The sequence below is a fragment of the Cynocephalus volans genome, chromosome 1 (genome assembly GCF_027409185.1).
Source record: "Cynocephalus volans isolate mCynVol1 chromosome 1, mCynVol1.pri, whole genome shotgun sequence".
Taxonomy (NCBI): domain Eukaryota; kingdom Metazoa; phylum Chordata; class Mammalia; order Dermoptera; family Cynocephalidae; genus Cynocephalus; species Cynocephalus volans.
Genome location: NC_084460.1, coordinates 74,953,337 through 75,025,425, shown reverse-complemented (window position 1 = coordinate 75,025,425; position 72,089 = coordinate 74,953,337). Strand labels below are relative to the sequence as shown.

Here is a 72,089-nt window from a genome sequence, read left to right as displayed (position 1 = left end):
GAGGGGAGGCTGTGGAGGTGATTTTTGGTGAGTGCCCACTATGCACTGAGCACTATGCTAAGTGATTATATAGGTCTCATTTCACAATGTGAAACTGTATGTTTGTAAAGCATATTACACCTCAACTATCCTGGCTTATGCCTAATTTTAGTTTCTCAGCTCTGACTGCTGGGTTGCTTATTGTTGTATGTAGTAAAATGACACAGTAGCAAGCCATGGAGACTTTTTATAGATCGGTGGAAGGACTTAGTATAGCATACTGGAGCTGTCAGGGAGTTTAGAGCTCATCACATCCAATCTCCTAATTTTATGGAGGAGGAAACTGGGACTCAGGGAGGTTAAGCAACTTCCTCATGGCCCCCCTGTCACTAAATCGTGGACTCATTGTACTTTTGGATTATTTCCATGCATTCCAAGTGTTATGATCTTTCCTGGGCCTTGGATCTTTGGATTGAGTGGATTCCCTTATCTGTTTTTATTTTATTTTTAGACATCCACCATCTTGTTTCATTTCCTCTGGTGGTGGTGTCTGGATCTTTGCAAGTATCTTGCTGTAGCTGTGTTAGGGCTGGGAAGTTCTGAGAAATCAAACCTGAAGTTTGACATTATGAGATTTGAGTGAATGTAAATTAGGATTTATCGAAATGTATACCAGGAAGCTCAGCCACAAAATTGCTTGAAAGACTAAGTCGGAATACACATATCTTCCTACATCTTTCACAATGCATTATTTGTGCCTGCCTATTGTGCCTACCTATTAAATCTTTATAAGCATTTTTTATTCAAGCCAGAGCTAGAAGTATAAAAAGATTATGAAAGGATCAAAGCATTTTTTCCTCAATTTCCTTGAGCTATAATACGAATCCCTTCATGCTAGCGAATCTATTCATAGAAATGTGTTTGTCAGAGAAGAAGATATCACCCAGGATCCCATCAGTGAAACACACATTCATTTGATCTGTGTGTGTGTGTGTGTGTGTGTGTGTGTGTGTGTGTCAGGGTGTGATAAATTATTATTTCCACAAATCCTTATTTTCTTTGGGCTGGCTATAGGCTATTTATTACTGGACAAGCTATCTTGAAATCAGTGTGAATATAATTTCCCCTGGACTCTTTAACAACTATTCCTTGTAATTTTTGCTTCAGTAACTACAGATATTGAAGATATCTTAAGATGGGTCCCCATGATATTTGTTACAAGTGGAAATAACCTTCCTGGTGTTCATCTTCATGAAATTCTGATGGTCCCAGGCATATTTGTGACTTTTCTGGGTTATGTGTTTTCCATTTTATGTTACATAATAGTAGGGTTGCCCTCTAAAGTGTGTATCAGTATACTTAGAGCCGGTTTTGGTTGACACAAATTAATTAGAATTGTAAATTATTACATAACTCTTCCATTCTTCATTGGGAGCTGTAGTTAAAATGCTGGCACTGGCTAATTACCAGGCTCAGTTCTGCCTTTTTCAGTGAGGCTAGCTCATAAAGGATTTGATGCTTTTTTCCCTAAAACAAACAAGAACAGCTTTGGAACTGTCAGAAATAACAGCAGCTCTTGAAGGCTAATCATTACCAGCTTTTGTCGTGAGGTTGTAATTGTTGCATGAATTCTGCTTCAATCAGGGAAAAATATGCTTAAGTGCCAGTAAAAGTTTTTATGCTGCTATGAAATTTTGCAATTTATGTCTTTGTACAGATTAGCCTGTGTTACTAGGCAACACTGTATGTGTCATTTACTCAAGTTATTCGTTAATCTCCAGCATTGCTACAAATTCTAGCTTAAAAAAAATATCGTAATCAACTATTATAACAGAGGGTTAAATTCTGATGACAAAAGTGAAATGGAAGTTGTGGTGCTGAAAAAAGAAACAAATTTTAAAAAGATATACTTGATGGACACAAAGGATATCTAGAACTTGACTGAATTCACGTCAGGAAAAAAAGTGGTTTCAAGTGCATTTAACGATCATGTAGTTCTCTGACTGGCCATTAAGTGGCCCAGGTTGTTGGCACTTAAGCAATCACCCTTGTGATGCTGGTTTTAATTACAAAGTACACTGCAGGATATTCAATGACCAGGGAAGTGTAGTATAGCTAGCTACTTGCTGGCTGTGCACCCACATGCATTTCAGAGAAGATAAAACCCTGAAAGAGATGTAATAGCTTCCTCCTTCCCTCTTCAAATAGACAGTCTGCCTGAGATTGTGCATTGCTACGCTGACTGAGTCTTAGAATCTACACGAAGTCTAGGTATTCTCATTTAACAGGAAAGAAAGTGTCACTTGTTCCTCAAAGCGACACCAAGTGGAGTGTCAAGGACAGAGCCACCAGACACCTCAGAGATGCTTGATGACTCAGGATGATATTAGAGAAACTCTAGAGTCAGTGTTGGAACAGCACAGAAAATGTGGTTTGTGGTTTGGAAGTACTTTCTGGTTTGAATTCTTTTAGTGTTTTCCATTTCTGTTATTGTTTTCAAGCAGCCTAAATGATATTTCAAAAATAGTCACCATGCCAAAAATATTAAAGGTCACGTTTTGAGCAGAACCTCCCAAATTTTATTTTAGTACAACTCTCACATATAGGAAATGCTTCTCAGTTGAAGTACGTGGCTTATACTTCTACGTAGTGGGAGATTTGAGTTCAAACTCTGGATGAACTCTGACTGCACAGATTTTATCTTCCAGTACTCAAAGTGTGGGGCATGGAGCAGCAGCAGGAGAATCCTGTGGGAGCTTGTAAGAAATACAGTCTCTCAGGCCCCACCCCACACCTACTGCATGAAAATCTGGTCTCACAAGATTCCCAGGTGAAGTGCATTTACTGCTTTTAAAGTTTGGGAAGCACTGCTCTAGAATCACAGTTCAAAAGCAGGGTTGGATTCCTCCCCGCCACAGGCCCTTTGCTTTGCAGGCTCAGTGTCTTTTCAGCTGGGAGGTGTGACCCCTTGGGGCATGTGGAAGGTGTAATTGTGAAGAACTAAAGAGGACACCTTCTACTGAGCTGGGAATGGATTGTTAGAGCAGCTTCCACATGAAACTCTAGGCTTCTCCTCCCTCATTACCTGCAAACTTATCTCTCCTTCCCTTTTCTAGATCTCCTGAGGGTGATTTGTCATTTCTTCTGATTGCCTTTTCCTATTTTCAGGACTGACCTTTGGTGTGATTTTAAGATCCCTGAGATGTTTACGAAACATCTGCTCCAAAGTTTTCTCCCCTCTGTCTGATATTGAACAACTGAATTCCACTTCTGAAGTTCTGTTCCTTGTGAAGTGTTGTGCTGTGTCAAAGCAGGAAGCCTTCCCAGAGGGCGCGGTTCACCTATCAGGGCCTGTGTCTCCTTCTGTAAAATAAGGGGGTTGGAGAAGATTGCATCCAACAACTTTTCTTTTCCTAAAATTTATAACATGTGAAACAGTAATCTGACAGATGAGGGGTGGGGGTGGGGCAGCGGGGAAGATTTATGAAAGTTAGTTATATGGTAGGTAAGAGATGGGAATGTGGGGACATGAGCCCAGTACATAGTGGCAGGCAGTGGTCAAACACCAAAATCAACTGCGGTGAGTTCCCAATTGTGTCTGGATTGGGCTGTGTTCATTATTTTTTTCTTGTCCTTTTCTTCTTAGTAATAAATGCTTTCTGTACAGCTCATTTGTTATTTTTTGGCTGCCCAGCAACTGAACTTGGAATTGGTGCTGCAAATAAGCCAGCAGGTTTTGGGGAAAATTCTTTATGGGGTTGTCACCACCCCCCGCCCCCAGTCTCCAGGTTCAGCAGTGTTGATGGGGCCAGGGGCTAGGGTGGGGAAGAATTCAGTGTGCAGCACTGGCAGTGTGGGTGGTGTAAAGCCACAGCTCGAGCTTACTGGTGGCAGCAGCAGTGTCCTCCCCACAACTGTTTTATGGGGAAGTGGGGAGGGTTTGGGCTGTGTGCCTTTTCTTCCTGCCTGTTTTTCAAGCCTGGTTTTGGATAAGTTAAGTGTGTGATGACATTTGCACCTCCAGATAGTGATGTCCACCCAGTAGGCAGTTAGGAATATGGGCCTACTGGGCCCGGGTCTTGGGCAAAGGTAAAGACAGGGTATTGGGACTCACCTACATCAAGCAAGTGAGAGACAGAAAAGGTACCAGCCAAGAGGAGATGTAAGTGGTCAGAAGGCTGGCAGAAATCCTGAATAGCATAGTATTGGTGGGGGCAAGGGAGGAGAGGGTTTCAAGAGAGCCAGTTGCACCGATAGAGAGGATGGATAGATGGAACTTCTTTTGTCTAGTTTTATGTGTAGAAAGTTCTATGTGTGAGTAATCTGAGTATGTATTTAAGTCAGGGTAATTTGAAAATGGTCATTAAACAATATTGTTTGCATGCTTATATTTTTATGACTTGACAATTTTGCAGATATGGAAAAAAAAGATTTGCTTGGGGATTCTTAAAAGAGTGGGACTATGATCATTTGAAGCTCCCGACCCTTTGTTTTTTGAATCTATAGGAAACAGGAGAATTACTCCACTATTTTTTAGTTTCAACTGCTTTCTATGCAAGGTGCATTCTCCTACAGTCGAGCCCTGTGTTCTGCTTTTTTCTCATGGGCAGTCCACCCAGTGGTTTTCAGGGTTTAGAGAAGAATCTGGGGAATGCCAAATCACTCTGCATCAAAGGAAATGCTCAAGAAGAAACGTGGGGATTCTTCAGGCATCCAGAATGGAGGAGAGAAAGAGAAAGGGGAAGAGCATAAAGCCAGGTAAATGAGCGGCTCCACGCTCTAGGGGGTGGCACTCCTTTACAGCCAAGTGATCTGTGACAAAGGACACATGAAATACGTTAGGGTAAAGACTGCCTGTTCAATAAATGGTGCTGGGAAAACTGGACATCCATATGTAGAAGAATGAAATTAGGCCTGTGCTTCTCACGATATACCCAAATCAACTCAAAATGGATTAAAGACTTCATATAAGACCTGAAACTATAAACTATTGAAAGAAAACGTAGGGGGAAACACTTCAGGAAATAGGACTTTATGAATAAGACCCCCAAAGCACAGGCAACAAAAGAAAAAAAATAAACAAGTGGGATTATATAAAACTAAAAACCCTCTTGAGCAGATTGAGTTAAACACAAAGAATACTTGGTGCGAGTGGATTTCTTATGGACAGTGAAGGAAGGGCTGTTTTTCCCTGGGACGACGTGGTGTAGAATGGAAGTGGTTTGTGCTAGAGGAGGAGTCCAGGGAGGAGCAGGTGGAGGAGGAGGGGGAGGACTAGCTAAGCACCCCTTTAGCCTGTGGGGTGGACACCACAGGGCTCTGCCCAGACCCTTTCTTCAGGGCCGAGGCACTCATCCCCCCGGGGCCTGGGAGGGTTGGTGGCTGACAGCTCCTGGCTGTTTCTTCCTCTGGACTATTGTCTCTACTGGAGTGAGCCATCTAGGTGGCACCTCCTTCCTGGGGGTAGACCACACCCAAACACTGGTCAGGCCCCGGCCCCGACTTGGTATAACTGTGCAAGGCCATTCCAGCTCCAAAATGCCCCGTGGGACTGTCACCTTCACTGAGACTGTATCTGTAGTGCAAGCTCATCCTCTTCTCAGTCTTGCTTCCTCTGTTGCCTCACAGATGTTGATCCTGGGTGCACTTTTCAAATCTGCATGCAATCTTTATCTCACAGTCTGCTTCCAGGGGACCCAGTCTGTGAGACCTGCTGGTCACCTCAGGATTTGCAGAGATCTGGGGGAAAGGACTAGACTTTCATGGATTTTAGAGTTAATAAGGAGGAAGAGTCACAGCAATTTACCTGGATCTAGTGAAGGTGGCAGGAGACCCCAGGTGACGTTAGTTATTTATATAATTCTGTTAGCTTGGTATTTTACTCCAGACAACATTTGGAACTAGCCTGAATTGTATTTAGGCAATGTATCCCACACTTATTTCTGAATGTAGCAATGTTCTGGAATCCTTCTCAATATAGCCATCAAGACATGTTGCTGGGCTCAGGTAAAAAAACTCCAGGTCTGTTTTCTTGAAGCACAACATCTCAGCTTATATCTTGCATAATAAAATAGGGGGATCTTTCTGGAAAAAGTATTCAGATAATAGTCTTAAGTGTAATTTGGGTCATAACTTTTTTTTTTTTTTTCCCCTATGGGCATCCAACATGGAGAGAGAAAATAAGGAGGAACAATGCTGGGCTCTCTTATTTAAAAAGTGGGCTCTGGGCTCTTAGAATGACAGGATGCAAATGACATCAGAAAAAAAATATACTCCTTTATGAAAATTTTTGTTCTCTCTTGTACTGGTAAGCTTGAGTCAAGAAACTAGAGCACAGGATGGGAGTTGTGTCCTTGGAATTGCTCCTAACAGGGTCTGGGTACAGCCTTTACTATCAGAAGGTTGTGAAAAAAGCATATGGTTCGAGGGGACAAAAATTAATCTTTAACTAAAATTAGTCACCTGCCGCCAGAATTTTTAAAAACATGAGGTTATGTTAATTACATTGGTCATTTTTGTGCTTGTGTGTAGTAAATGGAGAAAATGGTTACTTAAAATGTGTACTTCAATTTTTTTTAGCAACATATCAATTTATATTTTTAAAATAAAGATATTGTTTTAAATGTTGTAAATAACTGTGGAGTATGAGAACTTCATAAAAACTAGCCCCAATGATTTGTTAGGAGAATGTAAGAGGGAAAAGTTGAGAGGGTCGTTCAACTCAGGCGTGCACTGGATGATGAGCCCTGTGAGTGGAGGCTCACATGGAGCACGGGGAGTCCTGCCATATACAAAAGAGGACTTTGTGTATGCCCTTGGATAGTCCCTGGCAAGTAGGAACAGCAGGAAGTGACACATCAGGTCTGCAGGAAAACATGAGGATTGATGGAGTGTGAATTCTGAATAAATCAAATTATGAAGACACTCCATTCCATGAGGAATTTTTCTGCTTCTTACGGTTAGGACTAGTACTGCCATTCGAGAACCATTAGATTGTCAGTGACGAGGTGGAAAATTCTTTATCTTAGTAGTGTGGACTGGAATTTCTCTAAGGAAATATCCTGACAATCTACTTGGGAAAGAAGGTGAATCCCTTCCAGTAGGGAAGGAAGGTGTGGTTGACATTCAGCAGGGGGCAGTAAATGAGATGAGTGGCTAGGCTGGTTTGAGCGAGAAAATAGAAATTGGATTTGCTTCCCCAAGGGAGGTGCTGATGAAAGATGAAAGGGTGCAGAGAAAGGAGGAGATGACGTGTGAGATGGGGTGAAGTTTGGGACTGCATGGGGTCTAGGGAAGAAATGTCCAGAGGGACAGAAAACTTTTTGAATCAAGGGTATCCCCTAATGGCACAGCATGCCTCTGTGCTGTGTGTGTGTGTGTGTGTGTGTGTGTGTGTGTGTGTGTGTGTGTGATTGGAGCTGTTTCATGCCTGTATTACATGGAACAGGGGGGTCCTGCAGCCTGTGTAGAGTAGTGAGATGATCTCTAAACTTAACTGGGAGAAGTAGATGAACCAGGGGAGACTATGGAAATGTAAGTTCCTCAGCCTTCAGCAGAAACTTCTGGAGATCTCCAACTTTCTTTGAGCCAATCTCATCTAGGGTTTCAGTGGACCCAGAGGTCCCCACTGGCATCACAATGACATTGCTACTCCTGTCAGGGGCACCATCAGATGACTCTCATGCCACAGTCCTGGATACTCTTACATCACCAACCTGTATTGCATTAGGGGTCCTGCTCTTGGTTTTGTAGAACATTACAAAAACAACCACATAAGAATGAGGCCAAAATGAAAAATGTTGTTTAAAAATGTTCCATTATGCAATTCCATGTCTTTGTCAACAATCCCATGTGAGAAATTTCCTTAGGAATTCAGAGTTGAGAAGACTGATCAATTTGGGGACCTTGTCTGTTCTCGCTTTAATAAAAAGAGCTGGAGATTCAGTAATACCTGGCTTTTCATCCCACCTGCAATATCATTCTCATTCACAACAACTTTTTATGTCGCAGTCAGTGTTTTTGCTTCTTCCTTTCTGTGGGTCTTCTGTCTGATTTCTTTTATATTACTCTGTTTTAATGTTCTCTTCATTAGAAGCTACTCAAATCCTCTATGGAAATATTTAGAGTAAAAATAAAATACCTTTGATTTTGTTCAATAAACATTTTCATCAGAATCACATCAAATGCTAAGACACTGTACCATTTCCCGAAAGAGCTACCTGCAACACCACATGCTCACACGTTTCATTTCTGCACATAGCGTCTTCTCTGGGGACTAGCTGCTCAGTGGGACCCATACCTTTATTTCGTCTCCCTTGGAAGGGGGCATAACCATTTAGCTTTACGTCAGCTGCCTTTGTTCCTAACATTCATGAGTGAATTTAAAATATACCACTTTTTGCACATATTTAATAGATTTGCCTATTTGGCACACTGCTCTCCTTTTCATGAAATGTGTTATTTGGATGAAGTTCACATGCAAAGCAATTTGAGAAGGTGGGTGGGAGCACAGGAAAAAGAGAGATGGGGAAGAGGCTCTTTATAGGTTATAAAAATCAGGAGCCCTGGGCCGGCCCGTGGCTCACTTCGGAGAGTGTGGTGCTGACAACACCAAGTCAAAGGTTAAGATCCCCTTACCAGTCATCTTTAAAAAAAAAAAAAAAAAATCAGGAGACCAACACTTCATTATTTACCACAATGCATTGCAGCTGATTCAATAGTTTAACTAGCTACTCATAGAGCTTAATACAGCTCTTCCCTTCCTCCTTTACTCCAGCGATTCTCAGCCTTGGCACTATTGACATTCTGGACTAGATAGTTCTCTGTTGTTTGGGGTTGTTCTGTGCATTGTAGTAGGCTTAGCAGCATCTCTGGCCTCTACCCACTAGATGCCAGTAGGACTCTCCTCTCCCAAGTTGTGACAACCAAAAATGTTTCTGGACATTGCCAAATATCCCCTGGGGGGGCGCAATCACCTGAGACTGAGAACCACTGACCTACCTCTACACCCAACTTTCCTGTCATGGCAGGCTGCATTGCTATTTTCTGATTCATCTTGGCTGCTGGAATTTCATCTTATCACAGTCATTTCCTCAGCCCATGGCTTGAATAGCCTTGTTTTTAAATGTTTCATGTGTAATTGCTCCATTCTACCTGTTCTGCAGCCAGAAGCAAAAGGTACAGCAGTGAGCATGTTTTGTCTGTTCTGTCGTGACTCTCACTTGAACAGCATCCGTTTTGAGGTAGTTTTCAATGATGCTGCTAGAACTGTCCTCCGGACTTTCGGCTGTGCTTATTCCACCTTTATCCTCTGGGTCTCTCTGTACAGTTGAAATAAATTACACTTTTATTTTCATTATTCCAGGTTGATTCTCCACCTAAATCTATTGTCAAATCTGAACTGCATACCTTAAAAGGAAATCTTTCTCAAAAGGAAATCTTTCTCAGAATATAATGTAGTTTCTCCACAATATTTTTTCAAAAGAACATCATTACATTAGGCTGTAAGAAGGTAAAACTTTGACATCAAAATTAATTTAGAAATTTTCTTCCCCTCTCTCATTTAGTAAATGCTATCTAAATTCTTGGCTGCAGAAAGGAACAGAGTATTTAACTAATTACTGTGACAGTTAACAGTTGTAGTCTGTTTATTTGCTAGACCCAACATAAGCTCATCCAAAATCAAATTACAATAAGTGTAAAATCCAGAGCTATGCTGTGTAAGGTCAATTACTGCTTTCCATTAGTGAGCCCAGTTTTCAAGGACAAAGACTATTGAAATTCTAGCTTGAAATTTGGTAAGTATGGGTTTAAGACAAAGTAAAACATCATATTGATTTTGAATAAATAGGCATGTATAATATTTTGGAAAGTACCTACATGATTTATAATTTGTGATGCCATTTTTCGGGATTGGGGTGTGGCTGAGGATAGCAACCTCATTTAGCAAATATCAGCACAGATTCTGGAGTCAGAATGCCTGGATTCAAATTTCAACTCCAGCATTTACCAGTCATGTTATATTAGAATAATTATGCAAATCTTTAGGTTTCTTTTTGTCTTATTGAATAATAACAAAACCATTGATGACTAGTTGTGAGGATTAAATAATGCATATAAGCAGAGAATTCTGTGCCTGTCTTATAATAAAACTTTGATGAATAATATCTATAATGATTTTTGCATAAGATTGGATTTTAGTAGATAATTTTGACAAGAAACTCATCCTCAACTGGCTTAAGAAAAAGGAGAACTCTGACTTAAGAAAAAAGAGCAGTCTGAAGGGTAGTGCTAGTTCCCGGCACAAAAAATTAATTCTCAAATAATGTCATAAGGACTTGACTCCTCTCCATTTCTTTGTCCAGTCTTTCACTATGTGGGCTGTATTCTTATGCTCCCTCCAAAGACGTCTGGAAATTCACACCTCTCCCTCTGCAGTGACAGAATGGCTACAACAGCTCCTCACCTCCACTTAGCTTCCATAGAATGAGAAAGAACAAGCATTTTGTCTGGTAGCTCCTGGTGAAATCATGAAGTTCAGTGTGATTGAGTTCACTTAGGTCATGTGCTTATCCCACTGCAGCCAGAGGAACATGTTGGGTCGATTTGCTTAGGTCTTCTCACATCCTGCATGGATGTGTTAGCAGTAATGGGGCGGACCCCTATCCAGATTCTGCACTAAGCGTGGGCACCCAAATGACACTAGGGGGCTATTTCTGGAAGAAAGTGAAACAAATAGGGGTACTCAAGGAACAGCTAGAAAGGCAAAACCATCATTGGAAAGGTTGTTTTTCCCCTGTAGTCCACTTACTATGTGAATGAATGAGAATAGCAGTTGCTTATTCAGAGAATTGCCCACATATCCTTTGGCTAATATATGTTGCTTTGTGTGCATTTCAGTACTGTTCGGAAACTTCTCTGTAACAGCAATGGCCAAGAGAAGGCCATCAGTTAGAAAGTGCTATGGATTAAATGTGTCCCCCAAAAGTTCATGTATTGATAACTTGACCTCCACTGTAATAGTGTTAGAAGGGTGGGAAATCCTATTATGGTATTCAAAAGGTGGGGCCTTTATGAGATGATTAGATTGTGAGGACTATGCCCTCATGAATAGGTTGGTCCATTCATGGAGTAATGGGAGTGGCTCTGATGGCCTTACAAGGAGAGCGAGTGAGAAGGTTAGCTCTCTTGCTCAGGCCGTTCTCACATGTGATACCCTGCAGAGAGTCACAACCCAGAAGAAGGCTCTCACCAGGAACGTGCCCTGGACTGAGGACTTCCCAGCCTCTAAAACTGTAAAAAATAAATTCTATTTCTTTATAAATTACCCAGTTTCATGTATTCTATTATAAGCAACAGAAATGAGCTGACACAGAAGGGATCCACATCTGGGGTTCCTGCGTCACACGATGCTGGCTGATTCACAGCAGATCTGCCCTGGAGTCTGCAGACATGGTGCTCTCCTACCTTGGTTGAACTCTAGGAGGGCTTCTCCCTGTTGGCTAACACCAGCCTGCTTTTTATCTGTCATTTTGCTGAACTGAAGCCTATTTTTGGAAAATTATCATTTAGCAACTGTATGTGCCCATATGGTGTAGAGGCTTTGAAATCTTGATTCTCATTTGATTTTTAGAATAGAGTTTTTAGGTAATGCCTGTATGGGGCAAAAGTCTTCAGCCAGGCGGCAAAAGGCCACAGCTAGCTAGGCAACAGCCCATCTGATCAACTCTAGTCACTGCTTGGGTATGGGATTGTACACTTTAATGATTTTAGAGCTAACAGGTGGTTGACATACCAATCCTGTTAAGAGATTTTAAAGAATTGCTGTAGGGAAAAATATGAAAAAATGTTTGCTAAGGGCAAGCTGTTTGTTGGTGGAAACTTTAGAGACAATTATGCTTAGATTTAAATGATGTTACTAGTTTCCATTGTTTAAGCTATACTTGGCCAGAGATAACTTTTGTCACATTGTCCATGTCTTTGTGTCCCTTTGAAATGATTGAATCAACTGATTTTTCTTGGTAAACTTCCTTGTCTTTTCAATAAAAATCAGAAGCTAACTTTGAATCAGGGCTGTACCCAGTTTCTCCTTCTAACAGAGGAGCTGCTGAGGTGCAGTCCCTTCGGGCTTCTCATCACATTCATGTTGCTTTTAGTAATCCTTTTTTCATCTCCATTACTCAGTGAGAAGTGTAACAATGTGGCATAGCAGAACTTCATCAGGCTTGGAAAAGAAGTTTTGTGAGATATATCCCAACTCACTGGGCCAATATCCCTATTTCTCATCTTGTTCAGTTTTTCAAAAGAGGCTTTATAGGCTATGGAATGAATCAAGAGCTGGGCCCAGGGACATATATAACTCATCATCATTTGGATCCTTGAAGCAGAGTTATCATAATAGCACACTGACTTGTAATAGTTTCAAAATTAATATCACTTGTTCATCAAATTTGCATCTCTTATACAGTAGGTAAATATTTTCCTATCACACTACTTGAAGGGTAAATCTTAGAGACTTTAAACTCTTAGAGGGTTTTTATTCAAAGCTTCTTTGTGTATGAGTGATTTAGAATTAAATATTAGTAAAGCTTTATTCTCTCCTTTGTGTTACTGTTTTTTGAGAAAAAAGGCTAGTCAGAGTTCTAGTTCTGGCTCTTTCTGATTGTGGAAATTCATTTTTTTGGAACTCAGTTACATGATTTCTCAAGAAAGGTGGGTTGGCTTGGTGAATGAAAACCTTTTCCATTGGATTTGGGCAAGGTGGGATGCTGTCCTCTCTGGCTCTGAGGTTCAGGGAACCCCCAGGCCACTGTCGAGTGGGGAGGACCCAGGTGGCACATAGGCCATGTGTTTGGGCCCTCAGGTGGTGCATAGTACTCATTTCCTCTCTTTATTCATGATTTGATGGTCCCAATCATATCTGTTGTAATAACTTAGGGAACAGAAAAATGTCTTAACACAGTGCCATCTCAGGGGAAGATAGTTTACGAAAATCTATAATAGTAGTATTGTACCCTCTGCCCATTTAACTATAGGTCCTCGTGTATCACCACATCTCTTCCCCTTAACACAAACACCCCTCATGTCCTGGCCTTCACCCTCTCATAAAGAGACATGCGAGAGAGGGCTAGTTCATGTGACCTCTTATTAAGACAGAGACCAAGAAGTTTGGGATTTATACAGTATTACTCCTGCTGGATGGCCAATGGATGATGTGCTGGCCACAACGAAAAGGAACTTCTCACTGGTCACAGATAGGAAGAAATACATGAAGATCTTAGCTGTAGATCATGGTATTCTGGTCCCTTGATTACAGACATGAGTGCTGGTTCCAAAGTATAAGGTGGGCAGGGATACAGTTGGGTGTCAGACACAGGAGGAATCAAGAGCTCAAGCATCACCAGGGAGTTCTTGCCTCTTCTGCTAATTTCACTCTCAGTGCAGACCAGTGTCCTCCATACAGGGTAAGACATGTCTGCTAATAGGTCTGCAGCTCACATCTCACAAATTCCAACACTGGGGAGGGGCCAACTCTTCATTAGTGCCTGTTTGAAAAATCCTTAGGAAAAACTGTGATTGGTCCACTTCAAGCATGGACTAATTGTTGCCTGGGCATGGGTTTAGGTGGGAAAACGGCTCATTCTGAGGTGGTCCTGTCCTTGAGTAAGGTGAGAATTTTCATGATAAGGGGAGAAGGGACCCTGTGTAGATGGTTCCATGGGTGTCCACTACACAGATAGGTAAGAGTGGATGTAGTTATAGATGTCATATTTTAACCAACTCAATCAAAATTTTAAATTAGGAAAATCTGACTCTGATTACTGTCCCCAGAATTCTACTTTTTCCATTACCTTATTATCTTTACATTTATTCTCCAAAATCCTTAAGGCTTCCTGTATGGTTCTACAGGGGACCTTTCTCTCCTATCTCGCAGCCTCAAATGTATAAAATTCATACAGTTGAGTCTTGCCCCATACCTTTTGCCTACTGTTTATATCTTACTACCCTCCCTAATATTTGGGTTCCCTCTTCCTCTGGTTGGTCTGGGTCCAGTGGATCTAACATGGTCCCAGGGGCCTAAGCATCTGTGTGTAGCTCCCCTGAGAGGTCTGCACCTTGGCCTTCGAGGCAGTGCCTGGCTGCCGCCAGCCTCCTTTCCACTCCTCAGTCTCTGTATCTCATTTGCTCCTGATTTACTTTCTTATCTAACCCTCAGGGATCTTACCCTTTGTACCACGTATACAAAATTCCCTGGGACTCATTTTCTTCACTCACCACTTTTGTGACCTGCCTGAATCTGTTTCCTCTTGTCTGGCTCTCCAGGTTGGCACGTATTCTTGGAAAAAAATTGGGCCTTTTAACAGAGTTATGAAACTGAAGGCCTGTGCTCTGAAAACTCTGTGAGCCTTTCCATGGCTTGGCAATCAAGCTGATTCTCACTCAGCTTTCTTTCATACAGACCACAGCAGTTGATTGAAATGTTTATTATGTTCTAAGCTATAAGTTACACACCTCCAGTTCCCCAGCACAGAGTAAATAAACATTACAAAATTTATTGAATCCATGAATGAATGAACTGATTGAAAAGATGAATTTGTTCATTGTCAAATAAGAATTGGACTATGGGATGTAAATTGGAATGTATGTATAGATATACACATACATATATATCTTCTGTTGGGCATCTAGATCTTTATGGTAAATAATTTCTGTATAAATTTCAAAAATATTTTTAAAAAGGAGTCAACCTAACCTCTAAATATGTTTATAAATCATGGCATCCCATCCTAACATTTTGGTAAGTAGAGACTGAACTTTAATATTAAGTTGGTCTTACTGAGAAAGCAAGAATCATCATCAAGGTTACAATATCTATCTTACATATGGTATGGGGAAAAATCACAATATGATTTGATGAAATTAAAACAAAAACAAGGCATGGAATATGTTATTCACACCAGTTAATAAATACACGAGATAGGGATATCTAAATACAATTATCTAACAGAAACTGTATCAACTATAACCTATCAAATGGTTCACCAAGTTTAAAGTGCTTGCAATCATTTGGATTAAAATGATTATTAAAAAAAAAAGTAGAACTGTTATAAAGCTGAATGGGTGGGATTTCAAGTAGGATAAGTTTACACTATTTTGGGGGTTGGGCTAGAGTTTATTTTTTAGATATGATTCTTTGTGAAAATAATAAAGGAATTTTGGAGTATGTGGCTGGCATTATATTAATGAAATTGAAAATAATCTAAAAGGAAAATAAATATGATGCCTATGTAACCACATTTATTCACAAAATAACTCTATACTTGAGAACTCGAAGGTAATAGGCTGCTTTGTGGAGATTTTGCCCAGTGCACCAAGACATCTCTGAACAACTGCCCTCACCCGCAGCTCCCATCAGCTATTTCATATATCACCCCAATCCTTTGGCCACAGTTTATTGGGCTAGAATGAGCTCCTCGGCCTCCCCATGTGGACTTCAGGAGCAGCAGAGGCCTCTAGGTTGAAGAATGAGGCAACTGCCCAGCGGGACCAGAAATGTTACAGCGTATTCTTCAGGCACACTCGTGTCCCTGCACTCATGTGGCACCTGGGTGGGTCCTTATAGTAAATATCTCCTTTCTGTTTAAATTGAGTGAATACTCATGAGGCTGCTGAGGCTGTGGTGCGATACAGTCATACACAGTTGGTGGTACTATAAATGGTTATGAATTATCTGGAAAATATTTGGCAACATGTATCAGGAATATTAAAAATATTCATATCTGTATACTTCTAGGAGTGTGAGGAATTTATCAGATTCATGTACTTGAATGTTTATCTCAGTTTAATTGGTAACACTGAAAAATCAGAAAAAAACTAAATGATCCAATTTGGTGATTAGCTAACTCTGATCAGGGTGTGTCTATATTTTGTAATATTATGCAAATATTAAAATGTTTTAGAAAAATATTTAATGGGTAGGAAACTATTATGCTATGACATAAGTGAAAAATCTGTATGCAAAGTACTGGTCAAATTACGACTCCAATGTCATACAATTTATAGATGTGACTGTAAAATGAATACAAAAAAAGTAAAAGAAAATGCACTCAAATGTTAAAATAATAATTTGTGAGGTGAAATTAACCATGACTTTTATTTTTTATGCTTTTCTATATCTTCTAAATTTTCTACAATGATCACATATATAATTAAAGCATTATAAAGAATGATTTATTTATTTTTCTTTGTTCCATGAAAAACTATGGAAAATTCAAAATGATGTGTTTATTCCATGTTGTGTGGTAGAGCAAAATGTTTTCTTTATCTTTTCAATGACAGGGTACAAAATCTATACCTAATAGTATTAAACTATCAGTTGTATCAAAATTTAAATGAAAATGTTTATACTTATTCACAGTTATCTTATTTTAAAAATAAATCAGCATTTACTTTAAGTAATGAAGATCAAATACATTACAATAAAATTATTTTATTTTAAGTACATATAACTTTGCTAGATTTTAATCAAGTAACAACAGTTCAGAGATACAGATTTATATATACGTGTATGTGTAGAATATATACTTTTAAAAAACATTATGGCATACTTTATGATATATAATCTTTTTACCACAAACTATATACACTTCTCAGATATGAAATAAAACTAACATAAGTAGGAGGACACAACTACCTGGGACCAGACTAACATCTTTACAAGTAGTTTAACTTTTATATGAGACTTTAGTAACACCATTATAGGAATAAGCCATTTTCCTGGCATTGTTTTGGCAGTGTGAATGTATAAGACACTGACTGGATTTCACAAAAGGTTCTGAAACTTGACAACTACTGCTTAGCAAACCTCTGTACAAAATGCGTAGGAACAGTACAAGTGGGCCACAGTTGCTAAAAGCTGAACAAGTACAAAAGCTTTACTGCCCTTTGGAAATTGGACAGGACAATCTTGAATTCTGATCTCCTGTTGCTTTGCTAAAGGTTTAACATATTCTAAATACTTTTATGTGGAAACCAAAAATAATAGAACAAGAGCAGATTGAGGAGAGGAGATTGCATTTCTGCTAGTAATGTTTTCCAAATCAACACGTTTATCTAGTTTCTGACATCATTCTTTGAGCAGCCATCATCTATCTAACACAAAATGTGGCTTGGCTTTGTTTTGCTGCAAAGGGAAGGAAAAGCTTTTGTTCAGAGCTTTACAAAAGTTGGTTCAGTCACTTAATCCATTCGCTCCTTCAATTTTGAAAGGTAACTAATGCTTATTTGGTAGTGAAGTGCTTGCTGTAGAGGAATGTTTCTCTTGCTCCTTCTTTCCCTCGATGACGTCACAGACAGGTTTCGAACATGTCACTCAACCTCGAAACATGGCACAGGCTTCTTGGAGGCTGAGCTTGCATTATCTGAGGGGCGGTAGGAAAGCGTGCTCATTTTTGTTGATAGGCTTGAGTGAGATTTAGCCTTTGGGGGGATGTATTTCAGAAGCTGGAGAAAATATTTTTTAAATTTTTTTCCCAGGAAGCCATAAAAAAGAGGATTCAGGCAATTGTTAAAGTAAGCTATGCAAATGGTGATGGGCATGGCAGTGTCCACAATATCTGCAATTTTACAGTCATTTATGACACCCAGCTGAATCAACACATCCAGAAAAGTGAATATTTGGTGCGGAACCCAGGAAAAGAAAAAGAAAAGCACAATTGCCATAATTATTTTAAAAATATCATCGTTTCTTGGCTTGTTCTTCTGAATTTCATAAGCCTTCTTTAGGGTCTTCCAAATAAGAGTATAACTTGTAAGAATGATCAGAAAGGGAAACAAGAAACCCAGTATATTTTTGGTTAGGCCCAGACCTATGGGGAGGGTTGAATTTTGGGACTCGTAATGGAAAGCGCAAACCGTGATATTGGTGTTCTCAATGAAAAACACATTTCGGTGGATTATAGCTGGCAAACTGGCCAAAGCAGCTAGCAGCCAAATAATGATGCAGGTGACTTTGGCCACCAGCATCGTGCGTCGAAGGCGGGCCTTCATCGGGTGAACAATGGCCAGGTAACGATCGATGCTGAGGCACGTGAGTAGAAACACACTGGCATAGAGGTTGAAACTGACGCTGGCAGAAGCGATCTTACACAGGTAATTGCCAAAGGGCCAGCGGTATTCCATAGCAGTGTAGACGGCCCACAGTGGCAAAGTCAGCAAAAAGCACAAGTCAGCCAGAGCTAAATTCAAAAGAAAGACACTGGCCACAGTCTTCAGTTTCATGTAAAAGTAAATGACAATCACCACCAAACTGTTTCCAAATATTCCCACCACAAAGATGATACTATATAAAGTAGGAATCATGACAAATATGTAATTGTGCCTTCCAGCTTTGGGACAGTCATCTTGGATTCTTTTAATACCATCTTCGGTAGAAGAGTTGAGGAGCATTTTGATGTCCTGGGTTGAAATAGTCTCAGACACTATACCAAATGCACCTGGAAAGAGCAAAAATAAAAAGGTCAAAACAAAACAAACAACCCCCCCCCCAAACTTCCAGTTGTAAACAATCTTATTTCTTAGTCATAAATCCAGTAACTCAACTTAGGCTTAGAAAAAAAATATTAGATCATATTTTCTGAAGAAACACTGTGAAATGATAAAGTCTAAGACTGTACATTTAATTTTTATAACATAGTGATTTGTAGGAAGTGGTAAGTAACCTCCAGAGAAATGAAAGTGGGGTCCTATGTGAATAAGCCCATCTAGGTCCTTTGCATTTTTTCTCTAAGTAAGTCAAGTTTCCAAATTGATTAAAACATAATCTAAATCTTGGAAAACTCCACTGAATTAAATTAGTTATTCAGAAAGACTTGAACATTTTTCCTGAGGTAAGCAAGGGTAATTAATTTGTCTTTAACCTCAGAAGTGTGACACATGCATATATGTACTATTCTTTAAACCCTTTCTTTCATCTCACAATCCTTACTTATGTGTAAAAATTATTAGCATCCTTCCTTAAGTGGTCAGAATGGTGCTTCTAGTTTACTGAGAAATTGGCTATTGTGAGAACTGGTTTCAGAAGGGTAGGCGTGAGGGTTCAAGATGCTGGGGATAAATTTCTTACCATGGTTTTCTAGGCCTCTCCAGGCAGTAACCACTTACTCTTTAACTTCCAACTCAGTCTAGCAAAAGGGCCCGAACCCCCTAACTTTCATGCTTGCCAGCCATTTCTGGAGTTAATTTCTGGAGATTAACCATTTGTGTAACAAGGATGTTAAGTGAATAGATAGGCCAGGATTGTCAACAAACATGTCTTTAGTGAGGGCTTGAGATAGTAGCAGTTCTTTAGGATTTTAGGAAGAATCAGATGCTCAGGAATGAACTGCACAAAGACTTCTGCAAATATTTGCTCCAATATTTCAATGATCAACAATCAAGCTATTCATTTATGTGATTTAGAAAATCAACACATTCTGCCCTAGGTAAGAGTCCATCAGGAAGTCCTGGAAAGGGGGCTGTAGACACAGAGAGCCGCATCACAGCAGGTGGTACCGGCATGCTCTGCGGTGAGGCTCAGCACTGGGCACAGCAAGGACAGCTGGGCAGGGCAGCAGGGCTGGGTACAAAGATCTTTTTGCTACTCCAGGAGCAGGTCTCTACCCAAGTGTGGCTGTGCATTCCCCTGTAGCAACATGCACCGGGGAAGAAGAGTAACAGGAAAGGATGTGGCTGGGCTGCCTGGCACGGTTGTGCTTGGCATCACGAGAGCCAGACGCACACTCTCTGGGTAGAGTCCGTCTTGATGCAAAGGGATGCTGTGCAAGGGACGAGACCCCAGTGGCTGGCTTTTAAGAGATGACACGTGGGAAGAAAGGGGTTCCTAAGTGGCCTCTTTGCCTTCCCTGCACAGGTAATGTTATTCTCCTTATCCAAGTTTTTGGTTCCATGTCCTCATTCCCTTTTCCTTTTGCATTCATTAACCCTTATAAAATCTGAATCCTTTTCTTCTCCTTAAACTCATGGAGACATCAGCATCCACAAACAGGCATTATCTACTCCAAATGTCACATCCTCTCTGAAGCCCTTCCAACTTTTCCAAGCTGCTTTGGCACTTTGGATACAAGGTTTGTTATGACCATCTGCTGATATATCTGTCCTCCCCACTGGTCTGGCAGCTGCTTGAGGGGAGGGCTTGTTTTGAGTCATCTTGTTTACTAGTGAAGGCCCTGGTACATTCCAGAAGGCAGATGATACATGACTCATGAATGAGGGAGTGAGTGGACAAATAAATAAGTGAGTACCATATACCTTTTAAACCTATGAGTGTAGAGCGTGGAGACTAATTTCTATGGGGCTTATGAAATCAGTTTACATCCTGCTCTTCACAGACATTCGCAGAAATTACCTAGTGTCAACCTGGGCCTCACCTTGGACAGGAAAATGAAACAAAACAAAGCAAAGAGGCAGAAAACCTCTTGGTGCTTTTAGAAATCTGTGGTTTAGAAAACAGAAGAAGATGAAAAGAAGGAATAATTTAATAGAAACCAGGACGAGGCTCTTAGGGAGGTATGACTAATTCTTCCTTATCCAGAAGAATTTCCCTACACCTTGTTGATTTTTCCATTCATTTATTATAGACACTGAACTTATGCCAGTTTAGAAGTATAAACTCATTTAGGTAAACAAATATTCTTTATTAAAAATAAATTACTTCATAAAAGATTTATGGGCTAGCAATCATTTAGGCCTTAATGTGGATTAATTTACTTATTTGTCATGCTTCTAACATCTAGTTGAGATCAGCTGGATTTTGCCTAGGAAAAAAATTAGAAATGTCAAGGTTAACGAACTTCAAAGGTTGAAAAGAGCCTGGGTGAACTCCATAACTGAAAAACAGGGCAGAGATAAGTATTTCGTTCAGCCTGGGTATAAGGGCACTAAAAAGTAGGATGAATACACTTCATGTATTAGAATCCCCTGAGTGCCCTGGGCTGCAAGAGTGGGTAGAAAATTCCTCTCTCCTCCCGCTTTTCCCTCTTTCCCCTACTTTGAGGGCACCTAACTCAGGATGGCTTCGTTAATCCTATGTTTGGATTAAGTAGAATTTTATTGACTAGTCTGAAATTATAACCAGCATTAACAATAGAATTTCCATGGGAAAAAGTCTGCATTTGAGAGAACCAAATTACAAATATGGTTTTGGACTTCAGCTCCTGCACAAGCTGAGGTCAGCCTTCTTTTTCCAACTGACTCATGCTAATATTTAATATATAAAAGTTTGCACTAAACAGTGTGGGGAGCATAACTGGAAACTTTAGTGAGATATTTATTATTTTAATGAGTATATCACTTGAGAGACTCTGGACAGAGCACTGAATATACTAATTGGAAAAACATTTTACATAAACATTTGTATAATGACCGAGACCCCCTACCTAGAAAGGAAACAAATTTTCTCATACTTGAGGGTGATAGGAAGGGGGAGAGGAATTTTAGGTGATGGAAACAGCGGCAGTGACACAAGGAAGGAGAAAATGCAGACGGCACATTCAGCGGGTCATGCATCCACCACACAGGCACCGACACCTACTGTGTGTGGATGTCAAGGACACAGAGTAGATCAAGTCACAGTCCTTCCCCTCTGAGGTGTTCGAGCCTAGCTGGGGAGATGGGAGCCTTAAAGACAGAATCATTCCCAGTGTGCTGAATGTCTTTCCACACCAGATCGCTTTGAGCCAGCATGGTGGGGAGCACGGAGGGCAGTGGGACAGGGATCAGGAGATGGCACCTAGACTTTGGAGGAAGAACGGAAAACAGAGTGGGGAAAACATAAGGGCAACTGGCTGCCAGCTGAGGTGGAGTCCAGATTGTGTCACCACTGGAACTCTTTCCTCCTTACCTATGCCTGTAGCGGCACGTATGGGAAACTGCTCTTGTGCACTTACAGACATCGCACAACCCTCTCAAGAGTGTGGGGTCTGCATGTGCACTGGGCTTTTCTGGGTGGGATTCTCCAGTCTGTACTGCCACCACTGATAAGCGTCCCCAGAGAAATGTGAATCTTGGGAAAGAAGGAACTCTTGTGATTGGCAGGTACCTTGGATTTCGGATAAGTGAGTGGGAAACAGTGCCGCACTTTTCTCTGTGAGGCCGTGAAGGTGCTGTTTTGCTAAGAAGCTGGAGAGAGAGACGTGATCTACTAGGAGATCCAAACGCATGAGTCCCAGGAAGCAGCTGTGTTTCAGTTATATCCTGCCTCTTCTCCCAGCAGGGTTATGGGCAGGTAGAACACTGATTAAAAAAAAAAAAAAAAAAAAAGGAAGATCCACCTCTTCTTATATTTTTAATTTCTGGGTCTTGCCATAGCTTTTACCCAGGCTCTGTGGCGTACCTGAATTCCATACCACCATTTCCCCTTAGGGGAAAGAAGATGGCTTTGTAGTTAAAAGACTTGTAATAGAATCTTCTTTTGCCACTTTCAAATCTATATGGCTCTGTATAAGTCACCCCATTTTTCTGAACATGAGCCTCAGTTTCCTCATTTGTAAGAAATGGGGACAGTGATTTTACTGCACATGATTGTTATAGAAATTAAGTGAGATAATGTGAAAACACTGGGAAGATCTTTCAGATAGTGTTTAATAAATATGTTATTTGAATCTTTACTATCATTTTTTGAATGTAAGGCAAGCACCAATTCAGAACAGCCATTGGTCAAAAAAGCATGAGAGAGTGAAAAAAAAAAAAGGTGTATTCTTGGTAAGCTTCTTCTGTTTTCAGTAAAAGGCTAAAAATTCCAAGCTGTTGTTCTTCTGACGTACGAGTAAAAAATAATTTTAAACAGCTGAACAAATTTACTCTCAGTCAGATGGGAACCTGCAGTGTGCTACAAACACAGGGTTGGCTCTTTGTGGCCAAACCACATGTATTCATTGCTTGCTTTTGCAGGAGTTACTTTGCATTCCTTGACAGCTTTCTTGGTTCTCAAAAACAAGCATAAGAAAGAAGATTTTCTCCCTTTTTTTTAATTCTAAGACTATCTCCACAAGACTTTTGATTACAATATTAATACCTTCTTAAGCTTTTAGGCAAGCCAAAAACAATCTAATTAAATTGTTCATTACAAGCTCCTTTTTAATGAGTTTGCAATCCAAAGGAAAAAAAAATACCCTATAGTTTCCTATGATAATAAAGAGAGAACTAAAAGACCACGTAATTATATTTTAGAATAATTTTCTATCGAAGTATCTTTCTCAAATATCAAAAAGAGTAGGCCAGTGTTTGTAAGTCATTTGCTCGTAGTGCTGGACAGCTCAATAAAACGTCCTGTTTAAAAACTATTTTCTTTATTGCTCCAATTTTATGATCCTATTTTATAATTCAGACTTTAGAAAGCAACTATTTCTGCTCCTATGTGTCCTCCCCCCCATCCCCCCAAGTAATGCTACAGGGAACAACTCCTAGTCAGTATTTTTTTCAAGTCATTGACTCATAGAAGTTGGCACTAAAATTTTTAGGGTTTCTACTTGTTTCTTTTCCAAATCCACTTGTTTCTTATTTCTTAACCTTCTATTCCAATTTTATGGAGGTTGTTTCTTCCTTTATCTCCTTAAACATTTTGAATGTCTGTATGTTGAGCTCCTACCCAATTGCTTTACTATTTGCAGTTCCTTAGATATAAATTCCATTTGCTGTATCTGTGGATCCTCTTTCCCAGTGTTTGTCTTCCTCTTAGGTTTTGTAATCTTGGCCTATGAGTTCATTTTGGGCGGGAGTTAACTTCCTTAGGAGGCTTGAGTGACTGCATGGTGGCAGCCTGGAAACTTCTGCTTGGCCAAACAACACTCACTTGACCTGGAAGAGTTTTTAATGCTGATTTCTGAGCTTGATTTTCAACCTCATAGTTTCTTCTGCAGATACAGTGGCCCTCTATCCACATTCAAACTTGGGTTGGTCAATAGAAGTTTTCTAGTCTTTGGTTATGAAAAGGCAGTCATTTTCCAGTTCCTGGCTTTAACTAAGAAACTCAGTTTCAATTGCCTGCAGTACTTAAGTCTAGTGGTCCCGACTTCCATACTGGTAAGGTCATTAGAACTTTATCTCAGCTGTGTACCCTGGGCTTCTCTGGCCCACGTGGTCTCAATTCTGATTCAGAGCTGTGATCCGGCATTTTTTTTAGAGCGGGAAGGAGAATTTTCATCTCTGCTTGGTCCATTGTCTTCATATTGACTGGAAGTTGCCCCACATATCATTTGGAAGTTGCTTGAACACAGTAAGCATGGATTACAGTCACACCCTTCAATGAAGCATCCGAGCCTTTCTGGGCTGCACTTTCCTCCGTGCTGGTAATCCTGGCAGCGACGAAGAGTGAAGCAGGGCAGTGTGCCTGCACTGTGGGGCCGGTGACTAGAACTGCTCTCAAGTCAGATGCACAAGAGAATGCCACACTCTTGGTTGGCAATCCTAGCCTAACTTCTCTACTTTAAATGCTTTGCTTGAAGATGATTTTGTTCACCCCTGCAATTCTGGGTGACTACTTCTCCCAATACAAAACAAATCTTATTAAAATTATTGTCATACTAAGTGTTTAAGACCCAACCTTCTCAAACTTATTGAATGGATCTGTGATATGTCTTAGCAGGAAATAGTGGCTTCTGGTCTTCTTCCCAAGTCAATATTATTCACTGTGGTCTGACTCATAAGAAATGAAAACAGAGCAAGCTGCTTTCTTAATTTGGCACATACCAATTGTAACCAAGTGTGGTGATGGTGGTTAAATGTTCCGTCATTTCCAACTAGCCCTCCCCTTTGCTTCATCCCAAATAACCCAAGAACCTGAAGGCCCCAGCTTATGAAAGAAAATCTAGAAGTCGTTTTCAAGTTAGGATATAATATTTTAGCTTCTTTAGAATTATTCAAGACTAACATCTAATAATGAAACACTAAACTACAATTAAACTTCTCTCTACTCCAGAAATTCCTACTTATTATGTTATATTTTAAACAAAATATCTTGAGCCCCCCATTATGCCAAACTCTTGGCTGTTTCTGTTATTTTTATTTTATTAAAAAAAATTAGAGAAACAGGTAGGCATAAAATATATGTAATTAAGTGTAATTCACATGCTTTAAAAAGTTTTCTTTGACATGTTGATGTTAGTAGAAAATGTTCTTGTTATATTAAATAGAAGGGTCATGTGAGGCTTTCTAGGGAGCTTGGAAAGAGCAGAGCTCCAGAGAGTAGGAGAAAAGGGAAAAAACCCTGACTTGGAAGAAAGCCCATGTATAAATGAGCCCCTGTTTTCCCAAATTCTTCAAACTTACAGACTCATGAAATTTCCCCACTAGAATCATCACCACATTTCAATAGACCTGTTCTCGGCCATCAAGGGGAAGGAAACATCGTTTTTAATAATATGCCTCTTGGAGATTATTCACAAGCTTTTCTTTTCCAACAGATGAAAAAGGCAGTGCCAATGTGGGCTTCTTAGTCAATGACAGCTGCTCTATCCAATTTGTGAACAAATCCCCAGATTTCATATGTGAAGACATTTCTCTTTTACTTCCTTGAAATTTTAATTCAGCAGGAGAAACTATCTCATTTTAAATTCCACTTTAAGGACTATGAAGAAAGTTATTGGGCAGGAAACAAAGCACTAATTAATTTGCATCCTTAAGACATTATGATAATATTATAGAATTTATATGTAGTATGAATTTTATGTTAGAGATTATTGGCCACATGGTAATTCACTTCAGATTAAAGCTTTTAACATATACAAACCACATAACCGTACATTTTAAACAAAGCTAGAAGGAGCAAATATTCAATATACTGTACATATTTCTCCAAATTGCCCAATGTTCTGACTGCAGTAGGAATACTCTTTGAATGACAGTCTGCAAATCAGTCCTGGACAATGCACAGGCTGGGCTTCTACTTCTGGCTTTCCCACTCACCAGCTGGGTGACCTTGAACCAGTCACTTAGCTTCCCTAGACCTTTGCATCCTCAGGGAGCTACTCACATACTTGAAAAGAACTCTCCTGAAGCACTGAAATTTTCTCATTTTTCTTTTGACTAGGTATGCATCTTTTAAGACCAAGGGCAATATGACTTGAGAAGTAGAAATGACCTATGACATTTCATTAAATCAGCTATCTATATTTATCTATATGCGAGGATACTTTAAAAAGTTCATGGAAAAATAGAATTAAAAGAAAATACAAATCTTTCCACAAACTTTTGAAGTACCCATACTAATTTAATTTAATCCTACACTAATTTAATTATATTCTATATTAAACACAAGAACTCTTTGTATTAAAAACAGCAAAATGAATTTTTCCTTTTACTAAAGATAAACTCCACATAAGATTATTATATAGTTTTTTTTTCTTTCTTTTTAAAAATTAACTATCACTCAAAGAAATGTTTCCCAAGCACAACATCTGGATAACTGGTGTGGCTCTAGGCTATTGAGGTTAAGTTTATAAATTTAGGCCATACCTGGAATAGCTAGTTTTACTCCATTTACAACCAAAGGCTGTGAGCCTCTCAGATATCCCTTGTGCTATTCACTGACACTAACCCCGAGGTGAAAGAGTACAGACAGATTGACCCATGGTTGAAAATCAGAATTAAAAGTATATTCTTAAATTAAGGAATCAAGATTATATCATCCTATAAAAAAGGGGCATCATGGAATACTGTAAATATAACTCATAAAAAATGAACCTACTCTCAGATCCTTTGTGGAAAAATACAACTTTTTATTTATTTTTTATTTTTTATTTTATTTTTTATTTTTTTTAAATTTTATTTTGTCGATATACATTGTAGCTGATTATTGCTCCCCATCACCAAAACCTCCCTCCCTTCTCCATCCCCCCCTCCCCCCCAACAATGTCCTTTCTGTTTGCTTGTCATATCAACTTCAAATAATTGTGGTTGTTATATCTTCTCCCCCCCCCCCCGGTTTGTGTGCGTGTGTGTGTGTGTCTGTGTGTGTGTGTGTGTGTGTGTGAATTTATATATTAATTTTTAGCTCCCACCAATAAGTGAGAACATGTGGTATTTCTCTTTCTGTGCCTGACTTGTTTCACTTAATATAATTCTCTCAATGTCCATCCATGTTGTTGCAAATGGCAGTATTTCATTCGTTTTTATAGCTGAGTAGTATTCCATTGTGTAGATGTACCACATTTTCCGTATCCACTCATCCGATGATGGGCATTTGGGCTGGTTCCAACTCTTGGCTATTGTAAAGAGGGCTGCGATGAACATTGGGAAACAGGTATACCTTCGACTTGATGATTTCCATTCTTCTGGGTATATTCCCAACAGTGGGATAGCTGGGTCGTATGGTAGATCTATCTGCAATTGTTTGAGGAACCTCCATACCATTTTCCATAGAGGCTGCACCATTTTGCAGTCCCACCAACAATGTATGAGAGTTCCTTTTTCTCCGCAGCCTCGCCAGCATTTATCGTTCAGAGTCTTTTGGATTTTAGCCATCCTAACTGGGGTAACTTTTTAAAGTTTAGCAATGTGGTTCAGGTGCCCAGATAAAAACACAGAGGTGAGGACAGAGTATTATAAAAGAACCTCACAGTAATGTATCATTTCGTATTTGAAGTATTACATTAGTTAACATTTTGAAGAGTTTAAAGGACTTCTGTCCTAAGAAAATGAATGCTCCAAGGGTAACATTTATTTGATTTTTAAATGTAGTTTTATTTTTTTCAAGCACAGTTCTGTACACATTGTACTTCTTTACTTGTTACTTAACATTAAAATACTGTAAATATTGAGGGACAGCAGAACGGTCTGGCAGAGAAAGCACTGGACTGGAGTCCTGGCAAGGAGCCTGCTCTTCCACTAACCAGCGACACAATCTTACACAGGTCATTTAATCTCTCACTTTGTTAGTCCTTAAATATTACAAGATATTTAGAATGAGAATATCAACACGTGTTCTTACCTCTCTTTCATAGACTGTTAAGGGTAAAAAGTGAGGTTTTTGGAAGACATAAAATCACTTTGAAAGTATAACCTTACTGTAATGCAAGGATAAATGAAATGAATTTAATGAAAGAAAGCTCAGAACTTTAAAAGATTAACAAATATTTTTATTTATAAATTCATAAGAAATATTTTTGGGGGTTATAATTTAATGCTTTTATTTCAAGAATTGTAACAAAGCTGTTGCAATTCTTGATTAATAATTGACTAATGCTGAAAGGTAAAAGGGTAGACACATTTTTGTTTTCATGTGGCCTTTATGAGGCATCGAAAACTGAAGTATGAGAAACTCCTAACTACAACTGGAGAATTACTCATTAAACTGGCATTTCTCTTACACATTCAGGACTGGTGTAGATAAGGTATGTCCAGCAGAATGTTGTCTAGTAAAATAATCCTTGCATCTATGTTCAGATATCTGAAATTCCTTTAACTCTAATTGGGTGGGATACCCAAATTCATACCACAATTACAACTAAGATCTACCTGGAGAAAAAACATGACTCAGGTGAGAACCAGAATTAAGGTAGTGGGAAGAGTATAGTGATGGGAACCAAAAGATCTGAGTAAAATCCATGATTTACCTCTCAGGAACTGTGAAGTCTTTGGCTTTTCACTTACCCTGTGACTCATTTCCTTCATTTGGAAAATGATGATAATGATATGATGTTCATGATAATGATGATAAAATAGTAAATATCTGTCCAGTCTGGCTCACAACATTCTTGGGAACAACAAATTATATCATAAGTGGAGATGCCATGAGACACAAGAGCTTTGGGACTTCTGTTGGTGTTATTAAATTCATACTATGGTGTAAATGACTAATTTATTCCCCTGCAAGCAAATGTGGATAAGAGAGATTGGGAAACTGCACACAGTGCTAGAAGTGGAAGAAGCTACAGTACCAGCTGGGGTAGACAGCCTCAGAGAAGGGAGGCTAGGACAGGAGGCTGAAGGACACTGCTAAAGGCTGCTTGGACCAGACAGTTTTGCCAGCTCTGATAATTCCTTTCAAATACTATATAATTTTAAAATATAAATTACAATGATACTATACTACTGATTGTAATAAAAAGTTTTAGACCTTTCTATCTACTATTATTTACACTCCACTTTTTTTCTGTGTGGGGCTACTTGTGCTGCCTAATTGAACAGGCTGTGGTAAGAGGCATGGATGCTGGGCCAATGAGAGGTAAACAACACTTTGCTGACTGAAAAATAAGATGAGATACCAGTGACTGCTGCTTCCTGTGAAAACTTCATTAGCAATAAATGAGTTACCAGATGTCACACATCGGATTTGAAATTAAAATATATCCCCAATATTTGTGTACAGACAGAGCAGGAGTTAAAAATGAACTCTTTGCAAGAGAGCTGCATAAGATAATGCACCATTTTACTTTCTGATTGTTTCTCCTCTAAATGTAGAATAAAACACACCCCTTGGGTTGTGTGGAGGGAACACAGCATTTCTGCACAGAAGGCTAGCTAGTGAAGCAGCACATTACTCATATAGCAGCAGATCTTCAAGCACAAGGAGAATATTGTTGAACATTCCGTGCCACACCAAGACTGTCTTCTCTTGTTTTTAGCTTTGCTGTAGCAGTTTTTCCTTTTCTACCTTCACTTCTAGCAAGTGATTTCTGTTTTTATTACCAGCAATGAAACTGTTCAAGTCAGCAACCGTCGGCACTGACTCCACTCTCCCTGAACTCTGCTATAACAGCAACCCTGTCCATCCTTCCCTGGCTTTGTGGGATATTAAAACTCTCCTCTTGTTCTTCCAGCTAGCTAAGCTGGCTCTATTCTCGTCCTTGAGGTTACAAGCCTCCAGTCCGAAAGCAATTGTGGTTAGGGAGGGAACCCCACAGTAGGAAATGGAAGTGCACAATTTCACTCGAGCCAGCAGAAATTTCAAATGATAAGCTGGTGTGATGGAAATAGCTAACACTCTCTAGTTTTTATAAACAAATATTTTTGGCTGAACTTCTTCGGCCCAGTTCCTTTGCAATTTCAAAATCGTGCAGTTACTCAGTTCCAGCTGAAGATCGTGGCTGTTTGCAACAATTTGTTTACTTTTTTCTTTCCAATTAATTTTGGTTCTTATCTCCTGTAAGATGGGTGAAGTTTATAAATCAAATTAAGAGGGTGAAAGTGAATGATCACTCTCAAGCCTCTTCTGGGAGAAATATTTACACAGGACTTCTTTATACACAGAAATTTCCCAAAGCACTTAAAAGTTTATTTCCAGATCATTAACTACTCATCAGGCACTGGGGACGCAGGAGTTACTGCCCTTTGACCCTCACATAAAGGAAGACAGAGCATCCTTGAGATCATTAGTTACGTCAATGGGGGAAATGTCAATTTAATCTTTTCAGCACATAACTTCAGCACAATGTGACATACAAGTGTTCCATTAAACTTATTTAATATACAATTATTTTATATTTCTCTTTCTGCTGGTATTTGATTCACAGAAGGGATTTATAATAGTGGCTTAATATCAACAATAGAAACATTTATCGCTTATGATTAATTGAAAGCTTACTATGTGCCAAGTATTGTCCTAATTGCTGTCATCTCTACAAGATCCCTATGAGAAAAGACACCATTATTTCAATTTTTAAAGACACCGTTATTTCAATTCTTTAGTTGAGGAAACAAGCTTAGAGATCAGGTCCTTACATTTTTGACATTCTATAAGTAACATTCCAAGGCTCTATTATTATTATTTTTATTTTTTTGGTTAGGTCATCTCTTCGTACTCTAGTTCAGTGCTTTTCAATTGGGGGTGATTTTGTCCTCCAGGGACATTTGGCAATATCTGGGGACATCTTTGATTTTTACAACAAGGGGAGGGAGAAAAGGGAGGTGCTGCTATGCTAGAAGGTAGAGACCAGTAGTACTGCTAATCATTTCATAAGGCACAGGACGAGTGCCCACAAGAAAGAATTATCTAACTCAAAATGTTGGTAGTGCTGCTATCAAAAAACACCTCTGCTCTAGGCCCTACTTCTTTATTTTTTAATCGTCTATTACTTATAGCTCTTACCTTTTATGGAATAAGTTAACTATATAATGCATTTTATTGGTGGTTTTTGTGTTAGTTATTACATTTTTCCAGGAAAACAATAGATTCCTCAAAAGATAAAACACTGTTGGGTAACCCCTCAAAAGTCCAGGTTGTATTGAGTGCTTAGGTGGAGCCCTAAAAGTGGAAGTTGACTAAGTATCTGCTGTGTTAGATCATTCTAGAAATTACTCTCTTTAAGCATTTTCCAGAACTCCAGGATTCTGCACAAATGCACTGAAAGAGGAAATTTGAGCTTAGATTCATTATAAGGGCTTCAAGAGACTTATGGCTGTTGTGGTGGCCCCAAAGTCCCCACTGGAGAGAGGAAGCCACCGTGTGGGGAAGTCAAACCCTGCCCTCTGGTGGCCTCACCACTATAGACACTGCAGGGAATCTGATTGAGGGCCACAGGGCATCGATCTGTGTCCGTAGGGTATGAACTGATTTTGCAGTATTTGAATGTAAACTCAGCTTTGCATTCACATTAGGTTTTTCTTCTCTGTGGAACAGTATATTAAATATAACACATCATCAGGGCTCTCATTAGGATTAAACTAAGTAGAGAAAAGTGAGAGAGGGTAAATAAACCTAGTTACAAATAATACTTTCTGGAAGTTTGGCAACCAAAGGGTTTCAAATACTTAGCTCAATGTTCTGTTACTTGCTTCCTCTATGAAACTGATTTTCTGACTCATCAGGGCACAGAAGAGTTGTTTTTGTAGCCAAGGAAGGACATTTTTGGGAGAAAGCTTTCTAAGGAGCAATATTAATAAACTTCTATGACCAAAATTCTATGGCCACAATTTTAATTGTTTATTGGTTCCTGTGGTATTTTCCCTGTAAATTTCTTGTAGACTAGTTTAAGAAGAAAAGCGCCATGGAGTTTGAAAGACCAGCTTATTTGGAGGAAATTATACTCCCCGCTCTTTCCCATCAAGCCATCAAGAATTCCTCTATCCTCTTCATTCCCCGGCATCTCCACCAGAAAAAAAGAAAAAAAAAAAAACAACTCTATCCTCTTACTGTGAAAACACTGCTGTACATCTCATCACAGAGCACAGCCTTTTCTGTACAGGGATGCCAAACGGGTAACATCTGAGTGAAGCATTTGAAGTCATGCTACGCAACTCTGTGGTAGACACACAAGGTCATTTAGAAGGACGTTTTACTGAGAACATCAGAGCTTTTAAAAGATGCATGCAGCCTTTTCTGGATAATTGGGGTGAAGCAGAAATGAAGAAAAAGCCCATGAAGCACAAAAATAAAAAAAGCAATCAGATGGAAACACTCAGAATTAGGAGTGAAAAGATATGGTGAATGCTAATGCTGAATCTTAATATATAAAACCAAAAGCAATGAATAAAAGAGCAACTTAATTTAAGAAGTTGAAGAGTAGAAATAAGTTGACTGCAGGATTTAGCAGGGAAAAAGGACTTAGAACACACACTAGCCTAGAATTGGGGCTAGGGCACTTGGGGGCTTTTTCTTTGTCTTTCCAGAAATTGAAACCTCAGGCAAATCATTAAACCTTCACTGGACATTGCTGACAAATGGGAATGATACTATAAAGCCTCTACTTCACCTGAGAAGGATGTTGTATGATTATGTGTATAACATTTTTTTCACAAGACATTATATTATACCCACTTAGTATGGGTAGACCAGATACAATAAAAAAATAAGTTTAATAAATTGCTGAAGCAGAAAGCTCATCTATATACCAAGAGGCATATATTCAGCACTTAAAATCTTAAAAGGGAACATTAATTTAATTAACATTAGCAGAGTCTATTGACCGCTGCATCACAGGCAACAAACCAACCATAACCTTTGCAGTCACCAAGGTCAGGGTTGAGATTCTGCTCCATCTCTGACTAATCGTGTAACTGTCTAATTTACTGACCCTTTTTGAACATTAGTCTTCTCTTTAAAACGGGATAAAACCTTACTGTATTGTTAACATGAAGATTAAATAAAACACGAGGAAAAAAGATTGCCACACTCAGTAAATTTATCTGTTGTTGCTATCATTATATATATTCTCAATATATATGTTCCCACATATACTAAATTACTACATAACATTTTACCTTATATGTGTAATTTGTCACATTATTACACACAGCCAAGAAATTGATTGTAAGGATGTTAGAAGCCCTATCAATACGATACTATAGGGTGATCTAATTTGTTTTTTATCCCTAAGGTAATTTAAAAGATCCATTTTTAAGAAGAGAAAGAATGAACATCTAAAGTGCAGATGATTTTAAGATTAAGTTGGAGGAGGGAAAAATATCAAATCAAACCTCAACTAATTAAATGACAAAAATTTCCTTCAAAATGCAGGATTCAGAGAAAAAAATTTCTTTGCTTACAGCTCCCCTAGTATTCATATAAGCCTCTTCCTTGAATTATCTGACTTGACATGTAGTAATTGTTGATCTTTAATATGATTTCATGAGTTTATTTTCTAATAATGCTACAACACTGTATTGTTTCTATGATAGCAATTTTGGTACTACTTTATTACTATGTAAAATAGGGGAAAAACAAATTAGGCTAAATATTTTTGTATCCAGAGGAGGCAGATTTGTGAAGTTCATTAGAACTTTGTGAGAAGAATACACTAATAATTTTGGATATCTTGATAAGAAGAGGTTACAATTCAGAGAAAATATGTTTCAGAAATAGGTCTATTCTAATAGCCACAGTTGTGTACATAGGTCAGTGATCAGCTTAAAGCCATTCCCTAGATAAATTACATAGTTTCTTTATGTTATACCAAATATTAAGATGTTCTCTTAACATAAAAAGCCATTCTGCAACTTATGAACTTTAAATTTAGGTTCAGAGAATAGCTTTATCTCAATGTAGATCAGCAAGTCAGAAATTTCTGCTATTGAAAAAAATTTATGGGTCAAGTTTATACGTTTTCTCCTTTGGAGAAATACAAGAGTATATATGAATGCACTTTGTCCCTGTAAACACACACAATTTTGTGAATATTATCAGTGGTGTTTTGGTTGTCAGGTTTTCCAAGCAAAGTCTATTTTATAACCGGTTGTGCAGGTGAACTACTCTTCCCTACAGTCTTTTGATTTCCCTGAAACAACTTAAGTGATAGATTCATAGCATTTTATTGGGGAATATTTCCTAGAAATTGTATGCTCCAGGGTTCGCATTTTCAGATGCTTTTAGGGGCTGGGAGTAACAGAGATGGGTTACTCGGAAGTAGGTGTGGTGGTGACCGGAGGGTCCTCCCTCTTTCTTGGAGGGGGTGGGAAAGTCACTTCTCACTTATAGCCAATTGTGCCAATTGTGATGAGTGGGGTGCACCTGATTTTTAAACATAAGCTGGAAATTTCAATCTTTATGTGAAATATCCTATTTTGAAATGTTTTCAACTAATGCAAATGAAAAAAAACCCCACAAAACAACAACAACAACAACAACAACAAACCCACTGTGGAACTAAACAGAACTCTTCTGCAGATCAGATTGGGTCCAAGGGGTTGCCAGATTGCAACCAAGGATCCAAGCCAACCACTGACTTTTACGACTGAGAAATCAGACTCCATGCCACAGCCAAATGCTGCAGACCCCTGTCCAACGTCTCTACACTCCACTCAATAAAGTATACCTGTGATTGTTAGACATCCCCCTTCCATGTCCACATTCAACAACAATCCACAACAGAGGAGTTGGAGGTAGTGGGAAAACAGAGATGGATGGGATGAGGTTACTGCCCACCCTTGTTCTCATCTTTCTCCCATCCGCATGTACACGAGACAGCCTGGCTCGGAGTCTGAGGAGCATCTCAGAATGGCAGCCTGGACTTCACACCTCCCACCCTATCGCTCCTGCCAGCAACGTATTTTTTTTCTTTCTATTTTTCTATACTGTAAACTTTAGTTTTCTTTTAGAGATGTTGCTGCATTTTACTGAATTGATGTCTCCAGATGTGTGAATGTAGCATAGAATCTATGATATTTGGGTATTCTTGCATATTATTTTGACATTTATTTAGCAGATATCATCTAATGTCCAAAAGGCCACCAGTAGTGAAAGGGACTGATGCTATTTCATAGAGCCATGCTGACTCATTGGTCCTGGTTATATAACTGGTGAGGAGCATAAATTTTAAAATATTTGTAATAGGTGACAAAGATGTTTATTTTTGAAAGCTTCATTGTCAAGTGTTTGTGAAGTGAATTTGATGCTCCAAGAACAAAATTATCTACACATTATAAGGCTACATTTGTGTTTTGTTACAAATTCATTCATTGCAGGTTTAATAACACACACCAAAAAGGGGGTGAAAAGAACATATCTGGTGCTGATTAGGCAGATACTGAGGGAATTACACAGGATTAATACTAGATGGATATGAAATGTTTCTGATTAATAGTAATACTTGGTCAGTATATTTATTGTTTGAGATTCTAGCCCTAATACAACTTCCTGGACAGGTAAGTTGGGTTTTCAGCTTTACTGGAATAAATAGTTTAACTTGCGTGAGCGTGTTTCAGATTCTGTAAAAGTACAACATGCATGTTTTGGTTATTTGCTTGGTTGGCTGGAAGAATGTAGTTCCTGATTTTATGCATAGCACCTGGATGGGTAGAGTGGGGAGCTACACACATGCTAACTTCATGCTAACTGTGTTCATGTGGAGATGTCATTTCATGCTTTTTCAGAGTTTTCAAGGTAAGACAACACAGAGGGAAAATGTGGTAGGATGATGTAAACTTTCTTGGAACTACCTCAGGTGCCGTATTGAGCTACTTTCCCGAGGAGTCCCAGTCTAGAGTGACAGAGTGTCAGTCCATGGAAGGTGGTGGAACCTGCTTCATGAGCCAAGACAGACCAAGAGGCATCAGGGCGAGATAGAAAAAGGGTTACCTGGCAGCTAACCCCAACTTTAAAGGAAGCATTTATCTGAGAGTTTTAGTATTAGGGCTTAAGTATTAGGCTTCAGGAATCAATTTCAGTGTCCAGGGAAAAATATTTTGGGAGCAGTGGATTGAACATGGTCTTAGTCTCTGAAGATGTGGCTTGAGTTTTCATCTCAGACATTGTAGTTTTTATCTGTACAGATAAGAAATTCAAATTTCAGCCTTTCTTACATCTTCCATGTCTTTACCTAATGTCCTTTTGTAATAATTCAGTCATCTTTGTCATTACTCAGTCTGTTCCCACTGATTGATTTGTTTTCTTTCTTTATGGATTATGCTTGCCTGCTTCTTCATATATGCCTGGTAGTTTAATAATGACTGCTAAACTCTGTAAATCTTACTTTGTTGGATACTGGGTGTTTTTGTATTCCTATAAAAATTCTTCAGCTTTGTTCTGGAGAGCAGTTAAGTTACTTTCAAGTAGTTTGATTCTTTCAGATCTGACTTTTAAGCTTTGTCAGGTGGGACCAGATGAGCATTTGAGCTAGGGCTGATTTTTTTCCCCATTCCTGAGACAAAACCTTTCTGAGTATGCTACCTGATGCCCCATGAATTATGAAGTTTCCCACTGTGGCTGGTGGGAACAGGAACTATTTCCTGGCTCTAGATGATCTCTGGGGTTTGTTTCCTCTGATCCTTTTGGGAGAGCCCTCACCCACATGCACTGAAACACAAGGAGGAACCTCTGCATATCCCTGGGCTCTTTTTGTAGCTCTCCACTCTCTGGCACTCTGCCATGTGAATTGCAGCCTTGCTGAACTCTCTGGACTCCCAGATCCATCTCCTCAATTCAGGGAGACCTCTGAGCTCTGCCTGGATTTGTCTTCCCTGTCCATGGCCGAACACTTCCTCTAGGCAGCGAGCTGGGGCAGTCACAGGGCTCCCTTCATTTGTTTCCTGCCCCTCTGCGATCACTGCCGTGTGTTATCTGATGTCCACTGTCCTGAAAACCACTGTTTCCTCTGTATGTACAGTGTTTTTAGTTAAGCGGGGAGGTGAATCCAGTTTCTGTTATTCCACCTTGGCTGGAGGCACAAGTCTGTGGGTTGTTTGAGTTTTGATTCTACATCTTATATGCTATTTGATTGTGGAAGAATTACTCAGCCTCATCTTCTTCTTTGCCCATTTATGAAATGGGGATAACACTACGATGATTAATCAACGGAATCATATGTGGGAAAACATGTACTGGTCTGTAAGGTTAGGCAAATGGACATCCACACACTGAGAGTGAGCTTTTAAGAAAAGGACAGGAGCTGAATTAGTATTCTCTCTCTCTTTGGCAGGAGTGACCTGGCCCTTTTCTCTTGTCCACACAGAAATGCTTGCCTTATTTGTTGCCCTTCTGCCCTCTAGTGACCTTGCCTTTTACCTCTGGACATGCTGGTAAAGGGCCTACATGCCAAACAGACATCTTGCCTCCTCCCGGAACTTAAGGGACAAAAGCCAACTTTACCTGAAACATTTTGCCAAAGCTATGCCAACACTGGACTGTAGTAAAGCCAACAGAGTCCATGTGATTTGCAGTAATAAAAATCTCATTTTTCATTATTTACACCTTAATTTAAAATAGTCATTTTCACTAAAATGTGAGGTAGAAAGAATGCAAAAATCCCTTAATTGAGAACATCTGCCTACAATTACAAATATAGGAACTCGCATAGCTTATAATCAGTATATTAACATTTGAAAAGAAAATGATTTTTTTTTAAAGAAAGACATCTTTCTTCTGACATATTAAAATTCCAACTTACTAAAGTGGTAACGTGAGTGAAAAAATAATAAAATCCTATGGCTTTTTTATTGCATGTTTATTTAGGCCAAACCAGTATGAGGCAGCTAGATTAATTACTTTTATACCATTAAGTACTATGCATAGTTAATTATTACATCTAAGTTGTGTCTGAGCCAAACCGGTGAATTACTATTCATGCAGGGCAATGATGATAATTTATGTACTCCCTCCATACTACAGCTTGTTAATATATTATTTTTGATTTGGAACTAGATGTTAAAAGTTTGCAAGAGTCTTTTAAAGACTACCCATGACATAAGTTCTAAAATTATGGATTTCAAAATTAAGGTTGACAACATGCTATGATAGAAAGTTATTTAGCTGATGGAATTACAGTAATGGATTTTGTCTGAAGAATATATTCTCTTATGTTTTATTCTGATCTATTGGCGCTTGTGGTTTCAGCTTGTGCTTTTTAAAATTCTGCTTGATTTTACAATTGGATGTTCTTTGGGCCCTTAGTTGTTTTTCTACAGCATACACAGGACCTGATTTCACCCACTCTCCTCATATGGCCACAAGGGTACAACTACCACGAACTCACCAAGCTCAACAGATGACATGGAGTCAGTTTTAAAATGTAAGATCAACTTCTTAAAACTTTAATAACAGATTCTTAGAGATATTCGTACATAGTCAAGTGAAAGAGAATTTTAAATGTTTATAAATTCAAAAATTAAATCTAAGAGATGCTATTAAAGTAAAAAAGAAAAAAGGAGAAATCAGTAAGAATAAAAAGTGTAATTTAGAAAATAAAGATGTTGTAGCACCTGCTTGCTGCTCTGTGGGGCCCTGGATTAGCATTACCTGGGAGCTTACTAGCAAAGCAATCTCAGGCCCCACCCCACAGAATCTGCATTTTTAAGAAGATTCCCTAGGTGATTTGGGTGTTCATTAAAGTTTGAGGAGCACTAGTCCAGAGCACATTTAGTAATCACTTAAGCTTATACATGGATCAACTAGTTTCCCCTGGAGACTGGAGAGCCACCCCAGGCACTGAGCTCAGAGAACAGGACAGGGGCTGCTGGTGATCGTGCTTTCACGAGGAGCTCTTGGAGTATAGAGGAAGAAAAGCCCCAATGAGGGAAAACTGTATACAAAGGAAAATAAAATATATTTCACATAACACAGGTATCTGTCAGCTCCATTTATATCATCTTTTAGAGGAAAAATAATACAGATCCAGACTTCTTGTTGGGACTTTGGTCAGAGGGTCCTTGCTTGTTTTAGAGGGATTGAGGAACATCTAAAAGGATAGGGAGTGCTCTGCTTTCCCTCATAGTGCATTCTTACATTTTTTTTTGTTTCTATGAAATATGTGAATTTTGCCACGTGAATAATTTTAACTTTTTTTCCCCCTTAAAATGTAGGCACTTTCTGCACAATTTCCTCTTCTCGCAGAGGCTTTCAAACTGTTCAACCACTAGAGGTCTGTATTACCTATTTTAAAATATCATTACTGGCTGACACTTCTGCTTTCAATTTCAGTACCTATTTCTATATCTTAAAATTTAAAGTCTCTTTAAGATATAACACCAGGGAATAAAAATCACAACACTTTAAGAAATGAAGGAGAAAACTTCACAGAAACCATTCCATTTGGAACCAGACTGAGTCTCCCCTGTTAATTCTTGTACATCTGAGCACATTTTCACACTCTTAAATACAGAAATCAATGTCCAATCACAAATTGGGGAAACTAATTTATTTTCTGCAAAATACCTATGTAAAATAGTTTACCCCCCAATATATGTAAGATCTCTATTTTAAAGCATTTATTTTCCTTTTGCAACAAAAGAAAAATTAATTCACATTTGGTTCATTTAAAATACCAATTTTACTACTTTTATGAGGGTTTTTAAATAAAATTTTCTTGGTCATACTACATTAGTTTAAAACCTTTCAGGCTTACTTGATGAATCTCATGCTACAATTTTATAAACTAATGCATGAACCTGTGCTTGCCTGATTAAAGTTATAATAGAGGTCATGCTTGCTGGTGGTACCTCCTGTAAGTTGGGTCCCCCAAGTTTTCACTGTGCTTCATGTTTGCTTGGGGATTTGCCTAGACTAGCCCATTTTTGTCTGCCCTCTGCCAGCTGCAACCTGGGCTCTGAACCTTTAAAAAACCTGAAAATAAGGTGTCCCACTTACAGGACCATCCTGATTAGAAATGATGAAAGTTTTCCATGGCATATGGACCAGGCCTCCTAAAGCATCACACACTCATATATTCACATATTTAAATGGAATGGTTGAAAATATTACAGACATAAAAACTGTAATTTATTGAGTACCGTACCAGGGATTTGGGATTCTGATGCTAGATTTTCATAGCTTCTAATTACACCTGCATTTGGAGTAAGTGGCTACATTTGTTGCTAGGCAAGGTGTAACACCAAGAGGCTGCCTTATATTAAAAGGCGCTACTGCATAATGTTCCTGGCCTGGAACGCCTCTGGAAGCATAAGCAGGTCTAGTGTGGCTTCCCTCTCAGTCTGTCATTTTATTAAAACACAACAATTTGCGAGCGTTATTTGGCAGATCAGCTGAGTTCATTTCAAAGGCTGATATTTAACAGAGGGGAAATTAACCCATCCCAATCCTTTTAAAAAGTGTTTTCTATGGATTTGCAGGCAAAGTGCCTAGTGTTTTATATAGATCTCAAAGCTAAGATTCAAGAACAATTTTAGTAATGCCTGGCGCTGCTTGTCTACATAATCCACATGATCAATTCCACAGCAGAAGGAAACTAATTCACAGTGTGATAATTTGTACTACAGACCACATTATTTAAAGTAGTTAAGTTTTTCATTTCCTGTTGCATTACTGCCTATGGCTGGTGGTGTATGAATGAACAATTTTCCTCACTGGAATGTGACAGAAAAATATCTGCTATACTCTCTCCTGAATATTCCTTTCAAGGCTCCTGACTCTTCTACTACTATTCAAAATGATGTTAGCATATACTGACACCCAATATCAGTGTAGACCTATAATTAAATACTAGCACAGTGTTCACTCATATGAAAAATAAATGCTGCTATTGTAGTGGTTAATTAAACAGTAAGATCTTAGGCTCTGGAGAATTTGGTGGGTTACCACTTGGAGAAAAATGGTTGGAAACAAGGCCCTGGAGTCAGTCCCAAATTCAAGCCCTGGCCCTGGCACTGGCTGGCAATGTGGGTAACTTAGGCTGTTCGTGTGAAAAATGGAGGTAATAAGAGAACTTAGCCTATATTTTGTTGTTGGATTAAATAAGAAAATGCAGATGGCATGATTGACACTGTGCTTGACACTAGCAAGTGTCCAATTAATAGATGTTCACTCATATTTTTTCTGATCCTTCACATCTTCATTTATAAAATGGCAATGTAATACAATGGCAATATGTGATGTTGTGAGAAATAGATCAGATGACGTGTATGAAATAGTCCCTGGCACAGGTTGCTTCCCCAACTGTCCTCCCAATGTTTGTACTGTTACAACTAGACCGCGAGTTGGGAGAGTTTCAAGATGATTCATTCCTGGATTTGAAATTATTTATTTATTTATTTATTTATTTATTTATTTATTTTTCAAGTGAGAAGACTGTGCAATTTAGATTATTCTGAGTCTCGCTTATTTTTTTCTGATTTGGATGATGACTTAACTTTGTAACTCTACCAGACCAAACATTGTATTGACATAACAGCCAACCAGAAATAAGAGCCCTTTCCAGGGCAGTTAAAAAACTGACATTAAGAATCTGTTCAAATTCAGGGGAGTGAAAGAAAAAAAACATGATCTTGCTTGAAATGCTATTTTCGACCCTTTCATTATTGCACCCTAGCGATTTAGAGAAGTTTGTTTTCTCTGAAATGCTGTACAGTGTCCCTTTTTAGGAAAGAAATCTGTGGGAGAGGGATTGAAGGAAGTTGTGACTAATTGGCTTTTTATTGGGGATAGATGCTGATTAAATTACACGCACTCTTTTAACTCAACTCGTCTTCCCAATACAACTGGGATTTGGAATAAGAACCACCGTATTTTGCAGTGAGCACTGAAGAGAGCAATGCCCAGACACTGACATACAACTGAAAAGGTTTTACTCGGAGGAGGACTAGACTTTGGCAGTTTGGCCTTTATGCAGCAATTTCCAAGGACACATCTGAGTTACAAAAGAAGCACATGCTTCCTGAAGTCCAGAGGCTCTCACTGGGATAGCAGTTCAGGTCAATTCAAACTGTTTTTTATGGGGCCGAGCCCGTGGCACACTTGGGAGAGTGCGGTGCTGGGAGCGCGGAGACGCTCCCGCCGCGGGTTCGGATCCTACATAGGAATGGCCGGTGCACTCACCGGCTGAGTGCTGGTCACGAAATACAAAAAAAGAAAAAAAAAAAAGAACAAACTCGTTTTTATGTTTTTGTGTGAGAAAAGGAAAACTCCTTGTTTAAGGTTATGTATTGTATATTCTCAAAATGTTCTAGTTCCTTGCAGGGATGATTTTATGGGATATTAGTCATATGAAGGGTACTGGGAAATAAATTCCCATATAGTTATAAATAAATAACTATATTCACACTATTAACTAGCCTTAGGACATGAAATTCTACCAGAAGAAGTTCTTTTTGTGTCCTATTTCAGTTTAGAGAGCCAGTCATATACCAGGAGTTCAGGACTTAGTCCCACATCTCTCTGTCAATGCAACACACCCCATTTCTAGGAGCCTTCTTTTTAGTTTTGTGAGACCATGGCTTCTTTGAGGTAAGTATGATTCCATTGTGGGATTAGGGGAGAAGAAATGGGGTACATCTGAGCATGTGTACACAGAACAATAAGGGGCCACTGGTAGAGAGCTCTGAAAAGAAGCACCAGCCATGCTGAAGGCTATCTTACCTCTTCTCTAGCTTTGCAGAGAACAGCTGCTTCTGAACACAACACAGTTCAATTTGCTGAAGAAGCATTCTGACATGATGCGGTCTGGGGTTGAGTCACTGTTTATAGTGATTAAGTAACACCTGTGCTCTTGGTTAAAAAAGTTCTAGATTCACATCAGGATACTATTTGTTTGAAAGTTGTCCAAATCATAAACTCTTTAAGGCTCAGAGATTTGTAAAGATTAAATAAGTGATCATATGTAAAGAAAGGGCCAGCAGTCACAGGTTCTCATTAAATAACCATTTTTAGTGAGAAGGAGATATATATATATATATATCATGTACCAAGTGTTATTCATGTATATATATGTACATGAATAATACAAGGGTAAACTAAGTCTTTTATGGTTTAATCTTTCTGGTATTAAAATGCTTCCTAATAATAGTATTTAATTACTGATTAATTTACCCCAGTTGAGAATAATTTGAAATACACTTTCTAAAATCTTATTTGACAAAAACAGTGACAATAAGTAAGAATAATGGCATTTGTTTGATTAGAAATCATATTTATTTTCAAAATCTTTAAGGGCACAGAACTCCCTGGCCATCAAGCTATTATTTTTCTTAATAAAGGAAGCTGCAGTTTTTCTCACTCTATTCATGATCACTTCTCATTTCTTACTCTTGGGAAGGCTCTAAGGCAGGCCTGTGAAGCAGCTGGCCCATTTGGGGAGGCATAACATCACAGATACTTGTCCTTTCCTTGGCTGCATCTGCTGGAAATAGTAACTAAGTACTTTGCCTAAGCTGGTAGGAGAAGAGCTGTAGAAAATCAAATTAGCAGGAGAGAAACTATTAGTCTTCATTTTCTTGTTTCCAACTTGCAAACAATGATTGTTAAATATGCCTGTTTCTTAATCCTCATTAGGAAATCTTGAAGCATAGCAGGGCAGGAAAAAAAGCATAGGGATTATGAGAAAATAACACTAAAAAAATAACACAAAGTCAGAATTGTTTCTTCTTGTTCAGACTACCTGTACATTTTTAGAGTTAGTTGATTTGAAATATTTCAGTAAATAATTTTATTCCTACTTACATGTAGATGGATGACACACACACGTTTCCAAATGTATCTTTTTATTTAGAATTGTCTCGTGGACTTGAGGATAAAATAATTTAAATAGAATGGCTGGTATATTAAATTATTTTGCATTCAGTGGTATCCCTGGGACTTGTGTAAGTACATTGCTGTACTTGTCTAAGAAAGCAAAGCTTTGAATAAAAAATAATCTAACATCACATTGTACAGCCCTAACTCTCTGTTACTTGAAGAATTTTATTTTCAGGCCCAAAGACACAGGACTACAGGTCAGTGATAGGCAAAGTGCATTTGAAGTTTGCCAAAGGCACCAAACAAGGTATTTGGGTGTGCGGAAGGAACTGACATAAAATGCAGATTTCTAATGATCAGAGTCGTGGCCACGGAACCAGCCACTGAGGACTGAATTATGGACCTGACTTTTTAAAATCTGTAATTTTGGGAACATTTCACTACATTTCAAAGCATTTAAGTCTTTAAATCACTTAGGCTTTTAAATTCCATCCTTTTCCCCTCTTCTAGCACCCACTCTACATATGTCTCTAGTTTCCATCTGTCAGTGCATCCCCCTCAATACTTGATATCATTTTTGTTATGCACTCTTTTCTTGCAGTTTCTAATGACACAGTGCTGGCCAACCTGCTGTGCCTTGAATATGCCAGCACAGTACCGTCTCAGGGCCTCTACGGGGCTGTACCCTCTGCCGAGAGCAATCTGCTCCCAGATGTCCACGTAGTTCCCTCCTTCCTACTACCAAGGCTTCCCCGAAACACCCTTTGAAAACTGCAGCCCCCTCACTGCTTCCACACTCATTCCCATTCTCCGTGTCATCCAACGTTTTATATTTTTCTTGATGGTTGTTCTGTCTTCCTGAGCTAGAATGTGAGTTCTATGAGAGCAGGGGTTTTGTCTGCTTTTCTCATGACTCTGTGCTCAGTGTTGAGAACAGTGACCAGCTCATTAGGTCTAAAAATACTCATTGAATGAATCACAGGAGAATCTGTTGCAAACTTCAACCCTTAATAGGAATACCTTGTGTTTAATTTCATCCTCTTTCAGAAGGATTCTTACTGTCATGACATTTCACTGATATTCCTATTTGAGAGTTAGAGGAAAGAAACTTTAGGGTTACCTCATGCCTGTTCAATAACTAGTGTCTATGTCATAATAGTTGCAAACTAAAAGGCCATTGGGATTTGGGCAGTTAAATAAATTTGTGAAGCACCTGACATAAGGCATTAGGGAGTTGTAGAGTCTGTGACAAATAGGAGAGTTTATATACTGCCCTACTTAAAGGCATTTAGATTTGAAAAAGAAATTTAGAACATAACACTGTCTGAAGAAAACCTGCCTACCTGTTGTTTCAAAGGCCCTCTTTGGCTGTCAATTGCGGTCATGCAGACTTTTTTTATTTTTTTTTTTAAGTCTTTTTTTCCTACCTCTTTTCCAACTATATACTCAGGCTTGGGTATGTGCCTGACTCCACATCAGGACAGGAATCAATTGATCAAATCTAATCACAGTTGCTTCCCAACTAAATTGTATATCACCTTTCCCTCTTGTGAGAGGCATGGCTCCTCTTGGGTCCTCAGCATCTGATTATTGCAAACTTAATTGATTTGTGACATTTCATTAATAAAGTTAACTAAAACTAATTATACATATTGAAAAAAAGTTTCCTGCAAAATGAATTTTTCTATTTAGCTTAAGGATTCTTAATTGTTAGACTGAATTGCTGAGGCAGATTGCAGAATTACTTTCTCTTGGGATATGTATATATGCATTTCTTTTTTTCTAGCCAGTATGGATTGATGAATGATGACATCATAGAAACTAAAAAAGAAATAAATTGATTAAATGTGAAAGTTAAAGATGTTGAAGCATCCTCCTAAGAAGATAAAATCACAAACTAGGTTACATAGATACCTTTTTTTAAAGATATTAAATTAGGTCTGTTAAATTTGCCACTTTATCTTAAGGAATCTAAAATAAATTAAACACTTCAGATATATTCATATTTTTGCTTTTATTCATAGTGTAGATTTTCCTTCACTTAATCAGTGCATATTGTATTTCTCAGTCTTTAATTGAGAAGGTAGGTTTGTCTAATTCATCCATCTAATTAAATCTAAATTCTTGCAGAAGTCCAGGGGGAGCCTCCTATTACTTCAATTGCCCCAAACCCTGCTGATGCCTTGTGAGCCAATACCTCTCACAGGACTGTTTCCAATGTTCCCTATTTGTTCAGATAAACATGCAGTATGTAAAATGAAGACTAGCATTCATGAATGGTTTAGGGTTGGATAATATATGGCTGGCCCATTACTGTTATATAAGAATCTTATACATCACATGAAAAGCTGTTACTATTAATGATGCAAATTTGCATTGCTTTCACTTTGCCAAAGCAGGTTGGATTTCTTGCTTTGCTTGTTAAAGAAGACACTCAGTTGTTCTGTCCACCCTCAAGCTGTGTACACTGACTGCACTGGAGGGAGCAGAAGGTGGCAGAAGGCTCATCTAGTTTGTCCTCTTCGACCTAGGAGCATCACTGAGAAACCAAAGTTCAGGATCTAAGTCAAAAGGCAGCTTTTACCCCTTGCCTCGTTCTATCTACAGTGGCTGTTTGTTCTTTACGGTGCCCATCCTGTGTGCACTAGTATTTTGGCCTTGCCTGGATGAGAGTGGGTTTTGGGCTTGCAGGATCACATGGTTCCTGCTGTCTCAGGGCTCTCTGGGTGAGTCTAGCATTTGTTTAAATTCTGGAAAGGCATCAAAGGCCTAGCTCCAGATAAATGGTTGCCTTCTGCCAGGTCTGCATTGTATTACTACATTTCTGAGACATCCTAGATCTTTCTGGAATTTTAAAAAAATGACTCCTATGCATCTAAATTTTCTCCAGTCTTAAAATAAACGACTAACTAGTTGAAGGGAGAAGTTGACATCCCTCTCGGTGCTGGCTAAAAGTTCTTCCTGCCAGTAAAATGGAGCCTGTAAATACAGACGTTAATTCTCTGAGCTCTTTTAATTGTTAAAAATATTAATAGTAATCCAATTCAAATTAGAATTTCCTATATAGTCAGTTATGTGCTAAGCATATCTAGCTGCACTATTTAAGCCAAGGAACAATGTTACTATAGATAAACTGTGTGAATAGTAGGTTATTTGGAGTAAACCTGTTTACCTTATAAAGCAAACTTTATTTTTGCTTATTAAAAAACAACAACAACACACACACACACAAACACACACAAATAGCTAACATTTACTTTGTCTTTTTTCATTGGTGAGATTCTGGGATTCATATTTAAAAATTCCAAACTGGGTCCAAACTTCCATTATTTGTGCTTTCACTGAAAAATGATACTATTAAATGTGTAAGGAGAATACTGACAGCATATTTATATCCCTTTCTCACAGCTAGTTTTATAGCTGTTTCAAATCTTTGATGCTTCAATGACTCAAAGACAAATTTGTTTTTAATGTTTTGCCATGTGTAACACATAACCATTAGTCCACAAACAAATGTAACTGAACTGCTAGGTGTAAGTGACTGGACAGTAATTGAGACTGACCTTTTATTAGTAGTATCATATTAGTGAAAAAACAGTGGCTAAGAACTTTAAGAATATACAATAACAAGGAGTGATAATATTAATTAGAAATAAAAACAGTACTGTTGTCTGTGATATACATAATTTAAATAAAAATGGAGACTTCTAATATGTACATTTCTATAAAAAAAGAAAAAAAGTGTTCTAGTATTTATTTGGTTGCACTTTCCAATTGCTTAAAAAATACAAGTAGGCTTTAGTTGTCAATACAATTGAGACATATCTATCGTTGTAGGAAAACTAAAACCATATAGAAGTTAAAGAGTAAAGGAGAAAATACTGGCCTTTAAAAATGATCAGATATCTTTTCTAGTTTTCCTTACTTGGAGATGTCAGTGATACGAAGCCAACAGTCATACATTTTAATTCTTAGCTTGATGTAACGGTGGGTACCTCTTTTCACAATTTTTAAGAAATCAAGACCCTCAAACTTTAAAAGAATATGTAAAATACTTAATCCCATATATGTTAGTTTGCAGACAAAAAGGCAAAATAAAAAGGTGTCTGTGAACGCTATACACCAGATAATCTCACAATGAGAAAACTGGAATTTCAAAAATATTTAAAATTTTCCACATAAATTTAAAAGAGCATAAAACTTTCTTACCAAGAGGCAAGGAAAGTCCACTGCATTCTTAACAAATTTGTTTGTGGCAGTACTGTCCAACAGAACTTTCTATGATGATAAAAATATACTATTCTATGCTGTCAATTAACCACATATGTCTACTGAGCACTTGAGATGTGGCCAGTGCAACTGTGGGAATGAATTTTTAATTTAGTTGTAGTTAGTTTATATTTAAATGAAAATGGCTACCATACTAGATGATGCAGGTCTATAGATTTTAAGCCATTGAATATGGTTCTTTATTTATTCTTTTAAATGTGCTAATCAGGCTTTCTCCCTTTGTAGATTTCAACATAAATTCTTTGGTCCTTTAAAACAAGTTCTGAAATGCTGTTTACACATCACTGGTTTGAATCAATAAGAAGAGATCAGAGTTCTGTCGTTGTAAGTTGGTAATAGTTTTAAAGAGATATTACAGAGTTCAGAAGGTCCTCATGCAAATAACTTTTTATATTTCAGTATAGTGCTCACAGATTGGGATAGGGCCCTGGAGATTATTTTACAGCAAACTGAGGGCAAAGTTGCTAGTTAGTGGTAGAATTGGTATAGCATCAATTCTTTAACAAATAAAAAATAGAATTAAGTAAGTTTTGCTTATAAGTATATTTGCTTATTACAGGTATGAAAAAGTTAAAAATTTCACAGAATCTTTTCTTCAGCAAGTGTTTTTGTTATTTTTAATAATATAACATAAAGTAAAATAATGTTTTGTTATTCTTAAGCAAAATGTCATACTCATATTTATTTTGGAAGTTTTGCTGTAAATGTGTGAATGTTAGAAACCAAAGGCTTCCGAAATACAGGAGAAGGAAGCCTGGTCCAAGAATTACTTCCAGCAGGAACTCCCCGGATTAATTGTCCTGCTTCTTCCACTGTAGGGCTGATGGGGTCTCACGGACAAAGAGCTCCTTCTGTTCAGTGCTCTTGGGACGTAAAATAAAGCGTCCTGTCTTTGTGTCTTCCTAACTAGGACGTGTGTTTTAATGCATTGTTCCCAGAGCTGGATTTTTGCTGAAAACATGCACAACCCAGATCTCCAAGTTTAACTATACCTCAAAACAAAACAAAACAAAAAACAAAAACAGAAAAACTCTCTGAAGATATCCAGTGACAGAACTCTGTAGAATGTTACTATTTTTATCACCAAGATTAAAGCTGTCCTAAATAGCTTTGCAACACCACCACTGGAGTGCCTTCCAGAAAGTGTTTCCAATTTGCTAATCTAACAAAGAAGAATAAAGTCATCCTCTAATATTTATCTACCCACCTGGTGCCCACCTATCTGGCACATCCTCTACTTGGATAAAATGGAATCACAACATATTCAGAACGGAACAAGCTACTCTTTTCACTTTTCCTGTAGGAACTAGGGAAGCTGAGGGCTTGTTCTTTGCGATGATTTTCTGTTAGAAGAAAAAAAAAGGCCTGCTAGTTGGGTAAATCCAGGACTCTTTTTGTGAAAAATACCACACGGGCTCATGTGACAGGAGTTGGACAGACGAAGCAGTCCTGGCTAACCTTGCCGCTCTCCACACCAGGTTCTGAGAGTTTAGTGTCCCACTGTGTGACTCCGAATGACTCATGCTTATCAGGGGGCTAGACAGCATGGGGCATAGAGGAGACCTCCATCTCCACTTTCACATTGCCCTTTTTCCTATGTCTTATTACTGGGGTAGGGGAGAAGTTTCTAAGAACAAGAATCTGAGACATTTGAGTTTTCTGAAGGAGAGCAGGTCTTTAGACTTCTGGAAATCAGTGCTGGGGAATCACAAAGCCCCAACCTCCCACTTGGTGGCTGATGAGAGAGCACATTCCTTTCCTTCCTGGCCGTCCCAAGTCCTACAGACAAGGAGGCCACTGCTCAGAACAATCACTGATGGCCACGAGGGGTCCTTGCCAAGGGGATGCAAATCCCTCACACGGTTTATCATCAGTACATAAGTGGAAATAGCTTGACGATTCTGATGCTGTTTACATTTAAAGTCATATAAAGATCTATGCTCTTAATCTGTATATGGGAGGGGATGGAGTAAGACTGGGATTTCATTCTTTTTAGCTTCCTCTACGTCTTTCACAGGACAATGGTGTGCGTGGCTTCTTGTGCTACCATCACTGTTGACACATTAGAAAAAGCAACTGACAGTTACAATGCTGTAGATGTAAGACATTTACCTGGTGCAGACTTTCTGAGATGGCTTCAGTGACTTTATGCAGATAAAAACTCAGCCATTTTAGACCAATTTGTCGTATATCAAATCTGGAAAGAAAAAAAGATTAAAATGATTCACTGAATACAGTCAGATTTGTATTTTTTAATTTACAGAGTAAGCATTAACACTGCATCTTAAGAATGTTTTTGAAGGGACTGAAACCATCTGGTCCACATCGAGAACATATTTTTCCTTTTATAGAGTTAGGTTGTACTAAGTGGCTGTCATGGGATTTCACCCTTTCCCTGCTTATGGTCTTCCCCAAAACCCTTGTAGATACAAACTAGAGAAAGAGGAAAAAAAAACTGTTTCTGTAGACATGGTTGTTAAATATCAGAAACATTATAATGGAATGGAATTTTACTTGTGAATTTACAGCAAAACTTCACTAAGTGATTCTATTTTCTTTTTAGTACAAAGCTATACAAATATTATTGTACCACAAGTTAAAAATACCTTTTAAAAAGACTATTTTTTGTTTTTCTTTTTTCATAGAATACCTGAATGTAGTATAAATGTCAAGTTACAGAAGAATATAAAGTAAAAGTAAACATCTCCTCACCTTCTCTAATCTCTCTTGATCCACTTCCTAGAGATACTTAATAGTTGCTTATGTATTCTTCTAGGACTTTTAAAAATGCATATATGCATATATAAATGCATATATTCATATTTTTTTTCTTTTTACACTATTTATACTTTTCTTTTTATACTATTCTGCTTTTTGCTTTTATTTATTTGTTTATCTTATTTGATAGTATGGCTAGCAGAACTTCCTGCATTAGCATATACACATCTATACCTCATTCATTTTGATGACTATACAATAGTCCATTCATTGCACTGGTATATGATAATTTATTTATTTAACCAGTCTGTTATAAATGGGCCTCAGTTTTTTTTTTTTTTTTCTGTTTCCCTTTTGGCTGCTAATAAAATGTTTCATTGGTCATATTTATACATAAACATTTTTGTACTTATATGAATATATCAATAGGATAAGTTCCAAATGGAACTGTTGAACCAAATGGTTTGTATACTCTAGGTTTTTGATAGATATTTACAAAACGGTCTTTATAAAGTTTATACTGATTTATGACACCAAACATAAAATATCAAATATTTTCATCAAAATGTTTTTTTCTTAATCTGATAAGGGAAAAGGTATATTTTAATTCTGATCTACATTTCTTTAATTATGAATGAGCTTCTCTGCATTTTCTTATTATTTTTCTTTGGTTATTCTCCTACTAGTTTGCCCAGCCATGGCCCTCACTTTTTTAACTAGGTTGTTCATTGTTTCTCATATTAAAGAGCTTATAGTTTGTTAAAGAATCTGGCATTTTACACGTAACGTGTGATAAATAGTTTTCCCAGGTTTCTTGCCTATCTTTTGACTTTGTTTATGGTGTTTTTTACTGTGCAACCATTTCATTATTTTTTATATAGCCAAATTCATCAATATTTTAATTATGGATTTGAAGAAACTTTTAAATATTTTTTTTTAAGTTTAAGAGTTATTCAAGAAGAGTGTGTATAGTAGCATTATTATATAGAAGAATTTTGGCATTAGAAGTATCTATTAGCAAAATAAACTTCCCATAAAATTATTTCTCCTATAAAATACCAAGACAGTGTGAACTCTGTGGACTCTTTTATAAGGTTCTAGTGTACCTTAAAAAAAAAAGTGTTTAAGTCAGATTTACAGTACCATTCTCCACAGAATTAATAATGGTTGTCTAAGACCTGAAATCCAGAGTGAGTTATAAGGAAAGTAATAGAAATTTCAAGACAAATAGAAAGTAAGAAGTATACAAGTTATAGAGATTCATTACAGAAAAATTTGAAAGCATAAAAAAACAAAAATGAGAAAATATGAAAAAGACTCCCTGATTTTAATAACCCTCAAAAGCTTTCAATATTTGTTGTATCATTTTCTGTCTTTTCTATCTGCTCCACAGATATGAAAACATTTAAAAAATGCATGTGATGTTACTCACAAATTAGTGCTAATATAACTAAATTACTTTCATTACACCACCAATAACCCAAGTAAGACCTTAATAGCACCTAGACAAGAATCTACCAAACACACACACACAAGATCGCACTTATGATTCATGTTTCATACGTTGCTTTTTTCACTTATGATTATCTTTCCATCCCATTAAATTTTTTAAATATGTAAAATATATACTATACATTGTGTTACATATTTATCTGAACTATATAATGACTGTATAATGTTCTACCATATGGCTGAACCTAATGGGAATTTAAAACAATAGGAATAGATGTGTCCCCCCCAATTTTTTTCTGATAACTCAGTAGATCAAAGGCCAGGACATATTCAAGAAATCATTATGTAGGAATCACATCAAAATTCTTTTCCTTTCCTGATAAAGTGACAGTAATTAACTGTGTGAAGGGTAAGGGCTGGGAGACATCATGGTACAATGTGTTTTATGTGACATGACATCATTTGAACAGAAATAGAGTTAGGTTATTAGAGCTGGGTTAATGGAGCATTCTTGTTCTAGGGGCATACCACACAGATTTAGAAGCATTTAAAATGCATTTGAATTGGATAACAAGAAGAGTTTGAGTCAAAAAGTGAAGAAAAGTGTATGTGATGATAAAATTGTAAATGTATAAAGTTTACTTAAAGAAATGCTGTGAGACTTTTTTTTCAATGTATTTAGATAAAAACCTGGTGCAGATTATATTCAGCCACAGTCACAAATATTTGGACTTAGTGAGACCAGTGGGGCTCTAAAGGGTCCTAGGGGATGACCACTGGTACTTTATCATTTATTAGCACTAAGAAACTCTGCCTGCTGTGTGTAGGATATCTGCTGGGTACTACTTCCCCTCCCCAGACCCCACCACTCAGCATGATGGCAGCCCTGGACTGATTTTGCCCTAACCCATTGTAACTTACAAATTAGATGCTGTTACTTTTAGTGCTGCCTGAATATCCAAAGTCCTATATTAAAGCAGCTGGTGAAATTCTGTCTTCCACGAATGTCCCAGTATCACTGAGAAAACTGTGGCTGCTCAGTCCTGTTGGCACACCTCTCCTCTCAAACATGATCACAGGGAATCCAGACTCACCTGCCCTTTTTTTTTCCTTTTTTTGGCAGCTGACTGGGATGGGGGCCCTAACCCTCAGCACCGTGCTCTAACCAGCTGAGCTAACTGGCCAGCCCCTCAGCTGTCTTTTGATCAGTGCCGATGAACCCCTGTCAAACAAGAGATATTTGGCCAGATCCAACTGACAATTGTCAGAGAATGTACATGCACTGGAAGAAATAGTTCAGGGGCTGAATCACTTGGGAAGTCACTGGCTTAAAATAAGTCACCACTTGCTTGGGGACTGACTGGTTAGTAACTAAGAGTATATTCGACTACAGTTTTGTAAACCATGCTTGTAGTCAGTGTTTATATTAAAAGCAGAAAAAGTGATACGTGGAGTTGGAATGTTGAACAGTTTATGCATCTGTAGAGAATGACTTGTTTAATTCAAGAGAGAACTTTCTTTATAGCATCAGAACACCAAAAGCAAACAGTGAATTTTAGATATTATGGGGAAAAAATAGAGATATCAAAAGGCAAGTTTTTAAAAGTGTGTTATCCACTCCTTTTAAAAACCTCTATTGAAGAATAATTGATAAAAAAAATCAGACGTATTTAGTGTATACATTTTGATGAGTTTGGATGGGCTGTCATGGTTTTAGCATCTTTCCCCACTAAAGAAGGCATTTCTAGAATTCTTCACTCACTATTGCACTTAAAGATAAGATGACAGGCAAATGTTATAACTAAGATGAAATAGATCTTGTTTTTTTTTCCATGAGAGAAAAAGGATTTGATTTCAAATTATAACTTTAAATAAGTTCTCAAATAATTAGTTTGCCTTAGAAAGTAGGCAGCCTAGTGTGAAGCAGACACTGTGGGTAGCAGCTGGGAGCACAGGCTTTGGAATCAGAATTCCTATGTTTAAATCTCGACTCCATTAGTCACCACATTTGGGTGAGCTACTTGTCTCTTTATTGCTCAGTATTTCAATCTATAAAATGAGTATAAAGCAGTGGTTATCTGATAGGGTTGTTGTGAGAATTAAATAAAAAACATTTAAAGGCTGACCACTGTGTTTGGCACACTATATGTGTTCCAGTAATGTTAGCTTTATTAAAAATGTTAGTTTATTAAAAAAGCCAAGAAAATAACCTCTACATAATCATTCTCAACAAGCCACAGGCACTGTATGTTGTGCTTCTGTCCTTTAGTGTGCATTGGTTGGATCACCTGGGGATCTTGTTAAAATGCAGGTTCTTATGCAATAGGTCTGGATGGGGTCTGAGATTCTGCATTTCTAACAAACTCCCAGGTGATGGTCCTGATGCCAGTCTGTGGACTTTGATGCTTGAGGTAAAGGTGGATGGTTGCTCCTAATTTGTAATATAGTGAGTCTCAACGGGGGGAATGGGGACGGGGGCAGAAAGGAAGGTGCGGACGACATGCACAGAGTTAATACGCTCCCTGGTGATTCTAACATTGTAGCCTTACCTACCCCCAACACCGTAAGAACCACAGATTTGCTATTTCAACCTTTTATTCCTTTTCATTTCCCTTTTCTTACTCTTTCCTCTACTTTCCCCTTGCCATTGCTGCTCTCTACTGAAAATGTTACTAATGCTTAGTTCCCCCATTAGCAAGACTAAAGCATCAACTTTAAGTCACTTTATTGTGAATAATAGGATAGTGTAAGTAAATGAGATTAGAAAAATGAGTTCTCTCTAACATTTCTCATCTGAAATATAGGGATCTAAAAATGTATTTAACATTTTTTATAGTTTTAGCCAAAACCAAACAAACAGGCAAGGAAGTGTCTTTTGTGGAACACTTAGTAACAGAATACAGGAATGAATTGAATGTGGTTCGTACTATCAAAGGAGTTATAATCCTACGGAGAGGGGAAGGGAGCAGCAGTTATTACAGAAGCGGCTGGAACCAAAGGACGTGACCACATTAGACCTTCCACCTGTCTGAAAGGCAGGACAGAGGAGGAGCCACTTTTAAATGGCTTTTGGGAGGGGGAGAGGATAGGGGAAAGGGGAAGAGGAAAGAGGGAGGGGAAGGGGGAAGGGGAGAGACTGGATAAGGGGCATAAAGAATAAGTATGATTTGTAACAATGAATAAAAACTAAATCTATTCTTTTGAAAACAGAAAAGCAATAAATAAATAAATAAATGGCTTTCCACCCCAGTGGCATTGAGACTATTAGAGACCCATATCTAAATATGTGCTTAGCATGACCAACATCTCTAGAGCAAAGACCATTTAATATCATTCAGATCCATAGTATTCCCTTTGCTACTGTTGTTGATACATTTTGTAGACATGATTCTTCATTTTCCAAAGAAGATAAAGAGGAGCTTTGATTATTATAAAATGAGAAAATATCTAAAGAAACTTAGAAAATTACCAATCATAAATTCTCTTAGCACAGAACCATATTTGTATTTTCTAATATTCTTATTGTGTAGTTAACCATTCAGAGTACCTAAATCCATTCATCTAAGATTTTAACATTATTTGATGAAGATCAAGGCATCTTATGTGTGTATAAAATGAATAAGAAATCACATAAATGCTGACCCAAACCAAAGGATTATTAGCTCTATAATTAAAAAATTTAAGCACATCTAGAATTAGAATTTGAAATAGGAAGGAACACTGCAGTTATGAGAAACAAAGCGTACTCATTTTCCAGACTTTTAACTGCTAGAAAAGTAATTAAATGAGACTAGCAACAAACTGAAGATATTTTGGGTATAGGAAGGAAACTCTAACAATAACTGACATATTCTAGACATTTATTTCTCCTTAGGACATTTAGGTGATGCGTCTACTGAGGAACCAAACATAAACCAAACAAAAACAAAAGCAAACTCTTCTAAATTAAGCTATAAGAATAATGTAAGATAAGGCAGTCACAGAGCATTTACACTATATAGTTAGTAAAATATTTTGAAAGATAATTTTGATTTTTACATGCAATTCCCCCCTCCCAATGAACATCTGCTATAAAGGGAAAGAATCAAAATCAGATAGCAAATCTTTCAATGTTAATACAACCACAGCTAGTAGCAATGTTCGCTTGTCATTTCTATGACTGTTCTAAACATATACTTATTTTCTATTTCCAACTGTGAAATTTGTCATTAAAGTAACAACTAACTAATAAAATATCCAGCAAATTTATAGTTCTTTAGATTTTTTTCTCTGTGATTGAAACAGTATTTTAGAGCTTTAATATATTAATGGGAATCACTTGCCAAATCAGTTAAATATCACCTTAAATCCCTATAGATACTCCTTGGTTTAAGATGGCTTTATATATAAGCCATTAAAAAGCTGATTTTTAGTAGCTAAAATTCATATATAAATAACACAAAGAATTTAAAGTGACAACTAAATTGAGGATAGAAATTGAACTAAATTTACTTTTGCTTATCAGAGATTTACTATACTGTCTTAATAAGTACCTACGTGAAAAGAAACACAAACCATGTGATCCAATGACTTTAAGAAATTTTGAAAGAGAACACTTAGAACTATTTTGAAGAAAAGAAATAGCACTTTCCAATGGCAATGGGTTTAAAAGCTGATTTGGCCAGTTTACTAGATACCGTGGGAGAAAAGTATGCCTAACTTGAGCTTGGATGCTTCATCAGATTTTGAGGCTCCAGCTCCATATTTGTTTATCGCTACAGTGTGTCTTCAGGACATCTTTCTAATCTTTACAACAATTAGGCTTACTTCAAACTTGTAAACAAAATCCTTGATTTGCTAGCCAACTTTGGAGACTTTGGCATTCCCCCACTAAACATGGGGCAAAAGAACAGGAGCTTGCATTAGGTGGGCAAAACATGTAAATGTGACAGAACTCTATCTTTGTCCCTCCAACAAATTTGAAAAGCAAAATACAGCCCCTCTCAGCTATTTGCTTGAAAAGGCACTGTGACAGCACAGATAAAAACTACAGGAGACAGGCAACACGCATTTAAACTATGAATTTCAAATTCCTTCTCAGCTAAGTATCTTACCTGGGATTTGGGTAGGTAGCAAATTAAACTTTTCTTTCCTTATTTTCCCTTGAAGCATTGGGAAAAATTAGTCATTACTATTAATTAGTCATAGTAACAACAACAACAACAACAACAAGTAGTAGCGGCAGCACGAAACAAAACAAAAACAAAACAAAATTATAAACACACATACACAATTCTGACCCCAAACAAAAAGTGAGAAACCTGAACAATCCCTAAATTTGTCTTTTTTTTGAACACTGACCCAGGGTAAGAGAGAGAGGGGGAAGATTTAAGCTCAGAGTAATGTGGGACAGGGAGCACTGCTGTGGCGACAGTGACTAAAAGACATTTTGTGAATCTCGAGGAAGACAAGTCCATCGGCATCAGTGGAACCAGTAGAAGAAAACCAGTTTTATTTTGAGTTGGATGATGGATCCGTTGATTCAGTTTAAGGTCAAAGAGCAGAACCAGAAATCAAGGCCTCATGATGTGAACAAAGAACAAAGAAATCATGAAAAAAAAGGGGGAGACAGAGTAGATGACAGACATGAAACTAATCATTATGACAGTTGAGCAAATGTTGACACCTACAACTTGGGGTCTCTGAAACTTAAGCCAGGTGATAGAAACCGCCACCTGTAAACTGGACGATGGACGGTTGGAGCCATCACTGGGAAACTAGTTTGCTCAGAGCAGATGATTTAACAAGAGAGTGAGAAAGTTTTGAAGACTCCGAACATCTGCTAACAGGGTAATGATTTTAGACAAAAGAAATCAAGGAATTTTATCACTGGAGGAGCCCTTATGGGCAGAGACCTGAGTTTCAGAGCAGTTGAATAACATTCCTAATATCACACAGCTAGTTAATTGGGAGTCTCTACTCCCATCTGCGTGTGCTTCCCTGTCCCTGCACTGTCTGCCAGGACATCACAAGGGGATCCATCACACCTGAGGAGAGATTATCCACGTGGGGTGTTTACAGCTAGGGAAACACCAAAGGACACAAGGGAAGCAGGGCAGTTTCTTTTTTAGAGAAGACTTAGAAGGGGGTTAAAGTTTATGCTAAGACCCTGGGCCTTCAGGTGTAAATACCAAGAGATTTACGTTGGGGGCCAAGTACCTGCAGAAAGAGACACAAGTTGCTCAACAAAGTTATAAAACAGAGCAATAGAGTACCAGATTTCTTGACTCTCTCATTCTTCATTTCTCTTCCCAGAATGACACAGGAAATAAATGTAGCCAAGTCCTAAATGTGATCCAAGAAACGTTCACTGCGAAAAGAGGGCTCCTGGGGGCCGGGAGTGGGTTTTTGATATGTAATGAAGGCCACCAGCAAACAAAGATTAGGTAAAAAAGAGATCCCAGATGGGTTCAGCAGCCAGGTCTCTGAGGGTTGCCCAAAGGCAATGGGGCAGGAGACACTGGGGAAGATTTGCTGAGGTCTTCTGGGGACCACGGCAGGCTGGCACTGCGGAGACACCCAGCTGGACATTTAAGAGAAACGGAGAATGGGGTGCCAGGCAGAGAAGTGGAGTGGAGGGCAGGAGCCTGCAAGGGGCTGTGCTCGGTCTCGAAGCAGAAGACCTTCTGCTGAAATCCTGTCTCCGCTACACGCGTGCGCCCCGTGGCTGTGGGGACGCCGGGCTTCTCCCCTCCCCAGTTTGATGAACCAAAGGGCAGCTGGGGACACCTGAGGGTGGAGAATTTGGCCCAGGTGGGGAGGGGTCCGGTGCCGAGGACCCGCCGATATGGTCTCAGGGTGGGGGGAAGGAGAGAGAAGCGGTGCTGGGACATTGCCTGGGAAGTAGGGGCGGAGGTCTGGGGACACGTAATTTCACCTCAAAAGTAGCACAACTTTTAAATGGACCCCCTGCTAAGTCATAAGCGCTCCCCACGCAGGTCAGGGTTAAAAGACGGGAGTTCACTAACAGGGAAGAAAGTTTATTTGGCTGCATCCCCTTTCTGCAGATTTCTCATTTGTACTAGAGAGTTTGGTCAAAACGCAATGACAGTTTCGAGGCACGTGGCACACAAGCCCGCGTTGTCCCCTCCCGCGCCAGAAGCCCCTCACCTGCGGCGGGGCAGGGCAGCCCGGGGATGCAGCTGACCTGACGCGGACGCTGCCCTCGGTCCCCGGGGGCCCCCGGCCCAGCACCCGCAGTCAGGACACCGTGACTCGGACTCACCACTCCCGTCCCCTCCGTCCCCCAGACACGCCGGACGGACTCACCGCTCCCGGGCGCCGCGCCCACTCTGGCTCGCGAGGGGGCTGAGGGTGCGGGCCCCGCCGGGGCTGTCACCCGGGGCCGCCCCCGCCGCTGCCGCCGACCGCCGCGCCCACCCCGCCGCTGTCCCTCGCCGCTGCTGGGTCCCAGCCTCCGGGCGCTGGAATCCTCGGCGACCGGGTAGCTCCGCATTTATAGCGAGGGGCGGCGCCGCTGCTGCTTTGCATTCCCTCCTCCTCCGCCCCGCCCCGGGGACCCACCCGCCCAGCCCGTCCTTTCCAGACACTAATGCAGCGAGATGCTGCTGCAGACATCGCGTGTCACCTACCCGAGCAGCATTCACCTGACCCGGAACCCCGCATTGTGGGGTCGCGAAAGGGGAGAAACCTAGGGGTGCAGGACTGTCGGTTCTCGTAGAGATTAAGGTTCTTCTTCTTCTTTTTTTTTTGTCTCGGAAAACTTTGGAGGACGAATTAGGAAACTTCTCTTTCCTGTCAGTAATTCGAACTTTGACAAAACCCCTGTAGATCGTAGATCACATAGATAAATTATGGACATTCATTTGATTCTATTGGACATGATACCGAGTTGCATTTTTTAAAATAGAAAAAGTTAAAAAATTAAATATCAGTAAATATTTAAGGAAGAATTAATATTAATTCTTCACAAGCTCTTCCAAAAAATAGAAGAGTAAGGACCATCTCCCTACTCATGCTATAAGGCCAGTATTACCCCGACACCAAAAGCAGATAAAGAAATCACAAGAAAACTACAGACCAGAATTTCTTACGAATATAGATAAAAATCCTCAAAGAAATGCTAGCAAATCACATCCAGTAACAGATAAAAAGGATCATACACCATTATGAAGTGAGGTTTATCCTGGGGAAGCAAGATTGGTTTACCAGAAATCAATTAATATGAGGCACCATATCAACAGAATAAAGGACAAAACTCACATGATTGTCTCAATAAATAAATTTTATAAAATGCATTTGACAAAATGTAACAGCCTTTCATGACAAAAACACTCAACAAACTAGGAATAGAAAGGAACTCCCTCAAACTATAAAGTTCTTTGAAAAGCTCACTAACATCATACTTTTGTGTTTAAGATCAGGAACAAGACAAGGATGTCTGTTCTCCCCACTTCTATTCAACTTTGTACTAGAGGTTCTAGCTGGGGAAAATTAAGCAAGAAAAAGAAATAAAATGCATCCAGATAGAAAAAAAGGAAAACTATTTCTATTTGCAGATGACATGATCTTGTATTTAGAACACTCTAAGAAATCAACTAAAAAACTATTACAGCCAATAAACGAGTTGAGCAAGGTTTCAAAATACAAGATCAATACAAGAGAACTCAAAAAATTCATGGAAAGATTCATATTATCTTTTAATTCGATTTTTTCCACAAACTGTACCATCATATATAAAATTAGTTGTATTTTTTTACACTAGCAATAAACAATCAAAAAATAAAATTAAAAAATTCCATATACTTTAGATCAAAAGAATAAAATACTTAATAATAAATTTAACAAAAAGGGTACAAAACCTGTACTCTGAAAATAAAAAAGAATGTTAAAATAAATTAAATTAGACCTAAGTAAATGGAATAACATTCAATGTTTATTGATTGGAAGATTTAATATTGTTAAAATGACATTAATTTCCAAATAATCTACAGATTAAACACAATCCTTATCAAAATCCCAACAATCTTTTTTGCAGAAATTAACAAGGCTATCCTAAAATTCATATGTTAGTTCATGGAACCAAGAGTAGTCAGAACATTTCTAAAAAAGAACGAAGTTGGAGTACTCACACTTTTCAGTTTCAATATTTATTATAAAGCTACAATAACCAAGACAGTGTTGTTCTGTCATAGGGATAGATATGTAGGTCAATGGAATCTGAGTCTATAGACTAAACCCTTACATTTATGGTCAACTGATTTTCTACAAGCGTACCAGGATAATTCATTGGAGAATGAATAGTCCTTTCAACAAATGGCACTAAAACAACTGAATAACCACATGCAAAAGAGTAAAACTGGACCCTTACAATAACATACACAAAAATTAACTCAAAATGGGTCATAGACCTAAATGTAAGAGCTAAAATTATAAAAATCTTGATAGAAAACATAGAAGCAAATCTTTGTGACCTTGGGTTATGCAAAAAAAAAAAAAAAAAGGGCCTTCTTAGATATGACACCAAAACCATAAGTAATACAAGAAAAGTAGATAAATTGAATTTCACCAATATTAAAAGGTCTGTGTTTCAAAGGACATCAAGAAAGTATAAAGAAAACCTACAGAATGTTGAGAGGATATTTACAATCATATATCTGATAAGGACTCGTATTCCAAACATATAAAAACTTTTTTTAACTCAGTAATAAAAATACAAATAACCCAATTAGAAAATGGGTTTGAAATGATATTTCTCCGAAGAAAATAGACAAATGTCCAATAAGCACATGAAAATATTCAACATCATTAGCCATCAGGGGAATGAAAATCAAAACCAGAATGAGCTATCACTTCAGCTACAAGGATAGCTATAATTAAAAAGGCAGATAATGACAGGTATTGGCCAAGATGTGGAGAAGTTGCAGACCTCACACATTGTTGGTGGGAATGCAAAATGATGCAGCCATTTTGGAAAATGCTTTGACAGTTCCTAAACATGTTAAGCATAGAGTTACCACAGGGCCCAGCAATTCTGCTCCTAGGTATACACCCATGAGAAATGAAAACACAAGTACACACAAAAACAGACATGAACAGTCATAGCAGCACTGTTCACAACAGCTGCAAAGCGGAAACAACTCAAATACCCACCAAAGATATAGTGGATCAACAAAATGTGATATATCCATACCATGGAATATTATTTGGCAGTAAAAGGGAATAAAGTATATGTTACAACATGAATGAACCTTGAAAGCATTGGGCTGAGTGGAAGAAGCCAGTCGGAAAATACTGTATAATTTTATGTAGATGAAATGTCCAGGAGAGGCGTCTGTGTAGAAAACTCTGGTGTGGGAAAATGGAGAAGGGTGAAGCTACAGCCAGCTTCCAAGCACTTTGTCTATGATTCTGGGCACTTGTCTTTCCTTTCAGCATTGATTTCCAAGTCTTGATATGTTCTATTTGAAACAGACAGCACTTTCTTGGATGTAATATCTCCCTTCCTACCAGTCTTGCCAGCAGTTAATAACTCACACTGGTGATATTTCTTCTTATTTTACATAACACCTTCTTGCGTAGAGTTGTCAGTTGTCTCTCCTGGCTTATTTACTTAGCAAATGTTTATTGTGCCTCTTTGTATTTGGCACTATACTAAGTGATCGGGGAACAGAGATAAAAGTCACTGGCTTTTCTCCTTTTCCAGGAGCAGCGGTCTGGGACCGGGGGGAAGCAGCCATGTAGGCAGGTGTTTGGGAATGCTGGGGTGGTTCACGCACAAGGATTACAGGATAGAGAGAATCACAGCATCTAACTCTCCTATATAGCGTCAAGCTTGTCCTAGGCATTAATTTTCCTGTTTGCTCAGTTTTGAAACTGGGCCCTTCATGAGAGTTACCTCATAGTGTCACCGATAGTTGGAACTATTTATCACAAGGCCCTTGTAGAAAAGCCAGAAGTGGGTAGCATCCAAAATCTAGAGTTGGTGAAAGAAAATAAGAAATGCTCCTGTGATTATTGTTTCAGATCCAGGAGATCTTTATGTTTTAAAATTTATTTAATGCTATAAATCACTAACCATGGTCACTCCTGTACTGAATTCCAACTTGGCTTTAGAAATGATTATAGTTTTGAGGACTGACTGGAAGTTTCTCAGAGAGCCAGCTGTGTTGGCTAAAACCTCCCCAAAAGGTGGGTTTGCTCTTGGGGATATTATATCATCAGAAACAATCAGATGGGAAGAAAAAGTTTCCAAGGATTCTGTGGCATCATTTTTATTGCGATGAATGGCTGAGTAATGGTATGGTTTAAACCGTGGGCTTTTCAACCGTAATGACACAACGATCCTATGCAAAAGGATGCACCTTGGAGTGGTGTCAAGAGAAAGCGGTTTAAAGCCCAGCTTTGCTACTCAGTAGACTTGGAAACATAGATAAGTTTACCACTCTGATATGTATTTTTAATACATGGGGTGATGATGTTCCCTAAACACTTGTCAGGGCTAGGAAAAGAGAGTACACGAAAGCTTCAGATGTTGTGTCTGGCTCATGGTAAGTGCTTAATGGATGGCAGCTGCTTTTAGTGAGATTTATGCAGTTTTCATGCTGATTAGGAACATATTTTTAAAAAAGGGATAAAACTTTTTGATGTCTTTCTGATTAATTTGTTTCTCGTATTTAAATTTTGAAATTTTAATATAAGTGAAGTCCTGACAATATGGAATCAGGTGTAAGGCTTTTTCTTTCTCTCTTTCCTCTCTGTATGTGCCACGGGAGGCCGGATTGGATGGTACTGTCACCATGTAGCTGGAAGTGTGAACACGGAACTAAAGGGCAGGGGGGCATTGAGATGCTAGATGATCAAAGGTGGTGCCCAGAGCCTCACTGCAGCTGAGGCCAGGGCTGGCTGGTGTCAATTCTAGAACATCTGACAAAGACCCAACTCCCAATGTAAGTCTGGAGTAAAAATTCAACAGGATGAGCAAAGGGAGAAGTGCGATGACTAATAAACAAGAAAAAAAAGTGTTTACTCTTCCAGTAATAAAAATGCAATTTAAAGCAACAAGTTTTAATTTTTCACCTATAAAATTAGCAAAGATTAAAGATAAAAGATGATCACTCCAGAATTCAGTTTTTGCAAAGATATGGGGAAGCTAATTCCTATAACAGTTCCATACTGTTGTAGTATTCTGTAGTATTGTTGCATGACCTATCAGCCAGGATTTATATACAAGGATGCTATTTATGTTGTGTATAATAGCACAGAACTGAAAACAACCTTAATGTCCCTCAAATAGACGGTTGGTTAGATAAGTTCTGATACATTTAGAATAGAACTTAGCCATTAAAAATAATGTAGAAGGACACTTAATTTTTTTTTTTTTTAAATTCAGGGATTTATTTGCACTAACCACATTTTTTTTTAAAATTTTATTTTGTCGGTATACATTGTAGCTGATTATTGCTCCCCATCACCAAAACCTCCCTCCCTTCTCCCTCCCCCCTCCCCCCCAACAATGTCCTTTCTGTTTGCTTGTCGTATCAACTTCAAATAATTGTGGTTGTTGTATCTTCTTCCCCCCCCCCGGTTTGTGTGTGTGTGTGTGTGTGAATTTATATATTAATTTTTAGCTCCCTCCAATAAGTGAGAACATGTGGTATTTCTCTTTCTGTGCCTGACTTGTTTCACTTAATATAATTCTCTCAAGGTCCATCCATGTTGTTGCAAATGGCAGTATTTCATTCGTTTTTATAGCTGAGTAGTATTCCATTGTGTAGATGTACCACATTTTCCGTATCCACTCATCTGATGATGGGCATTTGGGCTGGTTCCAACTCTTGGCTATTGTAAAGAGTGCTGCGATGAACATTGGGGAACAGGTATACCTTCGACTTGATGACTTCCATTCCTCTGGGTATATTCCGAACAGTGGGATGGCTGGGTCGTATGGTAGATCTATTTGCAATTGTTTAAGGAACCTCCATACCATTTTCCATAGAGGCTGCACCATTTTGCAGTCCCACCAACAATGTATGAGAGTTCCTTTTTCTCCGCAGCCTCGCCAGCATTTATCGTTCATAGTCTTTTGGATTTTAGCCATCCTATCTGATCTTTGACAAAGGCACCAAACCTATTCACTGGGGAAGGGACTGCCTCTTCAGCAAGTGGTGCTGGGATAACTGGATATCGATATGCAGGAGAATGAAACTAGATCCATACCTCTCACTGTATACTAAAATCAACTCAAAATGGATTAAGGATTTAAATATACACCCTGAGACAATAAAACTTCTTAAAGAAAACATAGGAGAAACACTTCAGGAAATAGGACTGGGCACAGACTTCATGAATACGACACCAAAAGCACGGGCAACCAAAGGAAAAATAAACAAATGGGATTATATCAAACTAAAAAGCTTCTGCACAGCAAAAGAAACAATTAAAAGAGTTAAAAGACAACCAACAGAGTGGGAGAAAATATTTGCAAAATATACATCTGACAAAGGATTAATATCCAGAATATATAAGGAACTCAAACAACTTTACAAGAAGAAAACAAGCAACCCAATTAAAAAATGGGCAAAAGAGCTAAGTAGGCATTTCTCTAAGGAAGATATACAAATGGCCAACAGACATATGAAAAAATGCTCAACATCACTCAGCATCCGGGAAATGCAAATCAAAACCACATTGAGATACCAGAAGGACACTTAATGATATGGAAAATGTTCGTGACATGTTAATTAGTAAAAAATCAACTTGTAAAACAATATGTATACTATTATCTAAATTATGTAAAACATATGTATTTACACACACACACACATAGAAAAAGACTGGATGTACATTCATTAAAATGCTTATATTTTTGAATATAGGGATTATGGGAGGTTTTCAATTATATTTTCTTTTTCTGTTTGTCTATATTGTCCAAATTTTATATAATAATTATATCACTACAAAAGTTAGCAGAATAAACAAAAAGACAGGGAACTTAGGAACTGTTTGGAGAGCAAGAAACATCAGGAGGGAATTGTGGAGAGTTTCTGCTGACACTAAACTTGAGGGCATAGTGACTTTGATCCTATGAATGTGTCTGTATGTGTACTTTAGGGCATTCCTCTGGTTTCGAGTATGCAATTGGTTCTTCTATGTTTTATGGCATTTCAGTAGCTGGTATTTACTTGAGAGAAGGTGTTATATACATAGACAAATATTCACCGTGTTTAGATTTGTTTCTACATGGAGGCCCATCCTAGTGAAGGGATGCTGAGAGAATAGAGCCAGGCTTTTGAGATGGTTACTATGACAGATGTTGTCCTAGTCTGCTACTGCATGAACTTTGGTTTATTGTTTCAGAGAGAGCACTGGGTCAGACTGATCATGTTATACCATTTTACTAAGTAGCTTCCAAATGATTCATTGCATTGCTACTGGAGATTATGAATTGGAACTCATGCTAATAGCCACTTACATTACTCACGTAAAAAAAAAAATAAAATAAAAGAACATTCTCTGTATTCCCTGTGTTCTAAAATTTTCTGTTAAGAATATCATTGAGCTTTATGAATTTTGAAGTTACAAGGAGAGCTCATTTTGATTCTAATTTCTTTCACTCTTTCCTGCTTTTAAATTTTTCAGCTGTATATTGGATTCTCTCAGATACACCTTTCATATCTCTTGCTTCTTACTTTCCTCCTTTTGCCCATGCTGACCCGTTGTTTAGACTACCTTCCAACCTGTGCTGTTTGTAAACTTGCCCACCTTCAAAGACTCAGATGGAATGCTGGTTTCTTAATATTTTTTCTCACATTTGCCAGAAGTTACCCCTTTCTCCTTTGAACTTTATGTCCTGGTTTTGAAAATATGAAAGTAGCATGATTTTATGAGAAGAGATGTTAACTAGGAGTTCAGAACCTTGGAGTCCATTTTCTTTTCCCTTGAGAGGCACCAGTGGAGCTTGACCAAGTTGTAATGGAAATATCTTGACATCTGGATACTTTTTGGCACTTAATATAAGGGGTTTCCAATATCCTGTTTACTAGTTGTGTGAAATTGGGCAAGTTATTAATGTCCCTGTGCTTCAGGTTAATCATCAGTAAAATATGGGTGGTAATAACACCTAAGTCAGTGTGAATAAGGATTAAATAAATTAATACAGGTAAAACAAATAGAACTATGCCTGGCTTGCACTTAGAGATCAATACATGTTAGCTATTTTTTCATTAACCCCAATAATTCTACAAATGTATGGTATTCAGATATTTGAATACAGTTACTAAGAAATCCTTTTGATGAGATAGGAATCTGTCTTACTTCATATATTTTACCAAAATTTATATTCCTACTTTAAGTAGTTTTACAAGAATATAGAGAAAGAGATGAATATGACAAAAAAACCCAACAAAAACCAGCATTGTTGAACATTCTTGGCTGCGACATGTATATAGTATCATTAGGATAAGTGAATTTTATAATAAGCCTGTGTGTTACAATGAATGTCTGCTTCTCAGATAATTTATTTCAATTGCGTATATAGTATACTGTCAGAAATGAATATAGAGGGTGAGTAAATGACAGCCTTACCTCTCTTATTTTCTACCATTTACAAATGTAACCTTTTAAAAAACATTAAAAAGTTCACAGATCATTAATTAGACAGGATTTCTACTATTTCTTATCACATCTATTTACAGAGACGGAAGGTGAACATTTGCAAGGATCTGTAACTCACCAGAGCATCAGGGTATTTTAAATATTATCTAATAAACTGGAATGTGATAAAATTTTTAGAGGCTTGGAAGAATCTATAAGAGTAAACTGTATTATTTTAAGTTATATTTTGCTTTAACTATGAGTTAAATATTTAAAAAATTATTTAGGTGTTCACAAGAGGAGAAAACTAATAGGAATAAAGCTATTTTTAACTTTAGAGATGAAGTCAGGCATAGTAAATGAAGATGGATCACTTTACTGTTCAATTAACTTGACTTTCTAAAACAAACAAGGTTACTATATTCACCAGTAAATATTGACAGAAAATAGGAAAGAATGGAAAAATACTACAAAGAATAAATTTCTGAGCAAGAGAGCTTTTACATGTGAATGTATTAAATCTATAAACACCATTGTTGATAATTATTGAATAAACACGTCATGCTCTGTACAAAGGAACTGACATCCATAAGAGTTGCATCAATTATTTAAATACTTAACTTTAAAAGAAGAAAGTTTTATGTAACAATGGAGGTGCTGAAAAATGAAGTATCGGGGAAAAATAAAGTAGGTATTTAGGGTGGTGAAGAGTATATATTTTGACTCATATAAAGAAATCAACAGCCTTTCAGATTACCAGAAAAATGGGTGACATTTGCAAAATTGAGTTAGAATTTAACTGGCTGAGGAAATATAAATTTTAGTTAAATTTCCATTGTGCCTTCACAACACAACCTGAATATTTTCCACCAGGTCTCTCATTGTAGTTCAGTTTTGGTGTGTAGCACCTTCTTTACTGTCAAATAGTTTATTCACACAATCATGCTGGCCGTCCTTTACCCACTGTAGAGGTCATGATATCAGGCTGTCTGCTTGGCCAATGCTTCTCTGGCACCCAGCCACCTTTAGAACATCTCTGCTGGTCAGGGCACACTTCTGCCTCTGTAGACAGAGCTGTGTGACTGCTGTTCCAAGCAGAAGGTCCCTCCCTGATAGCCAAAGGCATACTTACCTTTTAGAGAGATGTTTATAAGCTGACCTGAGCTCCGTTAGGTTAGAGACAACCCCAATGATTAAAGCTTCCTCTGGCCTATTTAAAATCTTTAACTTGACTCTGTAGTCTAAGTACTTTTAAAGACTTCTTTTTGTTTTGAGTCCTTATACATAAATAAATTATCTTTAAAAGTAAAACTTGACAAACTTACTAATAGTTCCTGGATTGCTAACAGCTGTCATTTTTTTCAGGACTTCATCTGTACTAGTTTTCGTGCTGATGGTATTCACAAAGACAGCCTGCATAAACAGTTCATATCTGGCTGGCTTGAAAACCACTATTAGCAATGTTTGAGCAACTGTTTGTTGGGAGACGGGTCAATATTATTCAAGTAATACCACTGGCACTCATATGCACCATGTAAATTCCAGTGGTGGAGGCATAATTGGGTCGAAGGTGTCTTCTGACTAGCAAGTTTTTCTAGGTGAGTATTGTCTTTTCTAGTATGACGGATCTTCAGAAAGTTCATGAGAAGATTCATATTATCTTTTAATTTCATTTTTCCATGATCTTTTTGAAGTACCCTCTTATATAAGCCAAAAGTTAATTTTAAATTTATCCTCATAGCCTTATTTTAATTTATGACACTTTTTCACACAGCTATTGGTATAATTTAAAATAGACAAATTGAGGTTCCTTTGGCTGACTCTGCTTGTACTCACACTTTCTGTCTGGTTTATATTTGACATGAACTCATGCTGCTAGTTGCTCATTAAATTGTTCTTGCCTAAGTACTTCCTGATCAATTCTATTATTATTTGTTCTTATTCTTTCCTAGTATTGATGTTAACTGCTTGGTAATTTCCTGGATCTCCCCTTTGGCACATCTCAAAGATTAGAATAGTTATTATTATAATTATTTGCTTGATTCTTTCTGCAACCTGTCCTTCATTCTCTATTTTCTGCATTGTTTATGACTTGAATATTTACAAGGTATAAACATATTATTCATATAAAACAAATGTCTTATTATGAGGATAATATTCTCAAATATTTCTTAGCAAAGAGACTTATATTTCACTAAAATATACTTTGAACATACTAAAATAAGAAACAAAATTAGGGAATAAAAATTAATTGTTAACAGCTAAATATGCTTTTTTTTGATAATCATTTGGCTTTTCTTGAATTAAAAAATGTAAAAGTCATGTTAATAAAATTAATTACTTAAAATGCAGATAAAGTACTATTTTTTCATATTATTTATCTATGAGCAGCATACATTATCTCTTTAAATATTGTTTTTACTATTTGCTTTCTTCAAATATTGCTTATTATTATACTGTAGATATAATCCAGTTTTTGGCCCTTAGTCATGGAAGAGACATAATTCATTAATCAAATCAGCTATAATAATTTCTGAGTTAGCCATGAGGGCATCAATAAGACATAGCCCCTCAGTATAACAAGTTCACAATCCAGTGATATAGAGGAAGTAAGAATGTATAATACTGTGTTTAAACAATAGAAATATGCTTAGAGAATACAAAGAAAGCCAGAACTAACTCTGACAGCCACAAGTTGGGAAAAGTTCCCATATCAGAGAAGAAAGTATTTGAGCATGCCTTGAAGGTTAGGGTACTCTAGGCAGAGGTCACTGCAAGAACAGATGGCACTATGAAAGTGTGCTTTTTCCAATATGGGTGGAAGGAAAATGCAACGATTCTTTGATATTGATCCCTTCTGCTGGGTTGAAATCCCCCTATAAATAGAGACCATGCTGGTCTTGTCACTGCTCTGTCCACAGTCTGGCACAATGCTTGGCTCATATAGTACACACTTAATAAATATTTGTTGAAGGAATGAATGGACTGTGAAAGGCTAGGTTCAAGTGAGCAAAGAGAGTCACAGGGGTCATCGGGCAGGGAGTCCTGTGATCCAATTTATTATTTAGGAAGATGAAAGGTAATTCTGCTGGAGATGTAGAGGATAGGTCCAAAGAGGATCAGTCTGTTGGCAGAGAAATGAGTTAGACACTTCAGAAGGGAAATGAAGAGGACTTAAACTAAAGAGGTGGCTTTGTGGATGGTGGAACAAGCTTCTGAACTGCAGTGGAAAGGATTCATTGACTGGTTGGACATGAAGTGTAAAAGAGATACAGAAAGAAAGAAGTTTTGGGTTGAGAGATTGGGTGGGAGCAGTGGTATTAACTGAGATCAGGAATGCAAAAAACAAAAAGAGCAAAATTTACAGAAAATATGAGTTTAAATTTTGATGTGCTTAGTATGTTTTCCTGAAGGGCGTCCAAGTAAAGCAGTATCTAGGTTGGATCTGTAGTTTTGGGACTAAACAGCATGGAGGCTGTAGGAGAAAATAAGAAAAAAACAAGAGTGTGAAGAATGAAGGTGGAAACTTGGGGAAACACACACATCCGAGGGATGCGCAGAGGGGAGCAGTAGACAAAAGAGCTAACACTGATTAACACAAACCAAGAGATGGATACTGTCTTAGGTAGTTTGCATATGTAATCTCATTTAATCTTCACAACAGCTCAGGGAGAATTTATCAGAAAACTAGGCACTTTTCCAGGATATGCATCCTGAAACGTTGGTTGGAGGAAGCTTAAGTCAGCATTGGCAAACATTTTCTGTAAGGGCCGGGTAGTAAATATTTTATGCTTTGAGGGCTATATATAGTCTCTGTGGTAACCACTCAACGCTGCCTCTATAGTTCAAAAGCAGCCATGGATAAAGCAAATAGGTGTGGCTGTGTTCTGATAAAACTTTATTTCTGGACACCGACATTCGATCTAAAAATAATAAGGCAGTACAAGCAGTGGTGTTTTAAAGCTAAATTCTACCTGCAGTTTGAATTTGGCTAGAGCTTCCCTCTATCCAGAACAATTTGGAGAGAATGCTACCTAACCCGAGCAAGGAGAAGTAACTGTCTCCTTTGCATCTTTACTTGGCCACCTCGCTGCCCCCCAATCAACAATGCCTAAACCCTTCCACTCTATGAGTCTTTAATGTGTGATAGCAAGAAAAGGCAAGGGACTCCAGGGAAAGTAATTTAAAACAAAAAGTGAACGAGCATAAAAGCATAATGTTTGTGGAAACA

The 72,089-nt window shown here is 38.1% G+C and overlaps 1 protein-coding gene across 1 annotated transcript; it reads right to left on the bottom strand.

Moving 5' to 3' along the window:
* Window positions 1-16,448: 16,448 nt before the first annotated feature.
* On the bottom strand, window positions 16,449-59,714 carry AGTR1 (angiotensin II receptor type 1). The gene is made up of 3 exons (XM_063096944.1): window positions 59,573-59,714; window positions 50,207-50,291; window positions 16,449-18,473 (listed from the first exon to the last, which is right to left on the bottom strand). The coding sequence occupies exon 3, from the start codon at window positions 18,424-18,426 to the stop codon at window positions 17,347-17,349; it is 1,080 nt and encodes a 359-aa protein (XP_062953014.1). The 5' UTR covers window positions 18,427-18,473; window positions 50,207-50,291; window positions 59,573-59,714; the 3' UTR covers window positions 16,449-17,346.
* Window positions 59,715-72,089: the final 12,375 nt, after the last annotated feature.

What these genes read in the sequence shown, in the direction of transcription:
- AGTR1 (XM_063096944.1), bottom strand. Translation starts at nt 18,426, where the DNA reads ATGCTCCTCAACTCTTCTACCGAAGATGGTATTAAAAGAATCCAAGAT.